Source organism: Suricata suricatta, chromosome 3 (genome assembly GCF_006229205.1).
Source record: "Suricata suricatta isolate VVHF042 chromosome 3, meerkat_22Aug2017_6uvM2_HiC, whole genome shotgun sequence".
NCBI classification, from domain to species: domain Eukaryota; kingdom Metazoa; phylum Chordata; class Mammalia; order Carnivora; family Herpestidae; genus Suricata; species Suricata suricatta.
In genome coordinates this window covers 52,972,983-53,045,071 of record NC_043702.1, presented here as the reverse complement: position 1 = coordinate 53,045,071, position 72,089 = coordinate 52,972,983, and the positions used below count along the sequence as shown (strand labels likewise).

The following is a 72,089-nucleotide window of genomic DNA, read 5'->3' as shown; positions in this document are numbered from 1 at the left end:
TTCAACTTTTTACAGAATCTTTAACATACAAATTGTTAAATGTTTTCATTTCTTCCTACAGCTTTCCAAGATTATAGAGAAATAGACACTTGTGAAAGTTCATTCATTGGTTGCTTGACCTAAGACTATCTCTTCAAGGAGGATGTAATAAATAACACACCTAATCAATAATAAAGGGTGAATGAATACAATTATTTTGACAAGCATCCCTTACTATGAAAGTGTTACACTGACAGACACCACACAAAAAATGTGCAACTCGGTTTTAGTACAAGCTAGTCAATTTTCTGTGTGAAATGTCAACTTCCAGATGAAATAGAGAAAATTTTACCCTCAGTGCCCCTCCCACCACGTTTGCAATTCAAATCAACAGCAACCAAACTCTAGAGAAACAGGAAGCTCTGTTAGACACTGGAAGACGTGATCAAATGACCATGGAACTTTCATACCCAAGGCTAAGAACTTTCAATTCTTATGAACCCTGAAGAAGTCTCATAGAAAGTACATCCAGTTTATCACATTCACTGAATAGATACTGAAGAAATTAGAACTGACTGGCCTTCAGATCTGGTACCTAATATCAAATTCAAATCGCTATGAAAATAAAAGGCTTAGAAATACCAGACAACAGCACATTGGGTTTCCTTTTCCACTTGATACTAGCATGTTTACCGTGCTGATTACCTTCGGAGCTGCTAAAAAAGTTTATCAATTTTTGTTTGTTTGCTTCACAAATTAAAAGCCTACTTGCTCAGTCCTGTCAAAAGCTGGCTGCAGATAATGCTATATTCACACCCAAAGATAAATAATCCCTCTGTTTTGTCCAGCCTCTCTAAACTCAGTAACAGAAACTATTAAAAAGCCACAAATGAGCCATAGGCCCATTCTTCCTCTTATTTTCCTCTTTTCCTCTTCCTCCCTACCTAGAAATGCATGCAACTTTAAGCTAAAGGGATGTGAAAGTAGTTCAATACTTTGTGCCCTGTCCAACTCTGAAAGAGAATGAAATTTATTACAGTCCCAAAAGACATCAGAGTCACCAACATGCCCTTTTCTTCAAACTAACACTACTATTCTGGAGTAGACATTTTTTCCTGGCACATCACAAATGCATTCTAAAACCATACACTGATATTCTTAAGGACAAGGAATCTTGACTGAGAAATATGTGATATTATTGAGTGCAAAATGTAGTTCTTGTGATATATGAACTGTTTACAAGCTACCGTGGGTTAGGAAAAGACCATTATAACTGGTAACATTCTAACTGGTCTAAACTCAGAAGGAATTTAAGTAACAAGATTAGTATTGTTAAGAGTCTAAATAATGTGCTCCTGGATGCCAAGGGGTAAAGAAGGCTTAGCTTCCAAGCCAGTGGGGCTCTGGAAGGGGGACAAGGCAAAGTCCTACCTGGTAGGCATCAGGAATGTTGACCGTTTCTCCATGCTCCCCGACATAGCCAATAATGCCTTTGCCCCAGGGGACCTGCACCTCGTTTGAGTTCTCTGTGCTGCTGCAGGGCAGCAGTGGGGTTCCTGCATGCACATCAAAGAATTTGGAGACCAAGCTCTTCTTGCCAGCAGGTGCCCCTTCCACCAGGAAGAGAGAGCAGCGGTCAGCGTCCACCATGAGGCAGACAAAGATGAGGATCTTGTAGCTCAGGCTGGTAAGGTCAAGGTCATTGGAGATATCCTTGACCAGTTCCAGGAAAAACTGACGCTCATTATGCTTTTTAAGGTGGCACTTGTAGTCCATGGCCGTAGGGGGGTACTGAGGCAGATTCACCCTGGATTCCAGCAGGGCACTGAGAATGTGGGCTGTGGTCGGGGGCAGGGAGCTGGCCTTCCGGAGAAGCGCCCTCCGCCGCACACTGCTCAGGGGCTCCTGGGCCCGGGACGTCACCTGTTCATCGTAGGTTCTGTTCACGTGGATGGCCTTGGAGCGAGCAAAACTCTTCCTTAGCTCTTTCTGAGAAGCTCTCCGCTGCAGGGTCCCATCAGCCCCGTTGCCACTGGCCCAGCTGGGACTCAGGGGAACCCCACCACAGTCCCCGCCGCCCGGAGTGGGTTGGCTGTTGGCAGAGCTATTTGGTCCAGTGCCACCACCAACACTGCCGCTGCGTCTGCCACCGCTGTGAGCCAAGCTGCTGGTGCTGGCCACTACGGGCCTTGGGCCTACAGCCCCCTGACTCTCACTGTGTCTCTGCAGCCACTTCTCCACCATCTCCTGCTTCCCCTTCCGCATCAAGTAATCTTCAAATAACTCTGGGTGTCTGTCCAGGAAAGTCTCCACTTCCCCAAAGTCCAAGTGGGAGGCCGTCATGGTCCCAGACACAGCCTCGTTGCCACTCTAAGCTTGGACGTAATGTTTACCTACCCCAGCCCTCTAGCTGGTCCAGCACATGCCTACCCCCACCAGTATTCCCAGCTCGGTTAGAGAGTCTGCGGAGCACTGGAATCTCAGCTGGGAGGTGCCCCTTCCTTTGGGCTCAGAGAATGGCTGGCAAGAACCCCACCCCCTCGTCCTGCTACTCCTGCTCCGCACAGGTGCCCCCACTGAGTTGTTGCCGTGGCCACAGTTCCCGTCTGGAAACCCGGAGGTACTGCTGTTCGTGCTCAGACTGCCGCCGCTGCCGCTGCCGCTGTAACCGGATGAGTGGACCACTGTGAGAGGGAGGTAGGGCAGGACACGCCCCTGAGTGAGGCTCAGAGCCCGGAGGGAGGGAAGGCGGGGTATGGGGGGCGGAGGGAGGCTCCGGCGCCCAGACCAGCCAAAGTCCACCGCCCAGGATGCCAGGCGGTTCCTGGAAGAGTCTCTGGACCGCTGGAATCGGTGCCTGGGAACGCGGTCGACTCCTGATTGGAACACGATTAAAGGGGGAAACGCACCTTGTTCCTTCCCCTTCCTCCCTTACTTACCTCCCCAGCACTCCCAAATCCCCACCCCTTAATCCTCCAGCTTTTCCAGGAGGCCCCAGGGGAGCCCAGTGGGAGCCCTCGTACGGGGAAAGTGTTGGTGTTTTGCAGGGATCAGACCCAGAAGCTGACTCCGAGGAAATGAGGATGCTAAGAGACAGGGAGGACTATTTTTCTGGGATGCGACTGTGGATTGTTGGTTCCTACGATTCCTGGGACTGTCCATTAATACTGGCCAGCTCCCTGTGGGCGTTCAGTAAATATTAATGGAACTGAATTTCCCCGAAATTGGCAAATAAAGTTTCCCATCTAACATGACTTTAACCAAATTCATGGACCTGAGGAAGTGGAGAAAGATGGTACATGTAGGGAGGATGAAAAACACAGCCTTGGATTAGAGGGACCCTGCCTAGTAGGGGCATATAGCAACGTGGGCTTCAGGGACTCAGGGGGCGCCCTTCCAAGCCAGTCCTGCATACTGGGTGGTTTCTCTTCTTCTGAAGAATGACTTCCATCTCCTCCTTCTTTCTCCACTCAATCTGGCAAAGCCACCAAGGCTTCCTTTCCTCCCAATATCCTAGGTCTTGTGCACATCCTAGGTCTCTCTTTTGCGGGAGGCTTTTCTTTCTACAGACCTAGGAATGCTCCAGATATGGCTTGTCTCTGCTAGTTAGACTGAGTATAACATCAAGTTTCCCTTGGGGCTATTCTAAACCTAGTGGTTAACTATCGGGTGATTTCCCAGGAAAGCAGAGCAGGCTGATTACACTTTCTTGATGCCCAAGGGTCTCCTCTTTGGTGAGAAGCAACAGCAAACTAGGAACTATTCAATTCCCTGTGACAGCAGGACAATCTAGACATGCTCTTACAGAATGCTAGTGATTAGGGTAATAGAATAAAGAGCTAAGAAGTGACTCTTATAGTTTTCCACGTGGCAGGCTTATACAGGTGACTTACACAGTAAGTAAAGATTACTGCCAGAAGATGTCCTCAGAGCTAAACAGACACGGTATATCAAGCACTTACTATGTATTGATCACTTTATTATTTTTTTCTTAAGTAGGCTCCACACCCAATATGGGGCTTGAACTTATGACCCTGAGATCAGCATACTCTACCTACTGAGCCAGCCAGGTGACCCAGCATTGACCACTTTATTTTATTTTTTTAATGTTTATTTTTGAGATGGAGAGCACAAGCGAGGGAGGGGCAGAGAGAGGGGGAGAGCGAGAATCCCAAGCAGGTTCCACAATGTCAGTGCAGAATGTAGGGCTCAAACTCACAACTGCAAGATCATGACCTTAGCTAAAGTCAGACATTTAACTGACGGAGCCACCCAGGTGCCCCAATCACTTTAAATTAAAAGATTAATCTAGTCCTCACTATAGACTTATGAGGTGGGGACTATTTTCCCATTTTAAAGATGGAGAAACTCTGAGAAGTTGGGTATTAAACCCAAGGTGCACAGTCCGTGAGTGCCAGAACTGGGAGGCAAATCCATTTAGTTTGGCTCCAGAGGAAGGCACACTCTTAGCCACATCACTGGATTGTCTTCTACCTGTGTCAGCTGAGTCTCCTCTATGCCAGGATTTGGACCAGTAGCAGAGATGCAAGGACTAGGGCAGAATGTTCTCTAACATTCCCTGATAGCACTAGGAGGAGCAGACAGGGGGAAGAGAGGCCCTTGTGTGCAAATTCCAAACTTCCCAGCTTAGTCAGCATGATTAAGAACATGGCCTTGGCATTTAAAATGCAACTGTAAACAAAACAAAGATCCTGCCTTTGTGGAGCTGACATTATGGTGAGGAGACAGCCAATAAACAAATAAGAAAATAAACGTACAGAACAAGAGAACATTGGTGACAAGTGCTATGAAGAAAAACAAAACTTGGCAAAGGATTAGACAAAGGGATGAGGTAGTGGAAAGACCTTTCTGAGGAGGGACACCTGAGCAGAGATCTGGTGGAAATGAGGCAAGGAGCTATGTTGATATCTGGGGGAAAGAATCACCACCAGGTAGAGGAAACAAGGGCGAGAATTGTGAGATCCGATGCATTTGGAGTATTTAAGGAGACAATGAATCAAGCACAGAATATTGGTAGTTTGGAGATGCAGACTGCTAAGGAAATACTGGTGATCAAGAATTAAATTTTTAAAAATGATTAGCACTGTGCCTGATAACAGATAAAGTGCTCAATAAATGTTAGCTCTTATATTACTTTTATATTATCATTGTTATTATCCTAAAGTAATAGTGTATGGAAACTTCACTGCATGTGATCCCATCTCTGGTAACTTGAATGAAATATAGCTAAAGATGGTCAAATGGTATGCTGGGGCTGGCTTGCAGGGGCTCACAAGAGCCTATTTTAGCATCTCTTTCCAACTCCATGTTCAGTGACATTATGTAGCTTGCAATCAGCCACAATGGGCAATCAGCCACAATGGAAATCAACAAGTGCTACACATCAGGATTTTTTTTCCAGACTCCTAGTTGTTAAATATTTACCAACATTCAGTGAAAACAAATTTTGTCCATGAACTGGTGAATGGATAAATAAGATGTGTTACATCCAAAAAATGGAATATTATTTGGCCATAATAAGGAAGTACACATGTTCCAATATGCTACAACTTAGATAAACCTTCAAAACATTAAGCAAAGTGAAAGAAGCTACTCACAAAGGATGACATATTGTATGATTGCATTTATATGAAATGTCCACCATAAGCAAATCCAAAGAGATAGACAGATTAGTGGTTGCCTGGAGGTGAGGGAAGAGAAGATAGAGAAGAAACAGATGACCACTAACAGGTATAGGATTTCTTTTTGAGATAATGAAAGTAATATTGTAACATTAATTGTGATACTGGTTACACAATTCTGTGAATATACTAAAGTCCACTGAATTATAAACTTTAAATAGGTGAATTATATGGCATGTGAGTTATATCTTAATAAAACTGTTATGAAACAACAACAGAAACCATTTACCAACACATGACTGGTCGTAATCCAGCAGCAATGTTGTGCATGGAAGTAAGAAGAGCACTGGGAGAGAAGGAGACCAGTCCTGGTCTGTCTGGAAACAGAAGGTTTAATAAACAGTCATCTCCTTAATTCTATCTTCTGTATTTTCATTATAAAAGCAGTTGTTTACCATTTATTATATTCCAGGCTCTGGGGACAAAAGAAGACTAAGACAAAACCTCTGCCTACAACAGAGTGTCTACAGCACCAAGAGGTGTGGTAGTAGAGAAGACTGGGAAGACCGGGAAAATTAGCTGAGCATATCAGGCTTGGTTTTGAATTGTCTGTAGCCTTATTCCCTGCTTGATTTATGAGGTCAATAAAGGGGTCAAGGAGTCAACGGTTGAGGAAGGAAGCGAGAAGGTGACCAAGAATACTTATAAGGTAGTCGAGAGGGCTGCGATGGAGGGCTGCATGATAAAATGTGTGTTGATGTGACCCAAATTGCCATTTCCTTTTCAGTCTCAATTTGTAGAATGGTATGAGTATTAGTCATGGTCCCAAGAGAGCACACTCAACATAATATCAGGAGGATTAATTTACAAGGCTACTGATTACCAAGGTAGAATATAGGCAAACCACTGGGATAGTGAATAAACGTGGGACTTGCAGCAAAAGAGAAGTCACCACCCCTAGACCTAGCGAGAGAAGGAAGAGGAAGGTCACCAGGACCCAAAAGGACAGAGGGCTTATATAGTAACAACTGCCTTCAGAGGAGTAGTGACGGCTTGTCAAAGAACATCAACAGCACAAGTTGAGCTCCTTTTCCCTTCCTCCTAACATGACCAGACTCAACTATGAGCTAGAGTGTGCTGCAGCTTGTCAATAGAATCCATATAGGTCACCCTTTGTAGGCAGAGAATAGCAGGGACAAAGAAGAATTGTATAAGCTATGGGAAGACAAGTAGAAAATAGTTGGCCCACTATGGAACCTTGAAGAAGTCCTCTTATCAAATAATGGATGCTATAGCTCTAAAGAATTTTATGGAATTCTGCCCTCTTCTCTGTAATTCTGCTAATTCCATCAAAACTATCTATAACAGGTTCTACAACATTTGCAGTTGACAGAACTCTGAAGGGCACTAACCCTAATACTATATTGTGATAAGTCAATCAGCTCATGGAAGAAGTTCTGTTAACTCCCTCTCGATCCACCCCTTCTCTTTCTACCAAGCTGTAAATATTGTTCAAGCAGCCTCTCATTGGAGAATGGGAAATATAAAGGTGCCTTCCTATTTGTAGTTTTCAAGAACAAGGGTTTCCTTTTTGATCCAAGTATTCATTACTTTATCACTGCCATTGTCAATTGGCATTTACTGATCACTCTTTTTCTCAAAGCACTGGCTTTAAGCCAAGATAAGTTTTGTTATTCCAACGGGAGCTGTTACATTTTGGTATTAGGTAGAACTGTAGAGATCATCTAATACTCCACTTTCATTTTCCACATGTGGAAACTGAGAACTACAGCAGACACGTAATTCCTCCAATCATCTGCTAAGCACAACCTCTGATGTGCTCCTGATTCCATCCCACACACTTACCTACATCCCACAACTTGAAACCAATCTCTTGACCCAATGAACTTGTTTCCTAAGGTTGTCTCCTAATCACTCCATCCCCTAAAATGGACTTTGACTGTGTGATCAGTAGGAATCATCAGATAGGTTGAAGCAATTTCCAAAATGAAACACATATTATTGGCATATTATTATCTTAGGAGATAGAGGTCCACAGGATCAAACAAAAGAAGGGTTATTCTAATTCCAAAATGATTAAATGTCTCTAAACTGTAAGTTTCACAGAGATTTATATTTATCTTTATAAGAATTTAACATCAGAAAGTGGTCATGTTCTATGTCAAATCCAAAATCCAAGGAGTTGTATTATATGGGATTTTCTAGAGAAACAGAACCAATAAAACCAAAAAGGAATATATCTATATCCATCCATTTATCCATCCAGAGAAAAAGAGACAGAAAGAGAAAGGAGAGAGAGAGAGAGAGAGAGAGAGGTTTATTATGAAGGACTGGCTCACATGATTATGGGGACAGAGTCCCATGATCTGCTGTTGGCAAATTAGAAATCCAGAAAAGCCAGTGATGTAATTCAGTCCATGTCTAAAGACCTGAGAACAAAAAGAGTGAATAATGTAAATCCCAATCCAAGGGCAGGAGAAGATGAGATGAGATGTTCCACCTCAAGCAGTAAGGCAGGAAAAAAGAACTGAATTCCCTTCTTTCCATCTTTTGTTCTATTTAGGCCTTCAAAGGAATAAATGGATGGTGCCCAATCACACTGGAGAGAACAATTTACTCAGTCCTCCAGTTCAAATGCTAATCTTGTCTAGAAATACCTTCAGAGACACCCAAAAACAATGTTTAATCTGGGTACTCTGATCCCCACTCAAGTTGACACACAAAATTACCCACTGCAGGTGCTTTCTTGGTTTTAAATTTTGTAAGCACCTTCTTCCCTCATTCTATTTGTGTAAAATCTCAACATGTACCTATGTGTAAGTTGTTATTCCCTATTCTAGTAGTGATTTCACCTTAGTCCAGTAGAATTTTATAACCCACAGTAACTCACAAGAGAATAATAAATTTATAAATTAACTGTTTGGATGCATATATGCTAAATTACATTAGCATAATGGTGAAAGTTACTTTCTCTTTCATATAAAAGTGCTGCTGCCACATTGCCCTTCTGTACAAGGGCTTATCAAACTTGCATCATACTTGGTAATGTTCCATTGGCCAAATCCAATCATACAGCCAAGTGCAGAGTCAGAGGAGTGACAAGAATGTGAATATTCACAGGTGTGCTTTATTGGGGACCACTGATTTGAGGGTTAACCACCAAGCTCCCTCCTAAATCCCAAACTCACATTTCCAACTGCTTCAAGCATTTGCTCCTATATGTCTCACAGACACCCCAAGTTTATCATTCCCATGATCACTATCATTCCTCCCCACCTTACACATTCAATCTGAGGTATACTTACCTCATAAATTTCTTTTTGAACCCAGCCTCTCTTCTCCAAACCCACTTGACTTAATTCAAGTCTTCATCATTTGTCCATTTTCTACCAGTGTCATCTTCTACATAAGTGTAATAATGGCACAGCCTTGCCTATAAACTTTTATTTATAGGATTAAGTCCCTTTCAAAGACATGTAGAGAGTTGAATGATAACCCTCTAAAAGATGTATCCTCCCAGAACCTGTGAATGTGGTCTTATTTGGAAAGAGGATCTTTATAGATATAATTAAGGATCTCAAGATAAGATTATCCTACACTCAGGGAATCCAATGACACTTTTCCTTATAAGACACAGAAGAGAAGACTGAGACAGACAGAGGAGAAGGCACTGTGAAGACAGAAGTAGAGACTGGAGTGATGAATCTACGAGCCAAGGAATATCAAGGACTGCTGGCAACTACAAACTGGGAAAGAAGGATGGAACGGATTCTCCCTCAGAGGACCCAGAAAAAAAATCTACTCTCCCAACACCCTGAATTTGGAGTTCTAGCCTCTGGAACTGTCAGAGAAATAAATTTCTGTTGTTTTAAGCCACCAAGTTTGTGGTAGTTTGTTACAACAGCCTTGAGAAACTAATGTAAGATCTTTCATCACTGCACCTCTATTTTCCATCTTCCTTCTTTTCCTACCCACCTTCTGCTACTCCCTGCTGTATTCTCTCCAGCCATGCAGATCCCTTCTCTCTTCTGGGCTTTCTCCTGAAATGCCCTTCTTCCCTTTCCGACCTCTCAAACTTTTTATTTCCAACAAAACTTATTTGAAATGTCACATCCTCTCTGAAGTTTTATCTGCTTTCATAGTACGAAGCTGTGTTTTGTCTTCCAGTGTGCTCTTCCTCCTGCTTCCACCGTTTTGGTCAAATATCTACTATAAATCATTTAATACTTGGTATTTATTCAACCCAACATGATGTATTTCCTTCTCCACTAAAATTTTTTTTTACATTAAAGCACATTTCCTTATTCTTCATCTGTTTTTTCAATTTAGAAATTGAAACCACTCTTAGCTATAAGCCTAGTTGTATTCATAATTGTATTAAAAATAATAAGTACCTATAAGGTAATATTTTTAATTTGAAACATGTTCCTAAATAAACAGTAATGACCAATGAAGGTAGAAAAATAAGTTTCGTGTAATAAATCAGATAAGTACTGCATGATATCACATGTATGTAGAATCCAAAAAGTCAAACATGTACCAAAAAACAAAAAAAAAAGAAAAGAAAGAAAGAGAGAGAGAGATGAAGAGAGAGAGGCAAAGAAAGAGTGTGTGTGTTTAAAACAGTGGTTACCAGCAGTAATGAAGGAAGGGTAAAATTAATGGTGTTTAAGGCTACAAACTTATAACAAGTACTAAATAGTCACAGATGTAATACACAGTTTATTGAACATTGACAATAATATTGTAGTATAAGTATGTAATATGATAAATATCATTACAACCATATTATAATATGTAAATATATCAAAGTAACATGATGTACACCTTGAATTTACACAATGTTAGATGTCATATTTACCCAATAGAAAGTAAAAAAATCAAAAATTATGCTACAATATCATGCCATAAATGTTTTAGATATTGTTCTTCTTAAAATCAATAGCTATTTTATCTGAGAAGAAAAACTAACAATAATCGAATTATCTTGTTTAAGAGTGATTTGTTGATCAGTATCAGCCAAAGTATGGAAAGAGCCCAATGTCCACCAATGGATGAATGGATAAAGAAGAATGGAGTATAACTTGGCAATCAAAAAGAATGAAATCTTGCCATTTGCAACTTCATTGATGGAATTAGAGGGTATCAGGCTAAGCGAAATTATGCAGAGAAAGACAAATACCATATGACTTCACTCATATGAGGACTTTAAGATACAAAACAGATGAACATAGGGGAAGAGAAGTAATATATATAAATATATATATATATATATATATATATATAAAAACAGGGAGGGGGACAAAATATAAGATACCCTTAAATATGGAAAATAAATAGAGGGTTGATGGAGGGGGAATGGGCTAAATGGGTAAGGGACATTAAAGAATATACTGCTGAAATCACTGTTGCACTATATGCTAACTAATTTGGATGTAAATTAAAAAATTAATAAATTTTTTAAAAAAAGAATGATTTGTTGATAAAATAAATTTCTTGTCTTTTAACTGTTTCAAACTATTTTTTCTACATTTGGAAACTTAAACTTAGTAGAATATGGGCAGATTCAATATTTTAAAAATACCTTGAATCTTCATAAAGTAATTTACCTACAAATATCTTAAACAGCCAATAGCTGAGTTAGACATTGAAGCTATAGAATAATGTAGGGACATCCCTTGTCTCAAAGAACATTTACAGTCTAGCTAGGGAGATAGAATATTTATATTAAAATATAAATGACAATATAAAATACTATTTAATGAGTATAACAAACAACAAATCTATACAAGAAATCACAAGGTGTTCTTAAATGCCATGTGATATTGTTTGCATTCAGTAATAATCCATAATGAGTATTAATATTGAAAGTATAGATCTAATATCAGAACAAAAGAAGGAAAAAACTTGAAGGAAAATTTCACAATGAATGATTTGCTTTTCACTTTAAGAGCAAAAATAAAAGAAGTAGGGTGCAAACCAAATTCAGCAATACATTAAAAAGATCATACACCATGATCAAATAGGATTTATTTCAGAGATGCAAGAATGGTTCAACATCCACAAAGTAGTTAATGTGATACACCACATTAATAAAATGAAGGATGAAAATCATAGAATCCAAACAGATGCAGAAAAAAGCACTTAACAAATTCAACATCCTTTTATGACAAAAACTTTCAACAAAGTAGGGATAGAGGAAATGTACCTCAACATAACAAAGGCCATATATGACAAGTCCACAGCTAATATAATACTCAATGGTGAAAAGCTGAAAACTTTTCCTCTAAGATCAGGAATAAGACACGGATACCCACTCACTGTTGCCACAGTATTTTGGAAGTCATAACCAAAGCAATGAGTCAAGAAAAAGAAATAAAATGTATCCAAATTGGAAAGAATGAGGTAAAACTATCACTATTTGCACATACAGTCACATTATATAGAAAACCCTAAATATTTCATAAAAAAACTATTAGAACTTATAAACAAATATAATAAAGTTGCAAGATACAAAGTTGGTACACAAATATCTTCGGTAGTTAAATAAACTAATAATAATGAACTATCAGAAAGAGAAATTAAGAAAACAACTGCATTTATAATTGCATCAAAAAGAATAAAAATACTTAGGAATTAATTTAACCAAGAAGGTGAAAGACCTACATGTTGAAAGTCACAAGACATTTATGAGGAAAATTAAAGAAGATAAAAATAAATGGAAAGATAGTCCATGCTCAAGGACGGACAGAATCAGTATTGTTAAAGTGCCCGTACTATCCGAACTAATCTACAAATTTAATGCAATCTCTCTCAAAATTCCTATGGCATTTTCATCCTAAAATTTGTGTGAAATCACAAAAAACCCTGCATAGCCAAAGCAATCTTGAGAAAGAAGCACAAAGCTGGAGGCATCATGCTCCCTGATGTCAAACTATATTCCAAGGCTGTCGTAATTAAAACAGTGTGACACTGGCATAAAAAGACAGATAAATCAATGGAACAAAATTGAGAGATGAGAAATAAACCCATGTATATATGGTCAATTAATTTATGACTAATGAGCCAAGAACACACTATAGGGAAGGACAGTCTCTTCAGCAAATAGTGTGAGGAAAACTGAACAGCCACATATTAAAGAATAAAATTTGACAACTATTTTATACCATACACAAAAATTAACTAAAAATGGATTAAAGACTTGAATGTAAGACCTGAAACCATTAAACTCCTAGATGAAAACATAGATGGTAGACTCCCTGACATAGGTCTTGGAGAGGATTATTTTAATCTAACATGAAAGCAAAAGCAAGAAAAAAAAAATTAACAAGTAAGGGGCACCTGGGTGTTCAATAAGTTAAGCGCCAGACTTCTGATTTTGGCTCAGGTCATAATTTCATAGTTTGTGAGTTGGAGCCCTGCATCTGGCTCTATGTTGACAGTGCAGTGTGCTTGGGATTCTCCCTCTCTGCCCCTCCTGCATTCTCTCTCTCTCTCCGTTTCTCTCTAAAAATAAATAAACATAAAAAATAAAATAATAGGAGCACCTGAGTAGCTCAGTCAGTTAAGTATCCAACTTCAACTCAGGTCATGATCTCATGGTTTGTGGCTTTGAGCCCCGCGTCGAGCTCTGTGCTGACAGCCCAGAGCCTGGAGCCTACTTGGGATTCTGTGTCTCCCTCTCTCTCTGCCCCTCTTCCACTTGCACTCTTCTCTCTCAAAAATAAGTAAACATTAAAAATAATAATAATAAACAAACAAGCAGGACTATATCAAAATAAAGAGCTTCTACACAGCAAAAGAAAGCATCAAGAAAATGAGAAAGCAACTTACTGAGTGGGAGAACAAATCATATAACCGATAGAGAGCTAATAGTTAAAATTTACAAAGGATTCATAGAATTCAATAGCCAAAAAAAACCTCCAAAAACATAAGCAATCGAATTTTTTTAAATGGGCAGACGATATTTTTCCAAAGAAGACATACAGATAGCCAACAGGTACATGAAAAGGTGTTCAGGATCATTAATCATTAAGGAAATGCAATTCAAAACCATAATTAGACATCACCTCACACTTATCAGAATGGCTATTATCAAAAGGACAAGAAATAACAAATGCTGGCAAGGATGTGAAGAAAGAACTGTTGTGCACTGTTGGTAGGAATGTAAATTAATATAGCCACTATGGAAAAAATTAAATTTTTAAATTTAAATTTTTAAAAAATTAAAAATATTATTCTGCAATGCCACTTCTGGGTATTTATCCAAAGAAAACAAAACCATAACTTGAGAATTGCACCCCCAATTCATTGCAGCATTATTCACAATAGCCAAGATACAGAAAAAACCGAAGTGTCCACTGATGAATGAATGGATAAAGAAAATGTGTTATATACATACAACAGAATATTATCCAGCCATAGAAAAGAATGAAACTTGCCATTTGCAACAATATGGATGGACCTTGAGGGCATTATGCTAACTGAAATAAATTAGACAAGGACAGTATGAACCTCACTTATTTTTTTATGTTTATTTATTATTGAGACAGAGAGAAACAGAGCATGAGTGGGGGAGGGGCAGAGAGAGAGGAAGACACAGAATCCGATGCAGGCTCCAGGCTCTGAGCTGTCAGCACAGAGCCTGACACAGGGCTCGGACCCATGAATGTGAGATCATGACCTGATCTTAACCGACTGAGCCATCCAGGCGCCCCAGTGTGATCTCACTTATATATGGAATCTTAAAAAACAAACAAAAAAACAAACCAAAAACACCAAGCCCATAGATACAGGGAACAGGTTGGTGGTTTCCAGGGGCAAGGGGAATGTATGAACCAGGTCAAAAGATACAAGCTTCCAGTTTAAAATAAGGCATGGGGATGAAATGTGCAGCATGGTAACTAGAGTTAATAATACTAAACTGTACATGTGGAAGTTGTTGAGAGAGTAAACTTAGATATTTTCATCACGAGAAAAAAAAACATTTCTTCCAGGGCTTTAGACCTTTCCCTCTGTCACAAGAATGGGAATGTCCCATATAGGTACTTCCCCTTTAACCTGGGTCCCGGAATGTGAAGACATTTAGAATGAAGCTGACCAAACGCTACATGTCCTGTGAATGAGAAATACATGTTTTATTGTTGCAAGCCCATAAGATTTTGTTACAATAGTGAAGTTAATTAATATATAAAATGAGACCTATAAGTAGGGTGCTGCTCTGTAGTCCTATCTTCAGTTCCAGATAGTGGGTGGCATGGAAACTAAACTGTTATTTGCAGCCACAAAAAGGTGACCCATGTTACGTAGGGATCAAATACTTGAGGAAATTGTCACCTACAATTACTTGAACATCAGATAATAAACCTAATGAATTTATGACTTTGGGTAAAGAGAAACAAAAGGTTCTACAAATAAAATACACTGAAATTGAGAGATCTGCCCCCCCAAGGTTATAAATCGTGCCCCTTTCTGCACTCCTTCCTCTGCCTTCTTAGTGCCTGTCATCAGCTCTTGTGCCCTCATGTAATGCCCCACCCACTACGGTGGAACCCTAGTCTCACCTGCCTCTACTATCTTAATATTCTGTGCTTAAAATCAGTCCCCACTTCGTAGAGAATGAGGAATTCAAGCTGAAGAACTGCATGAAACTGTGATTTCAAACTCACAAGTTGATGGTAATGATCACTGAGTGAAAAATATAGAGAAGGAAATTTGATTCTAAATTCTTCCCCATGTTAATATTTTAGAAGAATGTGACAATGAGGGAGAATAAGCAAATGCTCTCAAAATCATGCTGTATTATACACAGCATCATGTGGGACACAAGGGCTCAATTTAAAAAATTACTCTTCTTGAAAACTAAATGGTATGTTGTTTTCCACAAGAACCACTGACTATAGGTTTTCATCTGGAAAGCACTTTACTCGCTAGTATAAAAAAATTTTTAAGAACAAAGCAACTAACAATATTCACTGCTTTCTGAAGAGTTCCCTCTGTTCCATCTAAAACATACAAATAATTGGCAAGTTGCTTTTTTTTTAAAGTTACTTATAACAAAGTTATAGCTATAAATACAATAAAGTTATAATAAAAAGCAAACACAAAACCAAACATAGCTTAATGAAAACTGAAGCTAATGTCTGCTACATTTACATTTAAATGACAGAGAAATAAGTATGTAGAAATTATCTCCATTATCAATAGCAGTTGCTAGGCTTATAAAATATTTTGTGCACGTAGAGACTACTGAAGCACAATCGATTTCAGTTCTCTTCCCTCTCCTCCTCATACTGGCCTTATCTATATCCCTAGTGAACAAAGTCAGTTCTGACTCTGAAGAGCATTTGATCAGTAGATTACACACAATCAAAATTTCAACTTTTATTTTTAAATGTTAAACGTACTAAAGACTGATCAAAAAAAGATCAAATGTGACTTCTTTAAACATGCAATATTTGACACTGGAAAATATTGACTTATAACTAGTATTTTTTTATAACTAGTATTTTTAAGGTACAAGAACATTTCATGAAGATGTTGCCTGTTTGATAATAAATTTATTTTTTTTAATGTTTTTTATTTATTTCTGAGATACAGACAGCACGAGCAGGGGAAGGTCAGAGAGAGAGGGAGGTACAGAATCCAAAGCAGGCTCCAGGCTCTGAGCTAGCTGTCAGCACAGAGCCTGATGCAGGGCTCAAACCCACGAACCAGGAGATTGTGACCTGAGCTGAAGCCAGACGCTTAACCAACTGAGCCACCCAGGCGCACCAGATGTTGCCTGTTTGAAATATTGAAGAAAATTGTCTCTCTCACTCTTCTTTTTAAGACCAACAAAGATCATTTTAGTTCCAGGGATATAATTCTTTGGGTTCTTAAAATATTCCATCAGAGTTTCCTCTCCCTAGATAACACCTACAAAGGTGTTATCAGTTTTGAGTTTGTGTAGTTACATTTATAAGGCTTACTTTCTGATGTGACCAGATATTTGAACAGAAGACTATTCTTGGATTCAATAGGAAAGCTATTACAACTGGAAATACAGTTTCTTATCTACAAGAAAATTCCAAAGTTAGTCTTTGGTTCTTTACTCTTAGGGTTCCCTATAGAAATCTAATACTCACATGCTATTTAGCATGCCCCAAGACACACAGATAAACTTCCAACCCCAGACATGTTGGACCTAAGCAGTACCCCATCCTCTTAGAATCAGAGTTCCTTCTAGAAGAGACCTTAGAAATTAATCCATCCCCTTGTTTTGCCAAAGAGTAAATGACCCAAAGAGAGGAGAATACTTGCCCTAAAATACAGACTATTTAGAGTCAAGAATCTGCGACTGCTAACTCATATTTTCATATTTTTTCTTCTAATCATACCAAATGGCCTCTGTCCAAATTGCTCTCAAAAACCTATGATTTCAGGGGTGCCTGAGTGGCTCAGTTGATTGAGCGTCTGGCTTAGGTTCAGGTCATGATCTCACAATCTGTGGGTTTGAGCCCCACATTGGGCTCTGTGCCAATAGCTCAGAACCTGGAGCCTGCTTTTGATTCTATGTCTCCCTCTCTCTCTGCCCTTCTCTCTCTCTCTCTCTTTCTCAAAATAAAATAAAAACATTAAAAAAATTTTTAAAGACCCTATGATTTCAGGAATCCAGCTTTATAATTAGAGAGAAAGGCTGTCTCTTCTTTTTTTCCTTTCTAAAGCCAGTCAAAAAGAATATGGACAAAGAGGAACAGAAATATTAACTCCACTTCTGATAAAATGTATCAAACATGATATAATTAGAAGACCCAAAAATATAAAACATGGATAGAGTAAGAAGTCACCTGTCACTAATGATCTCAAAAGAAGAGTTCGCCAAAGTAGATGGCAAATTCTCAGGGATAAGTCATAGTCCTCTGACTATAAAGCTGGATATGAAAATCTCCCTAAATTCAATTTGACACCATGAAGGGTCAGTGGATCCAGGATCAATGAAGAAAACACAGACATACCCTGGGAAATTCTCTCTCCTTCTGTTCTGAAAGATAATCTTGCTGGATAAAATATTCTTGGTTGTAGGTTTTTTTTCCTCTCAGCATTTTGAATATATCATGCCACTCCTTTCTGGCCTAAAAAGTTTCTGCCGAAAAAAATCATCTGATGGCCTTATGGGGTTTCCTTTATATGTAACTGTTTTCTTTTGCTGCTTTTAAAATTCTCTTTATCAGCACTTTTTTCCATTTTAATTATTTCATGTCTTGGGGTGGACCTCCTTAGGTTCAGCTTGATAGGGGTCCTCTGTGCTTCTTGAATCTGGATGTCTGTTTCCTTCCCTAGGTTAGGGAAGTTTCTAGCTATTATGCCTTCAAATAAGTTTTCTGCCCCTTTCTCTCTTCTCCTTTTGCAATCTCTAAAATTTGAATGTTATTATGCTTGATGACATTGCAGATGTCTTTTAACCTATTCTCATTTTTTATTATTCTTTTACCTTTTTGCAGCTCCACTTAGTGGCTTTTCATTACCCTGTCTTCCAGATGGCTGATAGTTCCTTTGCCTCCTCTAACCTTCTCTTGATTCCCTCTAGTGTATTTTTTATTTCAATTATTGATTTCTTCAGCTCCGACTGGTTCTTTTATATTTTAAATATCTTTGTCAAAGTTGAAGCTCCTGGAGTTAAGCCCCACTGATTTTCAAAGCCAGCTATTATAGGGATTTGTCTTCCAGTTTAAGTCCCCTGTGCCAGGGGTGCCTTGTATGGAGTCTGATCCTCTCACATCTCTGTGTTTGTGATGTCCTTCCCAATGTGTGCTGGGGGTTTAGTTCCCAATTGTGTTTCCACTCCTCTTATCCTTTTGATGTGGCTTTCTCTCTATGATTAGTCATGAAAGGTCTGTTCTGCCAATCTTCAGATTGTTTTCAGAGTTATTTGCATAGATGTAGCTGTTATCTCCATGTACCCATGAGATAAGGTGAGCTCAGGATCCTCCCACTCTGCCATTTTCCTAAAACTCCCTGGGTTTGACTTTTTAAGATTCCACATATAATTGATATTATACAGTATTTTTTCCTCTTACTTATTTCACTCAGCATAACGCCTTCAAGGTTCATCTCAGCTTTTGCAAATGGCAGGATTTCCTTCTTTTTCATGGCTGAATATTCTAATGTATATATTCATCACAATCTTCTTTCTCCATTCATCTGTTGATAAACACTTAGGTTGTTTCCATAGCTTGGCTATTGTGAATAATGCTGCAATGAATGTGGGGTGCAGATATCTCTGCCAGTCCTGTTTTTATTTCCTTTGGACACATACCAAGAGATGAGATTACTAGATCATATGGTAGTTCTATTTTTAATTTTTGAGGAATCTCCACTGTTTTCCATAGTGGCTGCACCAATTTACAGTTCCACCACCAGTGCACAAATGTTTCCTGCTCTCCACAACCTTGCCAACACTTGTTATTTCTTGTCTCTTTTGATGATACCAAATCTAACAGGCATGAGGTGAAATCTCACTGTGGTCTTTGACTTGCATGTCCCTGACAATCAGTGATGCTGAACACCTTTTCATGTACCTGTTGTCCATTTATATGTCTTCTTTGGGAAAATGTCTATTCAGTTCCCTCTGCCCATTTTTTATTTGGGTTACTTTTTTTTCCACTATTGAGTTATATCAGTTCTTTATAGATTTTGAATATCAACCCTTCATCAGATATATAATCTACAAATATTTCCTTCCATTACATAGGTTGCTGTTCATTTTGTTGACTGTTTCTTTCACCTTGTAGAAGCTTTTTAATTTGATGTAGTTCCACTTAAAGATTGTTGTTCTTGTTGTTTGTGCTTTTGGTGTCATATCCAGTAGATCATTACAAAGACCAGTGTCAACAAGATTTTTCCCTATGTTCTCTTCTAGGAATTTTACAATTTCAAGACTTATATTTAATTAAATCTTTTATCCACTTCAAGTCAATTTTTATGAGTGGTGTAATATACAAATCCAATTTCATTCTGCTACTTATTATTCTTATGTAACCAGTAGAACAAATAGCAATATTATATCCCTAAATAAGTCACGAGTATTACTTAACTGATCTGATTTAAGGAAATTTTATTTCTAATTCTTAAATAATGTTAAAGCCAAACCTTCCAGACAGCTTTTCATCTTTGACCACAATCTATAATTAGATATATTTGTAATAAGTTTTAATATTATTTCTAATCAATGCTAACAAGCAATAAAACCCTAGAGAAATAAATATTAGGTTATAACTAGTCTACAATTTAGGACTCAAAAGTTGAGCTCTTGTAATGTGATAATAAAATAATAAAATGACATTATAGAAAAATGTTACTTTAAAAACTGAAGAACCACATAAATCCAAATAATAAATTCAAGTATCAGACTGATTTATTCAATAGTCTATCAATGAGAAATCCTATTGCAATAAATGAAACTTAACTCTAACACTAATTACCTGGAATAAAAACTGACTCCAGAGTCCCCAGCAATTCTGCCCTCACTCAGATACCAGCTGCAAGTTTGGGGTCCCAGGCCACCCAAAATTCTAACCAACTGGCTATAAACTAGAGGGTTCTCAGGATCCTCTCAAGTTTGATAACTTGCTAGAACGATTTTCCAGAACTCAGGAAAACACTATACTTTTAATTACAGTTTTAATATAAAGAATACAAATCAGTACCAACAAGATAAAGAGATCCATATAATGAAGTCTGAGCATCTAGGTCCTGTCCCAAGAGAATCAAGACTCAGCACTCTGCTAGTACAGTGCTCACCAACCAGGAAGCTCAACCAGAGCTTCCAATTAAAGTGTCCAGGGCTTTTATTGGGGTTTTATTACATAAGAATACCTATTGAGGGGAGCTTGGGTAGCTCAGTCAGCTGAGTGTCCAACTCTTGATTCATGATCTCAGGGTTTGTGGGATCAACCTCCAGATCAGGCTCCACTCTGACAGTATGGGCCTACTTGGAAGTCTCTCTCCCTCCCCCCACTCTCATGCTCACTCTCTCACTGTCTCTCTCTTAAAATGGATAAACATATAAAAAAGAGAGTACCTACTGAAGGATTAGGCATGTGACAGAACTCAATCTGCAGCAGCTATCCCCTAACCTTGGAGGTTGGACTGATAACACCTAGCCTAAAGCTTCAACTCATTAATCAAATAGCTAGTCTTTTAAGCTTGACCACCCCCATCCAGAAAGTGTCTAGGAGCCTACCATAAGTCATCTCATTAGCATGAACTCAGGTGGTGGTCCTAGAGCCCAAACTTGAAAAAAAGAAACACTCCTATCACTTGAGAAATTCTAAGGTTTTAAAGATTCCCTTCTAGGAACCTGGGACAAAGACAAAACAAATTCTTTATTCTAGAATACCTATTAACCACCATTTTTGCACATATAAACACAATGATATTGTATTAATAACAATTACATTGATGTTTTAAAAGACGCTAAAGCACCCTTGACCAGATAGAGATTAAGTCTTATTCTATTTTGCTTTAATATAAGTATTTTGTCAATTATCTATGTATTTTTTTTATATGTATATATGGTCCTTCCTTATGGAAGTTCCCTGAATAAAGATACATTGAGGTCCTAACCCTACTACCTCAGAATACGGCTTTGTTTGGAGATAGGATCCCTGCAGATGTGATTAGTTACATTGAAATGAAGTCATACTGCAGTAGGACGGGCTCCCAATCTAATATGATCGGCATCCTTATAAGACAGCCATGTGAAGACATACAGATTTCATGAAATGACAGATATTGGAGTTATGCAGCTGTAGGCCCAAAACACCAAGATAACTGACAAATTACCAGAAACTAGGAATAAATAAAGAAAAATTGTTCTACAGGTTTCAGAGAGTACAGCCCTGCCAACACCTTGGTTTTGTACTTCTAGTCTCCCGAACTGTGAGACCGTCAATTTCTGCTATTTTAAGCCACCCAATTTATGGCACTTTGTTACAGCAACCCTAAGACACTAATACAGTCCCCAAATGTTTGCCATATATTCCCCACCCCACTCCACCCTGGTTTGCTTGGAAAACCAAGGGAAGTCTGGGGACCCAGGGTTTTGCTAGCTCTCCATCCTATGAAACTGTATTGCTCTCAGCACTTCATAAAGACCAAAAATATATATTTTTTTTATTTTCACCAAAAAAAGCTGTGAAAACCCTGCATGTGCTAATTTTGTTTTAACCAAAGCATTTGGCTATCCATAGGCCCCTTTCCCCAATATTCTAGATAACAAAAATTTCACTATATCTCACCTATCTGTAACGTAAACACCTCACAATTAGCTTTCTTGACTATGATATAAATGCCTGACATGAAACTTTTGTTTGTCATGGCATCCACTTCAAAGACATCTAGTTTGAATATACACATTGCCAGTTACATGAGTACCTAAAGAGTCAGGGTTCTCCACCCATGAAGCTAAACCCCTTGTTTAGAAAGCTCTGGTAGACTTAGATAACTGCCTTGAGGACTGCTTGTTTTCCCCTTCCCATGCTTTAATTCCCACCCTTATGTTTTAAATTCACCAATAAAGAATGAACCTGCAAAAGCCTAGGCACCCCACCCTTGACTCCGATAAAAACAGAACACCAGACCTGCTCATTAGCTTGCTCTGGCGTGCGCTCTCCATCCATCTCTCTCTCTCTCTCTCTCTCTCTCTCTCTCTCTCTCTCTCTCCGCTCCACCTCACTGTGCCGCCCAGGCATGTCATGTAACCTCCAGGACTTGTGAGTAACTTTTCAAAGTTCCCGGATGGTTGTTGCTGAGGTGTGTCTTGTCATCATAATAAGAACTACAAGGCCTGGTCCAACCACATCACCAACTCTGGTTGGGGAGATGTCTGTAGGGGCTCGCTACAAGTAATATGGGCCCAGGTGAGCATCCCCAGGCATTCCTAGTCAATAGCATCACTATGGATAGGCTTAAAATCAACCCCAAATACCATCTTACTAGAAATATTAACACAGGTTAAAGTAAGCAGAATCCCTCTTTTGACAAAATGCAAGCTATTACATGTACACTCAAAAAAAAAAATAGTGTACATGGGGTGCCTGGGTGGCTCAGTCAGTTAAGCGTCTGACTTCGGCTCAGGTGATGATGTCGCTGCTTGGGAGCTCAAGCCCCATGTCAGGCTCTGTGCTAACAGCTCAGACCCTGAAGCCTCCTTCGGATTCTGTGTCTACCTCTCTCTCTGCCCCTCTCATTCATACTCTGTCTCTCTCTCAAAAATAAATAAACATTAAAAAACCATTTTTTTAAATAGTGCGCAAAATGCCAACTCCTCTTTTTAAATCCTTTTCCTATAACATAGTCCACAAAGTAGTACTATACAAGCACTATAATCCTTTTCCTATAACATAGTCCTCAAATAAGCACTATACAAGCACTATAAAACCCATTAAGAAATTTTAAAATACCAAATTCAAGTCATACATGAAGAGTTGCAATAATCTGTATTTTAAACTTCTCCAAACACCAAAGCCAGACAAAGACACCACAAGAAAACTACAAACCAGTAACTCTTATCACTATAAACACAAATATCCTCAACAAAATATTAGCAAACTAAATCCAACTCACATTAAAGGAATTACAGACTATGACCAAATGGGATTTATCCCAGGAATGCAAGGATGATTAAATATAAGAAAATCAATTACCTTAACATAACACATTAATAGAGCAAAAGGAAAAAGAATACATGATTATTTCAGTACATGCAGGAAAAAATTTTGACAAATTCTAATATTCTTTCATGAGATAAACACTCAGTAAACTAAGAATAAAAGGTAACTTGCTTAACATGAAAACAGGGATTTTTGGAACTCCCCTGCTAATATCATATTGAAGGTGAAAAGCTGAAAACTTTCCCTCTAAGATCAGGAACACTTTCACCAGTTTTACTCAAAATTCCACTAGAAGTCCTAGCCAGAGCAATTAGGGAAAAATAAGAAACAATAGCCATCCAAATTGGAAAGGAAGAAGAAAAACTGCTTCTATTCACAGATGATATGATTCCATATATAGAAAAATCCCAAAGGAGCCACAAAAAATCTACTAGACTAAAATTCAGCAAAGGAGGGAGCAAGGTCAACATACAAAGATCAGTTGTGCTCTACATACAAACAATGAACAATTCAAAAAAGAAATTAATAAAGCAATTTTATTTATAGTAGTTTCCAAAATAATAAAATACTTAGGAAAAATTTAGCCCAGGAAGTTAAAGACTCAAACACTGAAAATTACAAAACACTGTTGAAAGAAATGAAAAGGGACCTAAATAGATGGAAAGTCATCCCATGTTCACAGATTGGAACATTAGTGTTGCTAAAATGGCAATACCCTCCAAAACAATCTACAGATACAATGCAATCTCTATCAAAATTCAAAAGGTATTTTTGCAGAAATGAGGAAGGTGATCCTCAAATTCACAGAACTGCAAAGGGCCCTGAATAGTTAAAATAATATTGAAAAAGAAAAACACAGCTAGAGGGCTCATACTTGATAATTCTAAATTTCTTCCTAATTTCAAAACTTACTACAAAACTACAGTAATAAAAATAGAATTGAATATGCAGAAGTAAACCCCAAGATACATGGCCAATCTGTTTTTTAATAAGGGTATCAAGACCATTCAACTGGGAAAATAACCATCTTTTCAAGAAGTGGAGTTGGGATAACTAGATAACCATGTGGAAAAAAAACAAAGTTGAACTATTTCCTCACTATCAAAAATCAAGTGACTATGGGTCAACAACCTAAATACAAGAGCCAAACTATAAAAATGTTTGAAGAATACATAGGGGTAAATCTTTAGGACCTCAGATTTGGTGATAGATTCTTAGATTTGGTACCAAGAAAAAAATCAACAAAAAAAATAGGTAAATGGACTTTATGCAAATTAAAAACTTCTATGCTTCAAAGGAAATTATCAAGCAAATGAAGACAAACTACAAAATAAGACAAAATATTTGAAAATCACATATTTGATGAAGGTTTAGTGTCCAGAACACATAAAGAACTCTTAACAACAAAAAAGACAAAGAAATTCAAGTAAAAATAGGCAGAGGACATTAACAGACATTTTTCCAAATATACAAATGGTCAACAAGCTGTTAAACAAAAAAATTTCAACGGAGTGAATTTAAGAATCAAATTGGCTTTATTCAATGATCCATGAATCAGGCAGCATGTAGAAAGGAGTCAAAGGGCAACAAAAAGGGAAAACAAGGAAGTCATAACAACAACAAGGAGAAATTAGTTCAGGCAAGGTTACCTCCTTTTGGAGAACCAATGGGTCTTACTAGGTGGATTACCTTACCAGTGCTCACCAGGAAATTCCAGACTAACTGGTTAGGAGTACATTCCTGGGAAAGGTTGAAACTACAATTAGGTTAGGTATTAAGCCACAGTTTGGTGTCCTGTGCCTAGCACACGTGACTCCATTTAGGGTCTTTGGTTTTCTTTTTAACAAAACACATTAAAACATGTTCAACATCATGGTTTATTAGCAAAATGCAAAGCAAAATTTTGAGATACCACTTCACACCCACTAGGATGGCAATTTTAAAAAGGAAAGAAAATAACAAGCATTGAAGAGGATATAGAGAAATAGGAATCCTACATTACTGATGGGAATGTAAAATGGCAGAGCTACTGTGGAAAACAATTTGGTTTTTCCTCAAAAAGTTAGAGATTTAACAAATGATCCAGCACATATATATATATATATGTATAAACATATATATATATATGCATACATATATATATACACACACACATATATATATCTCCAAAAGAACTGAAAACAGGGACTCAAACAAATGCTTATTCACAAATATTCATAGGAGCACTATTTACAATAGGCAAAAAGTGGAAACAATCCAAATGTTCATCAACTGATATATGGATAAACCAATTGTGATATATACATTCAACGGAATATGATTAGCCATAGAAAGGAATGAAGTACTGATACATGCTACAACTTCAACAAACCTTGAAAACATTATGCCAAGTGAAAGAAGCTAGATATTTTATGATTCTTTTTTAAGAAACCTAATGGAGAACCAGGGGGAGCAGAGGAGGGAGAGCGAGTTGGGGAGAGAGAGGGATGCAAAACTTGAGAGACTATTGAATGCTGAGAATGAACTGAGGGTTGAGGGGGAAGGGGGAGGGGGGAAAAGAGGTGGTGGTGAGGGAGGAGGGCACTTAATGGGGAAGAGCACTGGGTGTTGTATGGAAAACAATTTGACAATAAAATATTATGGAAAAAAAAGAATTTTCAGAATAGTAAACATGTATCACACAGTAAAAAAAAAAAAAAAAAAAAAAGAACATGCAGATAGGCAAATCCATACAAATAGGAGGCAGATTAGAGGTTTCAAGGGATTAAGAGTAAGAGGAAATGGGTGATTATTTAATAGGTACAGTAGTTCTTCTGGGGTGATGAAAAAGTTTTAAAACTACAAAGAGGTATTGATTATACAATATTATGAATACCCTAAATGTTACTGACTTGTTCACTTTAAAATGGCAAATGTTGGGGACCCTGGTGGCTCAGTCGGTTAAATGTCTGACTTTGGCTCAAGTCATGATCTCAAAAGTTCTAAGTTTGAGCCCTGCATCTGGCTCACTGCTGTCAGCACAGAGCCCACCTTGGATCTTCTGTCTCCCTCTCTCTCTGCCCTTCCCCACTCATGCTCTCTCTTCCCCTCTCTCAAAAATAAATAAACATAAGTAAATTAATTTAGTTAATTAATTAAATGGCTAATGTTGGGACACCTAGGGTGGCTCAGCTGGTTGAGTCTTTGACTCTTGATGTTGGCTAAGGTCGTGATCCCAGGGTCATGGGTTCAAGCCCCGTGTCAGGCTCTGCTGAGCATGGAGCCTGCTTCAGATTCTCTCTCTCGCCCTCTGCCCGTGTCCCTGGCTTGTGCTGCGTGCTCTCTCTAAAATAAAAATTAATTAATCAATTAATTAATTAAAATGGCTAATGTTACATGAGTGTAGTGTATGTGTATGTTACAGTAGTGTTGTAGTGATCTAACGTTTGGGCCAGTAAGAAATGCAAGGCCTCCAAGAACAGTTCAAAATAGAGCCACAGTCTATTTAGAGTTGTACCCTATTTTTGAGGTGAATGCTAAATGTATGCATATATACATATGCCTGGGAGTAATAAATTTCTTTGGAAAGATATTATAGTCTTTTCCAACCATTTTTAAGAATGAATATACCAACAAAGAAATCAATGAATATACTTTTTCAAACTATTTTATAGCATCCCCCCACTCTGCCAAGAATTACTACTACAAACAGAAAACTACCATTATGCCATTAAAATATGATTTGATCTTTTTAATTTAGCTTATGCTTTTCAACATGGATGTACTGCATAAAATAAAATACCTTGTATTTGTAAAAACCTGTGCCACAGCGAATCGCTAATTCCTATGATCAAAAAGAAACCACTTATCTAAACATAAATCTTATGATAAAAACCAATATTTCAGTAATATAAACATGAGTATTTCATTTTTAATGCTGCAAACTAGAGAATTATAATATCAGATCATGTGCTTTTTTCTTTGCTACAGAGTTTCTAGTTCTCTCCCACAACTGCCTAGTTTTTACCTTTGTTTTTGTTAGCATCAGAAAAAGAAAATCCTGGTGCTTGTCCTGTTTTTTGTCTAAAAAGGCCTCAGAGATTTGGACCAGTCTTATGTTTTCCACCTTTTTCCACTAATGTGGCACTGAGCACATTTTTGAATAAAGATTTTTGCCTGCTTTAGCAATTTTCTGCCATGAAACATTAAATCACATACCAAAATATATATACCAGATTTGCAAAACTGAAATGAATACTAATGATATTAAAAAGGTAATTTAAAGTATGCATCCTTTAAAGTCTGAGTGCTCAAAAACACAAATATATTTTAGCACCCAATTTTATAAAGACATCATCTCCTGTATCAGGTTTACTCTAAATTTCTAGCTATAGCTACTTCAGAAACTTATACTATGGTATAAGCTTGGTTTAATTCAGCCTTCAAACAACTATCGTGATTTATTTAGGTCAATTATATTCCATTTTTTCTTTTCACTTCCAAAAAGTGCATGTACAAAAAAAATGATGCAAAGTATATATTTCTAATTTAGTATCCTCTTGTTTAATAAGGATAGAACAAAATGAAAGGGAGCTTAAATGTGACATTATAAGCACGTAAATACCTGCAATAATAGATTAAACTGTAAAATTAAAAATCATACAGTAAAAAGTGAGGCCACAGCAGGTTATCTGTAACGTATAATTTTTCATTAACTTTACTCTCTGCTATAAACACATTACCATATTAGACCAAGCATTATCTCAAAGCAATCAAGTAATATTGAGTTCAGTCAGCGTTTGTATGTGTCTAACACTAATGCAGTGGAAAATACACAGCTGTTAAGTAGGGAAGAATTTATTGTATTATACAGTGACAGATACATACAATAAAGTTTGTACAAAGGTATTTTGGTTAAAGGTACCCAAAGTTTTGTTGCATAACTAAATAAATGCCTCCTCCAACTAAAATCATGTAAAAATTAAAATAATTTCAATTTATTGGGAAAAATTGTAGTTTGAAATGCTAATGAACGCAGTACCCGGGTTTTGTTTACTTGTTCTTTGTGTTCTTTAAAGAATGGATGCAGGGGCAGTTGGAAATAGAGTTCAAAATGAGTACTACTGTTATAGAAATCGTGAAAACACCTAATTCTCTGACAGTACAATTTTATCACATTTTCACTGTTATAACTCTACTGAAAAACAGAAAATATTTGTGTCATTATGATGTTGGAAAATGCAGTATTATTTAAGTAAAGTTAGCTATTCCTCAGAGAGAGACTTGTACTTCCCATACAGCAACATACAAAGTTGGTCTCTCCGTAATTTTTTAAAATCTGTGTGGAAACCCAAAACAGTTTCACTAATACACCAAAAGGGAAGACAGAAATGTTCTTTGGGTCAACTCACAACTAAGCTATTAATCAATGTTTTCAGTCTGATAAAAAGCAGAGTAAGAAAACTCACTATCCAGGAGAAGCTTACTTTTAAATTCCAAACTTCGCTCAAAACTCTGCATTCAATTTCTAACTATATGAATTCTATCAAGTCTCTATAGGTACAGAATTGAGTGAGCCTTTGAACATGGCCCATAGAGAAGGAAACTTTAGTCACAAATACAAACTTACAGGCTTTTAGCAAAATGCATTCACAATAATCCCAAAGCTCATATCATTTAAATGCAAAATGCCATCTATGTACTAGCAAAAGAATCATTTCCAATTTTTATACAGAGTAGAAAAATCAGATTGATTCTTATACTTATTAAATGCTATTGATAATTCAGGAAATCAGACATTTTTCTTAAAAAGGAAAAAAAAACACTCTTTCCTCAAATAGATTTCACATGCAAATTTCCATTGTCACTGTTCAAACTACCAGTATTTACCACAGTTAAGACATTCACTGCTGCCATCTTTAATCACTGGGAGTAACTTCAAAGTGCCTTAAAACCGAGAGATTCCACAACAGTAGGAAGGAAGGGACAGGAAGACTAGAAAGGATATTAAGGGAATCCATTTTGCCTATAATCCTTTGGCACTCTAGTTAAGAAACATAATGCCCTACACCTGAAACTTATGCTAATTTTACTGAAATTGGCAGAGATGTGACACCTGGTATGAAAATGATCACTCTTCCAGGAATGAAGTAATCCTGTTGATAAATAGGAATAGAATAACAAACTCTTATATATGCTTCTGTGGGCCAGGCATAGCTAAGTGCTTTATATATTATTTATGCTTTTATTCCTCACACCAGCCATGTGAGATAAATACTGTTAATATCTCTTTCCACAGATGAGGAAAATGAGGCAGACAGAAGTTAAGTGGCTTATTTGAAGTCACAAGTTGGTGAGAAGTGGAGAGAGATGATGGAAGGTACAAGGAAAAGCAATTTTAAATCTCTTTTAACAATTCCCTTTCAAGAACGATCTAAGCAACCCTGTGTTGAACAAAATGTGTGACACACTGCAGATGCTTAAAGAAGAGTAAGTAAAATACTTTTAAATCTGGTATTTGCCATTTAAGTACTGATATTTGCCATTTCCAATTTTGCCCGTAAAAAAAGGGATGTGGTAAAAACAATCAAGGCACGGATAAAGCTTTCAAGAGTTACAAAACCCACATAACTGAAGCAATAAATTGGGAGGAGGAACTTATTAGAATATTTTGAGGATGAATACTACACAGACTAAAAGATAAAGTGGGATTCTGCTGCTGTAGTGGAAAAAGTACTGCAGTGGAATGTATCAAAATGAAGTGACCCTGGATAAATCAATATATGTCTATGAATCCTTCCTCCCACCCCCACTCCCAGAGGTCTGTGGCCTTTACCTCTTTGAACCTGCCATGCCTGAACCTCTTAAACTGGAGTAAGAATGCAGCTTTCCAAACTGCCAATCTGGGCTCTTCCATGCCACCACCCCATTTGGAGGCTGACCTCTGCCAAACCTGGGTGGAAGGATCAACTCAGAATCTGTTCCACACAGAAATTATATAAGTTTCAGAGAGGCACCTCACTAGAAACTGTCTTCGTTGCACTTAGGGGACGTAGATGCCACCAAGCTAGGGCCAAGGGGAGCCTCTTACTAACAGGACAGTGGGATACTCCTCTTTAGGTGAACCCTAGCCCAAACTGCATCAGCCCGTAACCAATGAGCGCTCAGATCAGAAGGCTGCGGGGCCCACTGCTTCTCAGCCAGTCCCATACCTACTACAGGGTCTGCGACTCTGCCTACCATCTCGCTGGCGAACGCTTGGCAGTCATCCCGGCTGCGGCTGGACCAGAACCCGCGCCGCAGGCTTGGAGCTGACCGTCCCACACTAGGGCCTCAAAGACCTGAGCTCAAGGCCCAGCGAGCATGTGCTTCCGGTGGGCGCCAGCCAATGGCAGGCCAGGCTCCACCCACACTGCTGATTGGCTCTCATATCCCGCAGAGTAGCAACTCTTAGAGCTGTTTATTGTTTTGTTGTTTTTTTTTTTTTTTTTTTTGAGAGACAGAGAGAGACAGCTGGAGCAGGGGAGGGTCAGAGAGAGAGGGAGACACAGAATCCGAAACAGGCTCCAGGCTCTGAGCTAGCTGTCAGCACAGAGCCCGACGCGGGGCTCGAACCCACGAACCATGAGATCTGACCTGAGCCAAAGCCGGATGCTTAACCGACTGAGCCACCCAGGCGCCCCTTTTAGAGCTGTTTAAACCCTAGTACCTGCTGTGCCGTCATCACTGGCTGAATCAAAATGAGACAGAGTGAATGTCCCTTGAGCACAGCAACCCCAAGCTCGTCTTTTGTGTGTTTAACTTTTCTCTAATCGAAGAGCTAAATTATCTGTGTATATTGACAGTGTGTCCCCGTTCTTGCTTGAAATAGGAACTCAATGTTTTATGAATGGTCCATTAGCATTTGATTGCAAGCATCGTTTCGCGTCAACAAAAGAATAAAACAAGTGCTTACTATGGACAAGGCACTGTGCCAAGCACCTTGGACAAAAACTGAACTGCAGCTCCAATTTTCTGAGTTACAATTCAGTTGGGACAAGATTTAAATACATTAAATCATTATAGGGGCACCTGGGTGGCTCAGTTGGTTAAGCCTCCAGCTTCTGCTCAGGTCATGATCTGGTTGGCGGATTTGAGCCCCACATTGGGCTCCGTGCATACAGCTCAGAGCCTGGAGCCTGCTTGGGATTCTGTATCTCCCTCTCTCTTTGCCCTTCCCCTGTTCGTACTCTCTCAAAAATAAATAAACATTAAAAAACATTCTTAAGTTAAATAAATGAGCTACATTTAAAAAATACAATAATATAAGAACTGACAGCAAGGTTGCAAGCTGTTTGCTAATTGCCAAAAAAGCAGAACAAAGTATGAATAGAAAAGAGAGAATGAGAACTGAAGGAGCCAGGAAGGGAAATATGAAAGGAAGGACCGAAAAAGATGTTGAAGGTATTGAAGGTGTGAAAGTCAAAATTGTATTTAGGAAAACGTGAGAAGGGAAAGTAGCTTACCTGTGGTTACACAATTACATCAGTGAGACATGAGTGGTAAGGAGACCGAGAAATAGGAATATTAAAACAATTTTTAAAGTCTTCAACAATCAAAGTACTTGTAAGAGTGAAAAATCTGTGTGTTAGATAAGCGGGAGGTTTACCCACAGTCTTATTCTTCAGAGCTCTGTCCATTACATCACTCTGCCATGATTAAAATGTTCTGCGGGGCACCTGGGTGGCTCAGTCGGTTAAGCATCTGGCTTTGCCTCAGGTCATGATCTCACGGTTTGTTCGTGGGTTCGGGCCACGTTGAGCTTTGTGCTGACAGCTCAGAGCCTGAAGCCTGCTTCAAATTCTGTAGCTCTCTCTCTCTCTGACCCTCCCCTGCTCGCACTGTCTCTGTCTCTCAAAAATAAATAAAAACCGTAAAATGTTCTGCAAGGGCATTGTCCACTAGCCACAGTAGCTTTGAGTACTTCCAAGTGTGGCTAATGCAACTGAGTTACTGAGTTTTTTTATTATTTTAATTATAGTTAATTTTAATTAACTTAATGGATTTTTATCTTAATTTAAATAGCCACAATAACTAGATGGTTGAATGAAACTATTCTAAGTGGTGACTATGAATCTGTTCTATGATCAATATATTCAAAAGATGTATGTCATCGAGCTGAATGAAAAGGACCAGGTCTACTGGGTGTTACATATTATTCTCAAACTCAAACAAAGACATGCAAACTCAAAAAAAAAAAAAAAAAGAAGGAGAATACAGTTTCTCCAGTGCCGACCACATGCCTGGCTAGGTGCGTGAATCACCATCAGTACTATTAGTAGCTAGTAGACTTACAGCTGGGAAAAAATAGAGACTCTGGACCTTTATCACCAATAAATATAAATAAATAGGCAAAACCGATTTAAAAATTTCAAATAAGGCAAAATATTTGTACTTAAATATAATGTATGAAGACAAGTATCGATAATCAGTAAATATTGTAATTATATCAGTTTGAAAAAGTTTGGAAAACAATGACAAGAATTTACCATTTTCTCCTTGTATTTCAAAAGTAAGTTACAATATCATCTCTTGTTGTTGTTGTTGTTGTTTAAAGAAATTTACGGGGCGCCTGGATGGCTCAGTCGGTTAAGCGTCCAACTCAGGCTCAGGTCATGATTTCGTGGTTCGCGGGTTCGAGCGCCACCTTGGACTCTGTGCTTACAGCTCAGAGCCTGGAGCCTACTTTGTATTCTGTGTCTCCCTCTCTCTCTGCCCCTCCCTTACTTGTTCTCTGTCACTCTCTGTCTCTCAAAAATAAATAAATGTTAAAAAAAATAAATTTATAAGAATTTTGGAAGAAAAACATTAGGGGGGAACTGGATTTCATGCGAAATAAACCTAAATATTTATATTCAAATAATTGTGCATTAAAGGCTACATATTTTAAAGCCTTGAAATTTTTTGAATTTTTTAAATGTTTATTTTTTGAGAGCGAGAGAGAGAAAGAAACAGAGTGTGCGCAGGGCAGGGGCAGAGAGAGAGGGAGACATGGAATCTGAAGCAGGCTCCCAACGGAGGTCTTGAACCCACAATCCATGAGATGACAACCTCAGCCAAAGTCAGATGCTTAACTGCCTGTGCCATGCAGGTGCCCCTAAAGACTTGAAAAATTTAATCTTCAAATGCACAGCACATCTTTTCTCTAATATTATACCAATTAACAATCATTCTTTCAAACATCAGAACTTTTAGCTGTTTTAGCTATAGGTGATTCATGTTCAAATACCATTTTATATGATTTGAAATATGGCAAAACTGTCATTGTTGAGTGATAAAAACATTCTACAGTTGATTGTGGTGATGGTTGCACAATGCTGTGAACATACTAAAAACAATTTAATAGAACATTTTAAATGGGTGAATTGTATGATGTATAAATATCTCAAGGAAGCTGTTTAAAATAAAATGATAAGTCACAAAGAAAGTAAATTTCAGGGCACCTACAGGCTTGGTCAGAAGCCCATGTGACTCTTGATTTAGGGATTGTGGGATCGGGCCCCATGCTGGATGTAGAGATTACTAAAAAAAACTCACAAACTTAAATTTAAAAAAATAAAGAAAGGAAATTTCTTATTTTCCTTGCTTATGTGGTATTTCACATGATTGAGTGATAAAGAAATGTTGCTTTCTTAGCATTTCCCAATATTTCTGTTCCTGGTTTTGTTTTTTGAAATCTTTTATCTGTTCTTTAAGAAAAAAATTAACTGCTCTGATTAGCAGTCTCAAAGTTCTCAGGATACTAATCAGTAATTTTGTGTTACAAAGAATAAAAATTACCCGGTCAATGCAGTTCAAGAAAATTATACATTTTCCACTAGATGGCACTGGTGTGCAAATAGTGTTGCTAGAATCTGCAGCTTCTCTCCTCAAATAGTAATATTACATTGTTTTCATTCACTTTGATTGGCCTGGGTAAGATAAAGAGAAGTAGAAAGTTAAAACAAGATACTTCCTTTACTTACTAAACTCCTGGGTAAACACAGTCCTCATTTTAAAGATACAAGATGTAACGTAAAAAGAAATTGTCATAATCTTGTGCTAAAGCTCAAGTAAGAACCCACAATCCCTGACTCTTAACTGCTATCATGTAAGTATACGATATCAAGAGTGGGGAAGTAGAAACAAAGTCAAAGGGAACAAAAACTTAATCTCTATTGTGCCATTGTACATATATTATCTCATTTTATCCCTAACTATAAAATCCTTACTATACAAGCTCAATCTGTAAATTTCACAAAAGAAGAAGAATGATCATTTTGTTTAATACTATATCACTTGAGTATAGCACAGTGCCCAACACATAGTAGACAGTCAAAAACATTTGGTGCTTAAATAAAAGGACAGAATAAATTTAACAACACAAAGTAGTAGGTAATATTATTTCTACTTGCAACTGAGGAAACTGAAGTTGGAAATATGAAGTAACTTTATATTCACAATTCAGTGGCAAAACCATTTAAAACAGGCTGATATTATTTTGCATCCTGGACCATCTTCTAGTTCGTCCTTTTTACTTTATTCCAACTCCACTAAGAAATCCTGTTCTTGTTTCTGGATTTCTTCTAGTTTTCCGCTGACCTCTTGTCAAGTCCCTTTAACAAGAAGTCTTAGAAGTCCGTAGCATTCCCACTTTGTTTGCCATTAAGATTTCTCCTAGTCCTATAGTCGAGCAGTCACCTTTTCAGCCCTCAAATCCCCAAGGCTTGCGGGAGCCGAGCAGATCTGCAGACTGGTTCTGGTTTGGACTCTCTTATTTATATTTCTATAGTCTTTGGCATTCCAAGGGCTTCAATTTTTTTAAATCTCAATTTTCTCAACAAATGAAGCTGGAATTGGATGATCTCAAAGGTTCTTTTTAGCTCTAAGACTATGTGGTTTTTAACTTTATCCTATAGTGGTCATCTATTGAGTTTATGACCAAGATAACAAGTTTTAGAGGAAGAATGCCTGGGCTCTAGCGTTGGGAAGCCTGTGCACCATAGGGGCCTGTTCTGGCCACAGAGCATGAGGATTGCACAACTGAGCTTGAGCCTCATTTCGCGGAACCAGACTCTTTGACGGGGTCGGCCTCCCCCACCCCGAGGCGCTAGGGGGCGCTGGAGGCTGTTCCCCGGAAGCTGGCGCGCTGCGCGGCCGGACAGCGCCGGGCGCCAGACCCCCGCGTCTTCCGGAAGCGGAGCACCGGACCCGCAACGGCTGAGTGTGCGTCCACTGTGGCGGCGGACGCGGTGGAAGAGAACTGAAGGGGACCCGGGCCTGGCTCCCGCGCCGGGGTGGAGCACCATGGACGAAGCAGGCAGCTGTGCGAGCGGCGGGGGCTTCCGCCCGGGCGTGGATAACCTGGACGAGCCCCCCAACAGCCGCATCTTCCTGGTGATCAGCAAGTACACGCCTGAATCGGTACTGAGGGAGCGCTTTTCGCCCTTCGGCGAGATCCAGGACATCTGGGTGGTGCGGGACAAGCACACCAAGGAGTCCAAGGGCATCGCCTTCGTCAAGTTTGCCCGCAGCTCGCAGGCCTGCAGGGCCATGGAGGAGATGCACGGCCAGTGCCTCAGCCCCAACGACACCAAGCCCATCAAGGTGCAGGTGCCGGGTTGGGATGCCCGTGGGAGTGGGAAGGGATGGGCCTTCCTGCCCGCCAAGCTGTGTCAGGTGGGGTCGAGGTAGTACATCCGCTCCCTGGAGCGGAGTGGGCGGCACCTACCGTTCCGGGAGCGGGAGGAGGAGCGGATGGTGCGCGGCGCAGGATTTCTCTTTCTCCCGCCGCCCCGCCCGCGAGGCAGCACCGGGGTGCGGGCGGAACATGGGCCCAGACTCGGGCTGCAGAGCTGCAGTGGCTGGGCCTCCCCCGACTCCCGCCGTCTCTAATCCACACCTCTGGCTTCCAGGGCCCACCTCTCGTAACCCCGTTTGCCCTGCTTGAAAACAGATTCGTTTCCTTTTCCTCCGGTTGGTACGGAGCTTAGCAACCTGATAAACGGACATTAAACTGTGGCCTCTCTGGTGTGGGGCGTTTTCCCAGTGCCAGACGAAAGTATGCGTGTATCTAATATTTGAGTGAAGGTGTCTAACTAAAACTGCTGCTTTTGTATATTTGTCACACCGTTGTGAGTTTTGAAATCATTTGAACTCTCTTTTGCCAAAGCATTAAATATTAGTAGACTAGACATGCCAAGTAAAAGGCAGAGATTATCAGGATTTGTAAAAAAAAAAAAAAAAAAAAAAAAGACCAAGCTAAATACTATGTACAAGGGATACAAAGCAGTTGAAAGTAAAATGATAGGAAAAGCTGGTGTGATGCTGTACAAAATGGTCAACACAAGGAATATTAACAGAGATAGGGTAATTTCATAAGAATAAAAGTACCAACACGTACATAACAATCCCAAATGTTTATGCAGCCAATAATACAGCTTCAAAATACATGAAGTATGATTGGTAGAACCAGAAGGAGAAAGATAAATTAAAGGAAAAGGAAAACAGTTAACTGATATTTTTTACATTATTTTTTGGATTTTGTTTGTCGCTTAGGTTTTTATTGCTCAGTCCAGATCATCTGGAAGTCACCGAGATGTTGAAGATGAAGAACTTACGAGAATATTTGTCATGATACCAAAATCCTACACGGAAGAAGATTTGCGGGAAAAATTTAAGGTACTTTTTTAATCAGCTAGCATCTATGATAACAATCCTAGATTGATTGTATGGTTACTAAATCTTAAGTGTTCTTTGAGTTAAATCGTTAGGTTGGTGGTGGAGAATTAAATAACTGTTTCTAAGTCATTTGTTTCAATCTAGTTTTAAAATAGTAAAGCTAGAGTAAACTAACTTTTTAAAAAACATGAAAACTGGGAAATACTAATGATGATGTTTTCCCTGATATAATGAACACAGATTGAGGAAAATGAAGATTAAAGTCCAGAATTTTAAATCAGGTCACATATGTAGTAAGTGGTGAACCAAGATTTAAACCCAGGCTGTCTGAATCCAGAACCTGCTCTTGGTCTTTACAATTTCAAAGCACTCTCTCCCCACCATGTTGCTCTCATATGGAGGTAAATCCAGCAAGCCTGACCGTGGGAACTACCTTATCTATCTATATGCAAAGCCTATGGCATGTTAATCTTGTAGTTATTCACAGAAAGGCTTATCTTTTACAGAATTTTTGTCCTAAAGTTAAGCCTTTGAAGGAGTTATATTTAAAGGAAAAAAAAAAAACTACATCTCTGAACAATATAGCAAGAGCTAGAATAATGACAAGGTAGTCAATGAAATTTGAAGATAATTTTAACTCTCTTTTTAGCCATTGACTTTTATATGTGGTGATATACTTTCACTAAAAACTACTAAAAAGTGATTCTCAAATTGTTAGGAGTTCTAATTTTTCATCCATTTTCTACTAATTTCCCCAGTATTATGAATTAGGGAGGCAACAGGTAAGAAAGAAAAGAAACAAATAATAAAAAGTAAAGTTTTATTTTTTTCTGAGCAAACAAATATGAATTTTTATCCAAGTGAATAATGATTAAGTTGGTAATTGGGTGCATGAGAATTTTCTTAAATAAATAATAAACACTAACAGGGCCCCTGAGCAGCTCAGTTGCTTAAGCATCTGCTCTTGATTTAGGCTCGGGTCATGATCTCATGGTTGGTGGTCTCCAAGTCCTGTCTGGAACTCTTCTGGAGCCTGCTTGGGATTGAAATAGTCTCTGCCCCTCCCCTGCTCACATTCTTTCTCTCTCTGTCAAAACTAAATAAATATTTTTAAAAAATAAACACTAAGAACTTATATCCCATATTTCTCCCAACATTAAAATAAACTTTTACCCAAATTATTCACATAGAGAATGGACTGAGTAAACCCATGTGTTTTAGTGATATACTTTGAGAGGCTTCTCTGCAAAAGAACACACAATTATGTCCTATTAGAAGGCAGACAACTATAACTAATGTTTAGTGTGTTCCAGACTCTATATAAGTACTTTAAGTCTATTAGTTCATTTAACTCTTTTTTTTTTTTAATGTTTTATTTATTTTTGAGAGAGAGAGAGAGCATGATCAGGGGAGGGTCAGAGAGGGAGACACAGAATCTGAAGCTAGGCTCCAGGCTCTGAGCTGTTAGCACAGAGCCCAACGTGGGGCTCAAACCCACAAACCGCGAGACCATGACCTGAGCTGAAGCTGGACGCTTAACCAGCTGAGCCACCCAGGCGCCCCTTCATTTAACTCTTAAAATAACCCTCTGAGGTAGATACAGCTTTTAGCCCCATTTAACAGATAAGGGATGGGCCCGGAGAGGATAACTAAACTGTCCAGTTAAAAAGAAACTGAGCCAGGGTTTGAATATGGAAGATTCAATTCCAGCTTGTAATCACCAATGAGCAAGACTTTGGAGCTTTCCAAACCATGTACACATTCTAACTCTCCCTCCATGACTTAGACAGGTTATTTGATTTCCCTAAGACCCAGTTTCCTTGTCTGTGAAATAAATTATGTATTATACACACACACACACACACACACACATACATCACATATATATATATATATATATATATATATATATACACACAGCCTTGAAGGATTGTTGTAACAATAAAGTAATATATGTAAAGCAAATGCTCAGAAAATGAAAATCATCATGATTTTATTTATGTTATGACTTATTATTATGGTTCTTTTTCTAGAACCTCATTAGTTTGTGACATTTCGATTCCTTTATTAAAATTGGCTATAAATTCTAATTCTGATTTCTAGTTTTGCAAATAAAGCATGCAAGTAAACTAATTTTAAGTTCTGAAATAATTTGTTCGCAGTAATTGATTTTGACTCCTCTATGATCATTTCTTTTAACTCTCATAGGTGTATGGAGATATCGAATATTGCAGCATTATTAAGAATAAAGTAACTGGAGAAAGTAAAGGTTTGGGCTATGTTCGATACTTAAAACCATCACAAGCTGCCCAAGCAATAGAAAACTGTGATCGAAGTAAGGATATATTTATTTAAAATGTTGAAGACCTTCTTAAAACTTTTAACTGTTCTAAATAACTGAATCTAATACTGGTTTTGCTAATAACCATACCTGCTAGTTTAATCCTAGCAATGGGACTTTAAGTGTGTATATACCTGAGATGAAAATTATTTGGGGGCTGTGATTAAGCTTTCATTGAGGCACTATCTGGAAGAAAAATATGGGCAACTACATTAACTTAATAAGTGAAAATACTATTACCATATTTTGGTTATTATTTCAGTAGGTTTGGGGGTTTAATATTTAAAAATGTTTAAGTATTAGAAAATTGACTTACCTTTGCAGGCTTTAAAAAAAATTTTTTTTTCTTTATGTTGAAAAAGCTCAAGTAATTTCTGTAATATTTGTTCATATTTAACCTAAACCATAAATAGAGTTGTTTAGTAATAAATACATAGGTTAAGGATAGGATTTAGTGTAATATATGCCCATATAGGTAAATAAGTATACATTAGGTTAATTTCAAGCTAGAAAGACATTAACTGGATCTTTTGCTGTTGCTAGGGTACATAATGAAGAATAAGAATTTTAAAGAAGCCAAGGAAAATAGTCTTTGTTGTCATACTTCTAGTTATATTATCCTTAGAAATGATGAATACTTTGTAGGTTTTCGGATATTATAAAGATGTATATGTACTGAACAATCACTGCTAATCAGCAGAATTCTTAGATAAACCTAAAGTACATAACCAAAATTTTCTCTCAGATCCTTCTAAATTTCTCAACCAGCATTAATTGAGTACCGATGGAATGCTTGGCAATATGTTAAGTAAGGAGGTACAAAGGGAATATATGGCTTTTAAGGAATTTAATTACATTGGGTAGCCAAGATCTAATAGGCAAAAAATAGTTAAAGAATATTAAAACAATTTTTAAAAAGGCTCTTTGAAAGCAGGGACTGTGTTGTATGTCATTCCTAGTACCTAGTACAGTTGCAGGGCCCTCAGTAAAGATTTATTGAGATTTCTATCAAAGATACTGCCATTTATAATAGACTCAATAAAAATTTGCCAAATGAGGAAATGTTCAAAAATGTGTGCTATGGTCCATCGTGATGAAAAACAATTGCACTGAGAGCACAAGAACACATCTAGAGGTAAGATTTACATCTAGTGTAAATTAGACAGGACAGAAGGTGAGAGCAGGGTTTGCAGAGGCCCAGAGCTAGAAATAAACATGTCTTTGCTTAATGCTGTGATGGCAACAGTCTGAATACAGCATAATATTGTTGAGAAATTAGGAGAAAAGGCTAACTAAGTGCATTGGCACCATACATGAGAGATCATCAAGAGTTCGAGCTTAGTCTACATTAGGATTCCCTTGTAGATTGTTTTAAAGGGAGAAAAATGACTGTTTTTGAACAGTTGATTTAAGTACAATATCAAGGACAGATTTCCAGAGAAAGAATTCAGAGTGGCTAGTTTTATCATTTTGGGGGCCAGTGAATAATCTGATTGAAGCTACAAACCTTCTCCCTTGAAATATGCCCATGTGCACATATATAAGCATTTTGTTTAAAGTTTTAGAGGGCTCATGGAACCTTCCCACCTTTTGAAGCTCATCCTTGAACCAAACTTAAAATCATACTTAAAACCAGAGGCAGAGAGACCAGTTAAAGAGTAGTTGTAATTAATTGAGAAAATCTAACTTAGAAACAAAGGGAAATTAGAGGAAAAGATAATATCTTCTAAATATATTTCAAAGGAAGACTCTTGCTGACAGGTTAGATGGGAAAAGCCCCATAGGAATTTGATGCTGACCTATGGGGAGTGAACAATGATGTTACTCTGTAGTAGGGGCAGATTGGAAAAGATAGAATAGAATTGCTGATCTTGCATGTCTACATTGATCCATAATTTGGGATCCTTCCTCTTTTTATTTATTCTTTGCCATCTTTCAAAAAGAAAAGAAGTAGGTCTGGTGCAATTGGCCATCGTATTGATTTTGATTTATGCAATTAGAGTTACAGAGTTAAGTCAAGCACTATCAATAATGTATATTTGCAGGTCTGTTAAATTTGCTATTAAGCTTGAAAGTCATGGATTCTTTTTTCAGGTTTTAGGGCAATCTTGGCTGAGCCTAAAAATAAAGCATCTGAATTTTCAGAACAAGACTATTACAGTAACATGAGGCAGGAGACATTGGGGCATGAACCTAGAGTAAATATGTTTCCATTTGGTGAGTAAGCTATTTTTTATTTTAATAGTATAAGTAGTATATACAATCATTTGGATTATATAAAATTTTTTTTATCAGTCTGTAAATCTCAGTAAAAATTAATGTAGTAGTGTTTTTTCAGACATTATTTCAGACCTCATGTCTTTAAGGTATAACATTTGTTTAACTAATTTCCAATTGTAGTTTTTTGTGCTTATGTATTTACATATTAAACTATGTCACTGCCACTTTTTGAGTGAGCTTCTGCCTCTTTGTAGCCTACCAAAAAGTATGAAAGACATCTACTTCTGTCCCCTCAGTATGAATCCTAAGATTTTTATCCCTAAGATACTACTACTTTAAAATTAGGGCTATGTCAACAATAGCCAAAACATGGAAAGAGCCTAAATGTCCATCACCTGATGAGTGGATCAAGAAGATGTGGTATATATATACACAGTGGAGTACTACATGGCAATGAGAAAGAATGAAATCTGGCCATTTGTAGCAAAGTGGATGGACCTCGAGGGTGTCATGCTAAGCGAAATAAGTCAGGTGGAGAAGGACAGATACCATATGTTTGCACTCATAGGTCTAACAGGAGAACAGAAGAAACCTAATGGAGGACCAGGGGGAGGGGAAGAGGGAAAGAGAGTTGGGGAGAGAGAGGGACGCAAAACTTGAGAGACTATTGAATACTGAAAACGAACTGAGGGTTGAAGGGAAGGGGGTGGGGGAAAAAGAGGTGGTGGTGATGGAGGAGGGCACTTGTGGGGAAGAGCACTGGGTGTTGTATGGAAACCAATTTGACAAACTATTATAAAAAAAAAGTAAAATTAGGGCTAGAGAAAGGAGAGGAATGACAAAAGTAGAAGCCAGATGAAGGGGGAAAAATAAGTGACAAAAGTAAGGTCTGTAAATGTTATTTGACATGACTTTCTGTTAGGTGAAACACTTGCCATCTTTTGTAGTTTTGCACACGGCATGTCTTCCTGCGATGTTAGACTAAGTTTCTGTGTCGAACGCATGAGAGTGGGAAGAGCTGTCTATTTCCTCACCGTCAGTCCCTTCTGATAGTGCTGACGACCAAGAGCAGACTACAGAACGCCGGTGCTTGGTCCAATGCAGTGGGCTTAATGACAGTTCATCCTACTGTCTAGTACATAAATGTTAAATGAATTCTCAATTGTATAGAAATTTAAAGATCTACTTTTTTTATATTGTTGGAGAACAACAATCTGAATTTTCAAGTTTTGACAAGAATGACAGCAGAGGCCAGGAAGCTATCTCCAAACGCCTGTCAGTTGTATCAAGAGTTCCTTTCACTGAAGAGCAGCTTTTCAGTATTTTTGATATAGTACCAGGATTGGAATACTGTGAAGTTCAACGAGATCCTTATTCTAATTATGGTAAAATAATGTCTATTATTTTTTGAATATACTGTGTTTTGATAAAATGTCTTTTCTCCGGTGGCACTTTTTATGTCAGATACTCTTTGTGTGACAATTTTATGTTTCTCTTTTGCACTTTAAATTTTCAAATGCAGTGATACCTGGGGCGCCTGGGTGGCTCAGTCGGTTAAGCCTCCAACTTCAGCTCAGGTCAGATCTCACATTCGTGGGTTCAAGCCCCGTGTCGGGCTCTGTGCTGACCGCTAGCTCAGAGCCTGGAGCCTGCTTCTGGTTCTGTGTCTCCTTCTCTGTCTGACCCTCCCCCTCTCGTGCTCTGTCTCTCTCTGTATCAAAAATAAAATAAAAACATTAAAAAAATTAAAAAAATAAATAAATAAAATAAAATGATCTCCCCCTTCAGCATCATCCTCCTGAATTGAAATCTCTTTTCTTTTTTTAATTTTTTTAATGTTTCATTTATTTTTGAGAGAGAGAGAGAGAGCATGAGCAGGGGAAGGTCAGAGAAAGAGGGAGGCACAGAATCAGAAGACAGGCTCCAGGCTCTGAGCTGTCAGCACAAAGCCCAATGCGGGGCTCGAACCCACGAACCGTGGGATCATGACCTGAGCAAAAGCCCTACACTTAACCGACTGAGCCACCCAAGCGCCCCTGAAATCTATTTTCTTAGCTGAAAGCTCTCCAAAGGAATGTGAAATCTGTGATTTCTAATCTAAGATCCTCTGTTCCCTACCTTTTGTTTTTCATACATACCGCTTTTCCTTTCTCTACCACCGTAGCTAGCCAGATGACTGAATGTTCTTATCAGACTATATATTACCCTCATTTCATTTCCTGCTCAGTATGATAGGGAAAATTTTAGAATTTCAAAGTAGATTTCAGAGAAATAAAATTAAAGAAAAACTGGTTGATTTTAGGTGTATCTGTCATATAAGAAACACCAATATCCTAAAATCAAATTCATTGGACAGAACTTACACTAGTGATTTCATTTTCCTTAAAAAGTCATGTTTATATTTTTAGTAGAATCCAGTTTGGACTTTGTAGGAACACAGCTGTTGCACATATATGTAGAAGAACTTTGTTTTCTGACCCATTTGATTCTGTATTTACTGATTGTAGGATAGTAGGATATTTCTGAATTGTTTCATTTTTGTGGCAAGACAGACGTTAGGTATCCTCTCTGTTTTCTTTTTAATTTCTGATTCTCTCCTTTTTTTTTTTAGGTCATGGAGTGGTTCAGTATTTTAATGTAGCATCAGCTATTTATGCAAAATACAAGTTACATGGATTTCAGTACCCTCCTGGGAACCGGATAGGTGTTTCCTTCGTTGATGATGGGAATAACGCCGCAGAGTAAGTACCGTCCCAGGAGGGTCTGAGGCAGGGCTTTGGGCCGACATAATATGACTCGAGGGATAAGAATAGAAAGCAGCTGACCTCTTGGGTGAGGAAGTCATACAAAACAAGTTATGGGTAAGAGACTGAATATTTCTCGTTCTCTGTAAGTTATCAGTTCTTATCTTTAGTCTTCTTAGAAAAATGGCAACACAGATGGTAGCGGCACAGCTTGCATCAATGGTGTGGAATAACACAAATCAGCAGCAATTTCTGGTAAGTAGGTAAGAATTTAACGTCTGTAGTACATCAATATGGTATACAGTAAATGTGGCCTATGTGTATTACCTATGTAAGGAAATTTTCAGAGCTGTCGTAAAAGATGACATAGAAGCCATGATATATGTATCTCTTTAGCTCTTGGCTTTATAATCCTTAAAGTGCAGTTTTTCTTTTTCTTGTTTTGTACCTGACTCTTCAACAGCAATTTGGGGGAAATTCTGGATCACAGTTGCCTCAAATCCAAACAGATGTTGTACTTCCATCGTGCAAAAAAAAAGCCCCTCCTGAAACTCCTGTGAAAGAAAGGCTTTTTATCGTGTTTAATCCTCATCCTTTACCGTTAGATGTACTAGAGGACATATTCTGGTAAGATTTCGGTCCCACAAAGTTATGTTTTATAATTTGTCTCAACCAGTAATCTCCGCCCTCTCACAACCTTGAGACTCCTATACCCAGTGCTTAATCAGGTAGAAATGGTTTGTTCTGCAGCTTAAAAGTTCCTTATTTATGTCACCTTTTAAAAAATATGATGATTTCCTTCTTTTCTATTTCTACATCCTGAGTCTCCACATAGAATTTCCAGTTTTCTTTTAAAGACATAAAACGGACAGTATTGTTTTGAAAAGTTGCATGCATAAAATAGACAGATTATTTGTCTCTTGGTAGGAAATACATCTGTGTAGACCTGTCCTCTAGAATTCTTTTTACGTAGCTTTCTCTTTGTAGTAGTATTTCACCTGAACAGTTTACTAAGCATCTTCTCTTTTGTCAGCACTCTGTTGGATCCTTAAGAATTATATTCAGTAAACAATTACCTGATTGTAAGGAAGAGTGTATCATAAATATAGAAAAAGGGAAGGTATACTTGTTTACTTTTGTTTTTTTAATAGAACTCCTTTACTCTTAACTCTTTTCTTTTTGGTCTTTTTCCTGTTTACCTTACAACAATGTGAGTGAATTTAAAAAAAAAAAAAAGGAAGCGCATTGAACAATGCATAAAATAGCAGTAGTTCATTTAGCGGATTCATGTAGTTTATTTCTTGAGCATCTCCTGTGTGCCAGGCGGTCACCATGCTATGTGCAAGAGACATTGTGTAAACAAAATGTATTATGTAGATAAGACTTGATAGTCCTTGTCTTGTGAGAGCTAATCTCATGTAGGAGACAGACAGGTGAGTAGGATACTACAGCCTAGTGAGGTTAGTGTTGTGAAAAGGAATGTGCAGGCTATGAAATACGTGAGAGGCACATCTACTTTTAAGACTCGGAGAAGACTTCTTAAAGAAGCAAGGTACAGTGGAGACCTGATAGATAACAATAACTTAGCGAGAGAAGAAAGCAGGGCATTCGGAGAGTTATTCCTGCAAGAGAGAGTGTGAAAGGAGATCATTAGAATATGGGATTTGAGAGACTGTGAGGGAGGGTGAAGCAGGAGAGAACAAGGTCCATGTCAAGAAAGGCCCCCAAGCTGTGTTAGGGAGTTTCTCCTTACCCTGACAGGGACTTTTAGTGAGGAAATGATCATCTCTGTGTTTCAGAGAGTTCACTGGGAAGACTGGGTAGAGAACAGATGGAAGACAGGGTGGAGAATAGAGTGCACGAAACAAGGGAGGAATGTGTTCGGGTATTCCAAGAAAAAGATCATGACCAGCTGAATGAGGAAGGAGACCTGAGTGGGAAATGAAGAGAACTTGACTGATAGAGAACGTGCTTGAGAAGGAAGAATCGCTTGAGGATTGGATGTGGGGAGAGGAGTGGAAAAGGAGTCCAGAATGGACCCCAGTTTTTGGACCTAAGCAGTGGTATTTTTATCAATTTCAGTTGATTTTTTTTTACTTTGTTTCAGTCGTTTTGGTAACCTGATCGAAGTTTACCTGGTGTCAGGAAAAAACGTGGGGTATGCCAAGTATGCAGATAGAATAAGCGCCAATGATGCCATTACTACTTTACATGGAAAGATCCTGAATGGAGTCAGACTTAAAGTTATGTTGGCAGATTCCCCAAGAGAAGAATCTAACAAACGACAAAGAACTTACTGATTCTTGAGGTAAGCCCTTTTTTCGTCTGAATTTTAAAAACATATTGGTTAAGTATTATAGCCAGAGGAATATGTGTAGTTTCTTTTTAGGGCATTTGGAAGCTGTCAGTTAAAAGCTTTGTGACTTAAAAAAGCTTGGCTGTAAAACCACAGCTCCGGTTAATTTCATAAGATACATTTTAAACTTGAATTTTGTAAACTTAAAACAAATGTTTTTGATGTTTACTGGGAGAATGTTTCTGCCCTTCTATAAAATAAAATCAGATTTTAATACAGAAAATTAAATAGTGGCTTTTTTGTTTGTGAATGTCTTTGATGTTAAGAATTGGACTTTATATGCTTATGAACTTTAAAATTGAAATAGTTATAAAGATTTTTTAACTTGAGGGATTAATGTCTTGAGTTCTAAATTAATTTATAATAGCCTTTATAAAGAGCGTTTTGACATATTACTAGTGAAATGCCTAAAAAGCAATATCACATATATGTGGTTTTGGACCTTTTGAACTTAAGTGTTTTTTTTTGTTGACTTAAATTTGTGAGTTTGTGCATTGAAACCACACATTCAGAAAGTATTCTCATATGCATATTTGTATTAAAAAAGAACCTGGACAATTTACCAAAAACTCTTGTCTATTATAATGATACTTACAGGCGTATGAATTTCTTTTCCTTTAGTTTTTAGAAATCAAACTTCAGTTTCTTTTTGTGTGATACTCAACTCACATCTCCATGGTTTAGGGAGAAATTCTTTTAAGAAAATTTTTTTAACGTTTATTTATTTTTCGAGAGAAGAGAGACAGATCATGAGCAGGGGAGGGAGGGAGAGAGAGAGGGACACAGAATTGGAAGCAGGCTCCAAGCTCCGAGCTGTCAGCACAGAGCCCGACACAGGACTTGAACCCACGAACAGTGAGATCATGACCTGAGTCGAAGTGGGACGCTCAACCAACTGAGCCACCCAGGCGCCCCCTAGGGAGAAATTCTTTAAAGTAGAAATGTTCAGCTCTTTCACTTACTTATTCTGGAAATGAATTCTGAAATTTAGGGTAAGCTGACAGTCTCCCTGTTCCCATACACATCGGCTTTTCAAGCCCACTGCTGTCAAATGATAGCAGTTGGCAAGCACTTTAGATTCACTTTGAAGTTACTGACTTGAAAGCAGATTTCTTTTTACATCAGTTTTCTTTCTGACCAATTATGGCAACTACCAAGTATCAGAATGGATGGTCTCAAACCTTAGTGCTGATGACCTTCCAATAGAGCAACTCAGGTGATGAACTCCTCCTACCTAGAAGGCATTTGACAATATTTGGACCCATTATGAATAATCCTAATTTAGAAATGTCTTCCAATATTTCGTCTAGTTAGAATATTCATTCCCATTTCCCCATACAATGTAGAAATATTAAAATGCCAGTGAAAATGACTTAGCTAGTCCTTAAAACAAAGGTTTTTTTTTTTTTTATGTTTACAAATAAAATGTTAAGACCTTAATTCTGGTTAGACTGCTGTCTTCTAAAATAGCACACAAAAATGTGTTTGTACCTTTGAATATTTTAATATGTAGGGAATAATTATTTTATTAAAAGAATCTTTGTCCTTAAAAAAGTACAATAATAATAAATTCTTATTTTGGGGGAATGTATTCATTACTCTTGTGGTTAAGCCTTTCCTGGTGATTAATTAGACTTAAAAATCAGAAGATCTGGCTTGGAATTCTAGCTCTGATACTTAACTGATTGGGCAGATCTCTTCATTTTCCTGAGTCTGATTTTTTTAATAGAGTTAGAGAAATGAATCAGCAAGTCTTTATAAAATAATGTTTTGCAAACGTGAGCTAAAACTCTTGCATTGGTAGATAGATTTTAGTAAAATCTTCGAGATGTTGTCTCATCCAGATGGTCAGAAACTAAGTTTAATATTACAAACTGTGGGCAGCTGGTGCTGTGGGAATGAAGCTTTATCATACCACATTTTTCCCTGTAAAAGTGGCATACCTTCGTCCCATTCCCTGCATTATAGAGGAAGTGCATATACTTCAGCATGACTTTTCATAACATATAAATCCACCATTTTTCCCTTTATTGAACTGTTGTACCTATTCAGAGCAAAGATAAAGTAGGGTCAGATTAGCTGGAAATAGTGGGAAATAATCAGCTATATTGGCTTTAAATGTTTTTAAATTTATTTTTGCTGTACATTTCCTATTTACTGTGGACTCCAGTGAAATTCTCCTCCTTTGTTGGTATATTAAATATATTATTTCAAAGTTCAATTTTTGGGAGGGGGAGCATTTTCTTTTAATTTGTTTCCTTAATTTTGAGAGGACACAAGCACCACTCAAAAGTTGGTTCCTTTTATCTCTGAGGAATAGGCCTAGCATTAGGTGATCTACACCTATGAAATAGGAAAAGAAACGGAGTACAACTTTGAAAGTAATTGAGTTCTATTTTGAGCTGGATTTGATGTACAAAATATGTTTCTTTTTCTATTTGAGGAAAATAAACATCTTAGTATTTCAGAGCATCCTGATTTTATATTAATTCACAGCATTTTCCCTCCAGAAATTCAGTACCTGCTCACATCATCCTTCTGAGTAAGTTTGGTTTTGCTTATTTGGGGACATCTATGATTAAGTAAGTAAATAACATCGGTTATTTTGAAATACAGGAAATTCCTAATGTTTTAGGAATACTATATACAACAGCTGTTTCCTTTCAGGTGATGATTTTCATACTTGTGTTGTGTTCTTTCTACAGAACAAAGACTAAATAATGACATAATCCTCAGCTGACTGACTGAAAATGTGACTGGACGCACTCCCTGTGGACAGTTGACAGCTTTTTTTTTCATATACCTGATAGTCTGTGCACAACATTGTTTTGTCTGGGGAGCACGAATTGTTGACATGAATTTTTGAATCCACACCTCAGTGCTAAAACTAATATAATAGTTGTTTCTTAGAGAAATATGTTGTTATGTGTAGCAGAAATAAAGTTTTCTTTGCTTGACTAAATCATGCCTTATTTATGTGAAAGAAGAGAATAAAAAATATAACATAACATTTAAATAGAATTTAAATGACATATTTCATTGATTTTGAGATGCACATTTTTTCAGATTTTTACACTTCTGAAATGGAAACATCTTGATACGGATTATGTGTCATCCTGTAATTGACATTCTCAGTGGAACACAAAATAAAGGTTCATCCTTCAGTCAGTTGCATCTTAGATTCAATAAAATATGGTAAATTGCTCAACCTACACATCCAGGTTAGCTACTTACACTTTATCTAAGGCAAGAGTCAAAAGACATACCATTAGAAATATTTTATACTGCATTTTATAGTTATACCAAAATTTGTTGGTAACTTTGTAAAGATCTTTGAAGATTATAGAGCAATAATTTTAAGAAGTTTTAAGTTCTTGGTAAGTTTAAATAAATATCAGTGGCCTTTTTGGGAGGGTGGATATTTTCTCTTTATAAATACAAGATATAATGGCCACTGCAAAAATATGACGTGTAAGTAAATTCAGAACAGATTATGATAGAACAGTCATTTCAAAAAAAGATTAAAAATTAGGACCCTACTGTGCTCGTATTTTGAAAATCCAAGGAAAATATTTAGCTGCTATTAAGGTGAATGATATATGTTAAAAAGGTATATCTAAATGAGAAACTCAGCATATTAAAGATACTATAAGTGGTACGCAGTTATTAAAACCACTGCATTATGTCCTGCCTTTCACATTCTGAGTGAAACTAACAATAATAAACAATTAAATTCACTGGGCATAATAGAGTATTGCATAATTTGACATCTCCATTTAAAAGTTGAAAATCCTTTTTTTGAATCAGTAATTTTAGTAAATTGAGATAAAATTTCCAATATCGTCTTCCCAGGCAGGACTTACTGAAAGAGAATGGAATCTATGTGAACCAAAGAGCATATTTTCTTTATTTTTTATTTATTTATTTTGAGAGAGAGAGTTTGCACGAGCACGTGTGGGAGGGACAAAGGAAGAGAATCTTCAGCAGGCTCCTCGCCCAGCACGGAGCCCGACACAGTGCTGGATCTCAGGAATGCAAGATCATGACCTGAGACGAAATCAAGAGTTAGTCACTTAACCAGCGGCGCCACCCAGGCGCCCGAAAGGGCACATTTTATAAAGAAAGCAAATGTTCTCATTCAAAATGAAAAACCTAAGTGAGGAGAGTTGATTAATTACCAACAGGTAGACTTATTCATCTTAAGCTCACTTACTGCATACATAGTTCCATTTTCACAGATCAGAACCAAATGGTGCCATCCAGGTTATCAGTCTCTACACTCAAGTAATGCTTGAATACCCCTAGAAATGTTCCTGCAAGCTGGGTAATGAAAACCGTGTAAAAGTACCAAGGGAGTTCTCTTAACTCTTACCTGAATCCATTGCATCTTTGCTTAATCCTCACTGGGCCAAATAGAAGAAGCTGAATCTTTTAGTTGATAGCTATCACACCCTCCTGCTCTCCAGATTTTCTATTTGCAATAAGTAATTCCAGTTTCTCCATGCTGCATTTAATGTCAGATAGCTAGTTTCAGCAAACAGTTATGGTTTCGGTAAAGTGTCCTTGATTCCTTCATATGAATTCTAAAGAGACTTGGAGAATAGTTCTCTGCCTATGAAACACTGCTTTTACAGTGCAGCCGCCTGTTGTGTTTTCCAGCCGTATGTCTCAGTTCTCTTACAGGTGAGCCTGAAAACTTTCTTTTGAAAAGCCAGAATGTCATATTTTTCTTAAAATGAAGTTCTAGAACCTAACAAATAGATTTAATAAGCTAGTATTTATGTATTCACTTAAATGTTTACTTCGCAAATGCACTTTGGGTATAAGAACATAATATACTGTATTTAGATACTTAAATGCTTTGCATATGTCAGTTCCTAAAATTGCCAACATAGTGGAGTTTTTGTTAGGTATTTCTTTAATTTAAAAAAGAAAAAAATGTTAACCAATTCAGATCAGTAAACTTCCCTTTCAAATATGTGGTTCAAATATAAATAGCATTTAAAGCAAAGCTTGATCAAAACTTTCTTGTAAATTCATTGTCAGGTCTTTTAGTGTAGGTTACAGAAGCTGAAAGCAGGTATCAGATTAGCTGTTTCTAGAGCATCATGTCCCAAGCTATGTTCCTTGCGATACATAGATAATTAAAATTTAGGGAAGTCAGTTATTGTTCTTTAGGGAAGACATTTTCATGGCCAAATATAGTTAGAAAATGGTTATCATTGCACAGATTGTTTTGACCATGAAACTTCTCAGAAGCTTTAATATGCTTATAGGTACCATCCCAGTATCTCCAGAAGAAGAGCATAACTTGCGCTGTGAGATGTATTTTTTTTTTCCTTTTTTTCTTTTTGAAATGTATTTTTAAAGGCACACTACTAACAGGGCAATGATAGAACAACGAAAGCATTTCAGGAAAGTTTCTTCTGGCATATATACTGCTTTTATTCAATGGTAGTGGTGCAGTTTTATTTTTAAGTTTATTTTTTTATGCTTTTTTATCCCATGCTTTTTATGCTCTATGAAAAATTGCAAAATACTGAAGAAATTATTACTCTAAAATGTTCTCATTCCCTAAATTTTAATTATCTTTTAATTGGTACCTAGCTGGTATCAATGAACAGACAAAAGGTACAGTAAGAGATTTTACCACTAGGTGGTGATAAACATTGCTACTCAGAAACCGTGAACTGCGGCTTTCCGGTGTTATTTAAGGCCCTGAGCGTGAGATGACAGGATTTGTATTGTGTAAAGCAGTGGTTATTAAACTTCAGTGTCTACAAGAATCATCTCAGGTATTTGTTTAAAATACAGGTACACTAAGTCTGCAGGTTTGGGGGTGAGTTTCTCAGCAAGCTTCCTAAGTGACTTGAAAGGGTAGTCAATGGCATTGACTTTGCAGTATACCAGCCTAAAGAGATTCCATACGTTGGACCTTAAGTTGGACTATTGTAAAAGTAAGACATTGAGAAGTTTCTAAGTCTTTATACCTTAAAGCATGTTTCAGAATTGAGCATCTGCTTTAATATCAGTTAAATATGAATTACAATAAGAAGGTAAAAAACAGTCTTACAAATAGCAAGATATCAGGCTGGTTTTATTCATGTTAGCAAATATTTTTTGATGTTTGTATAGGATGGTAATTTTTTTATTTTTTGCCACCCAAAGCTTCTACCTAATTTTATTTTTTATTATTTTACTATTATTATGAAGTGAATTATTTTCATCAATTACCATCAAAGTTTTAGCTTTAAAGAAATATGTACATATATGTTATTCTTTTTAAATTACAAAGGAGCATGAAGGTGTTGTACTTATTGATCATCAGTGTGTAAAAAACTGAAAAAGAATGATCACAAGAGTACAAAAATGTATGTGTACGTATCTGAGTATCTTTACAATCCTAAAGTGAATCTTCTTATGAATGCTTTGTTGGGGCACCCAAAAACTGTGGGTTTATAGGTACAGTTGAATTTTAAGTAACTTATTATTTGCATAAAACTAAAACTCAGTGAGGTCGAGAATAAATAAAATATTTGTCTAGTCTTTTTATGCAGTGGTATAGCCACATGTAAGTTTCATCTTTTTCCATATGTGGATGGTAAACTCTGTTAATAGCAACTGTTTTTACATATGATTTCAGTAAAGAGAGAAAACATAAAGGTCATCCTTATTAGATAAGACGTTTCATTTTAATATCTGAATTCTAATAAATGGATTGCATTATTTCCTTTTCTAGAAACAGTTAACTCAAGAACACATGGATCCTGGGAACTGAAGGTATGGTATAAACAGGGATCAGATAGAAATACTCAGTTAACATATGAACTTGCAGTTCATTGATGGTAGTGACCATGTTTTCACTATATTTAAGGCAGAAAAGACTTGTCCTCCATAGAATATGGAGGACCCATTATACTTTGAGAAAGTTACCAGACCCTATGAAAACACATTTGAGCGGCAGTCTATCACAGGAGAAGGGAATCCTATGACTGTCGTGTCTGAATCGCAGCCAGTATCAGATGTCAGGGTCCACGGGAGCTGGTTAACCCGCCAGGTGACTTAGGCTGCAGCGTCCTGGAGCCGCCTTGCTGACTCTACAGCTGCGGGAGTGGAGGAAGGAAGGCACCAGGAGACTCTTCTAGCATTTCATTTGTATCTGAAATATAAAAATCAGGAGCTGTGTGAAAACACGAGTGCTGTTTTCTTTAGAAATTAGGAAAATATTGAGCACGAAAGGATAACCAAAGTGCTTACTCACAGACACTCCTATGAATCTACACACTTAATTTTCCTGCCCTACTCCATTTCCAGTTTTGTAGGTAAATGCTACTGCTGCTAACTGATTTTCTTGCTCCCATATTACCATTTTTCAGCATTGGTAATAGACAGGTCATAATATTCATTAGCACAGAGTTCTTAAAGGGTTTTTGTGTTTGTTCTGTTATTTTTTGTTTGTTTAATGCTAGAAAGAATTAAAGTCATCTACTTTAAAGTCATCTAATTAAGATCATCCTTATTTACTGGAAGATCTGATATATAAAAATACGTCATTTAATTTTTCTCCTTTCATCCTTGGTAAAGTCTGTTATATTGGGTTCTAGCACTAGAAAATAGTTTTTACATTCTTAAATTTTTGATCCTTTGGCACAAGAGACTTCCTTCCTTTTCCACATAAGTACATTAGTAACTTAAGAATGTGACATCTGAGGGACAGTGGAGAAGGAGATTGCAATTCGTTACTTGTAGGACTGACTTCAGGAAGAATCTGCAGTAGTTGCTGAAAACTGGAACTTGCTGACCTGCATTGGCAATGTCAAAAATGGGCCAACAATGACAAGAAAAGAACATACTTGGAGAGAGAGTACCCATCTTTGTTTTTCTATCACAAACTCCTACCAAGGCCCATCTACCATTAAGTACTATTTTGGCTTAATCCTTCCCCCAGAAACTTATAGCAGGGTTCATTTTCTTTCACTTTTACCCAGAATCTTGGAATCCTAGACACTGTAATGTAGTCTCCTCTTTCATCTAGTTCAGTCTTCTTTCACTACTGTAACTCAGAAAGGATGGGGGGGAAGGAATGAAAATAGATTTCCCCTATGTCCTCCTGAAGGATTAGCAATGCACTTCTACTTAATAGCTTTCAGTTATTGGTAATATAAAGTACCAGGGTAAGTAATGCTGGCCTCCTAGAATGAATTTGGAAGCTTGCCTTCCTTTTCTATTTTTGTTGGAATAGTTTGAGAAGGATAGGCATTAACTCTTTAAATGTTTGGTAAGTGCTTGCTTCAGCAGCACATACACCAAACTGGAATGATACAAAGATTAGCATGGCCCCTAGACAAGGATGACAGGTAAATATTTGGTAGAATTCACCTGTGAACCCATCTGGTCCTGAACTATTATTTGTTGGAAGTTTTTTGGTTTCTGATTCCCTTTCATTGTTAGTAATCAGTCTGTTCAAAATTTTTATTTCATCTTGATTTGGTTTCAGAAGTTTGTGTGTTTCTAGGAATTTATCCATTTCTTGTATGTTGTCCAATTTGTTGGCATATAATTTTTCATAATACTCTTACAATCCTTTGTATTTGTTTAATGTCAGTTGTTATTTCTCCTCATTCATTTCTGATTTTATTTACTTGAGTCCTTTTTTCCTTCATGAGTCTGCCTAAACGTTTATCTACTGTGTTTATCTTTTCAAAGGATCAGCTTCTGTTTTCACTGATCTATTCTATTACTTTTTTTAAATCTCTGTTTCATTTACTTCTGCTCTAATCTTTATTATTTCCTTTCTTCTACTTACTTTGGGCTTTGCTTTTCTTTTGCTAGCTCCTTTAGATATAAGGTTAGATTGGCACTAACTTTTATAGATTTTTTTGAAAATCAGTATTCAGGAGCACCTGAGTGGCTCAGTCAGTTAAGCATCGGCTTCGGCTCAGGTCATGATCTTGTGGTTCATGGGTTCGAGCCCCGCATCAGGCTCTGTGCTGACAGCTAGCTCAGAGCCTGGAGCCTACTTCGGATTCTGTATCTCCTCTCTCTCTCTCTCTCTTTGACTCTCCCCTGCTTGCACTGTAACTCTCTGTCTCTCAAAAATAAAAATTTAAAAATTTTTTAAAAAAGTAACTGACTCATACTCCGAACACATGCCTAGAAATCATCCTGCTGTCCTTTATATTACCACTGGCAACAGTTTTGCCAAATGCAGGTTGCCATTTTTCAGCTTCTGTAATAGTTTCCTTACCGTCCATCACCTGTTCTCAAAACTGACACCACATGTTTTAAGCTTGGATTACATAGCATCTCAGTATTAGGCTTTCTGCTGCAGCTAGCTATTGCTGCATATAAACAACCACAAAATGTTAGTGACAGACAACATTAAGCTTTTAATTCTGTAGTAGGTCTGCACGTCATTTACAGCAGCTTTGGGTATCAATGGCTGAAGCAGCTCCGCTTAACACCACAGCTCTGTGGGCAGGTGGGGCAGCACTAGGCTACAAATACTCGTGCTAGGGCCCAGGTTGAAGAGTGGCAGCTACCCCGGGAAAAACCCTTTTCACTGAGGTGACAGAATAGAAAAAGGTAAGCCCAGTGAGACAAGCACATTTCATCACATCTTCTAACATACCACTGGCCAAAACAAGTCCCAGGGCTGAGCCCCAAGTCAAAGGTTGGAAAAGTATACTGCCATCTGTGGAAAGACCTTCAAACTTCGCATGGTAGAGGATATGGGTACAGAGAGGGTCTAAGCATTTGGGCCCGTAATTTATGTCATCCTCCATGGTGATAACGTGGGTTGCTGGCCGCACATCTGCTTCTGGAAGCATGCAGCTTCCCATGAAGCTATAGTGCCAAGCAGTAGCCAGCAGCAGCGTTTTCAGGTTTCCCTGGAACAGAGTGGAGGGGAGTGGGGTTCACCCAGAGCCCAGCACCTAGTTTTAGGCAGTGGACCTGCCCTTTATCTCCATCCCATCTAGGGCACTTTTATTCTCCACTCCCCAAAAGCATGCCGGCTCTCTGTTGCTTCTCATAACCTGTCCAGCAGGCCTATGGATGGCTCTGGTACCCATTTCTTTATTGCACTTCTTTTCTGTTCATACCTCGCAGAGATGTTTATCTTACAGAACAAAGTCATGTCTCATTATTTTTTAAGCTGTGTGTTTTTTTATATGTATCACAGCCATTGAGTTGGAGCCTTGAACTTGAACTTTAATAGCATTGCCACCCAAAGTAGAATACTATATGAAGGTTCTCTTTTATTTCTGTGATGGTTTTTAAAAATAAAATCAGGAGCACCTGGGTGGCTCAGTTGGTTAAGCGTCTGACTTCGGCTCAGGTCATGATCTCACGGTTCGTGGGTTTGAGTGCCGTGTCGGACTCTGTACTGACAGCTAGCTCAGAGCCTGGAGCCTATCTTCAGATTCTGTGTTTCTCTCTGACCCTCCCCTGCTCACGCTGTCTCTCTTTCTCTTGAAAATAAATTTTTTTTTTAAATTAAATAAAAATAAATTCTGTTTTAACATCTCTTGGCACTTGAATATGCCTAATTTTAGTACATTACAAAATATAACCAGTTTCTTAAAGGGTAGACATAAATATTAGAATTCACTACATTTGGAAAAATCATGCTAATTGTATAAAAGAATAGGAAATAGTCCTCTATTAACAGTAAACCTGATCATTAAGATATACTACTATTAAGTATATATTAAATATTAGTATATTTTATCACAGCCTGGTTATCCCATTCTCTGTTCTAAACCTTGCCCAAATTTTTATCTCTTCTTTGTTTTTTGACTTTACTATATATAATGTGTTGCAGAACATTTCAAATATATAATAAATACAGACTAGTTTTGTACCCGTTACTGAGCTTCATAATTATTAATCACAGTAAATCTTGTTTCATTTATACCAGGGTTGGAGAAACTATGACCCACAGGTCAAATCCAGCCTACTGCATGTTTCTGTAAATAAAGATTATTGGAACACAGCCATGCGGTTTGTTTACGTGTTGTCTCTGCCTGCTTTCATGCTACATTAGCAGAGTTTAGTAGTTACAACAGAGGTTCTATGGCCCGCAAAGCATAAAACATTTATTATCTAGGATTTGCAAAAATAAAAGTTTGCTGACCCCTAAAGTATACTCTGACCCACTCTCCTCTGCAAAATTATCTCTTTCATATTTCATTTCTAAGTATTTCAATAGGGACATCTGGGTGGCTCAGTCGGTTAGGCACCTGGCTTAGGCTGGGGTCATGATCTCACGATTCGTGGGTTCGAGCCCCGCATCTGGCTCTGTGCTGACAGCTAGCTCAGAGCCTGGAGCCTGCTTCAGATTCTATGTCTCCCTCTCTCTCTGACCCTCCCCTGCTCACTCTGTCTTTCAAAAATAAATAAGAAAAAATTTTTAATAAAAGATTTCAATATATATTCTAAAATATACTAAATAGCAGTAATTCATAGTTTTGTTTCCTCTACAAGTGTCTCACTAAAGAACAAGTGAGAATTCTATAATTTTTTTAAATTAATTTATGAGAGATAGAGACATGAGCAGAGGAGAGGCAGAGAGAGAGAGAGGGAGACAGAATCCGAGGCAGGGTCCAGGCTCTGAGCTGTCAGCACATAGCTTGATGTGGGGCTCAAACTCATGAGCCAAGAGATCATGACCTGAGCCGAAGCAGACACTTAACTGACAGCCACCCAGGCACCTCTATAATATTTCTTTTTCTTCGTAATGTGTTATTCTGGTTCTCTGTAGTCCACCCATAGTCTAACAAACCATTTTCTTACTTGAAAAAACTGCAGACTTTTTATTGTCATTAGTAGTTCATTCTCAGTAATTTTAACAGCTTCACACCTTATCTGTAAATGACCTCAAAGAATAAAATATTCTGACTTTAGCAAAGCATGTGAGAAAATTAATAAGCAATAATAGCACAATCACCAGAGAGAGTTAAGCAAAACTGCAATTCGAGATATATTAAAGGTCCTATGAAAAAATATGGGATATATATATACATATATATATGCAATCTCACATTTTTAAAAGCCTATTAGTATTAGAGGTTTTTGGCACACTGATTTTCCTTTTGAGAAAAGCAAGGAATTCCTTTCAGAGAGATTTTAACATTTAAGCAATTATTAGCAATTCTGAATAAAGTTTTATATTAAAATGCTTTTATTTTCAGTTTACATGGCAGTTTTACAGGAGCTATCTAATTTAATGTTTACAGAATCCTAGTGAGGTAAAGCTTATTTTCATATAAAATGATTCTACTGAGGTAAACCCATGTCATCTGCTTAAAGCCCACCATACATGCTGTTGAACTGGCCATCACAAATCTTACCACAGAGCTGTTTTAAACAGGTTTTACCCCCCCTTTAGACGCCTTAGTCTAGAAATGTTCCATGTTATGCAAAGTATTACTTAACTACGTTACCTCCTAGCTATTCTAAAGACATATCTATACAGGGAAGATATTGCAGTAAACTCTCAGGAAATCTGTACCTTTGGAGCTTAGGATTTCAAGCACAGCAAGAAAACAATCCATTTATAGCTTTTATAAACTCCTCAAGCATTTTTTTACATCCTTGTGATGAGTCCACAGCTCTAGTGGAGAGCTGGTCTCAGAGGCTTGGAGAAATGGCTCATTCCAGGGTTTGCGCAGAGGAAGTACAAACAAAACCTGGGACATCTTCTTGTATTAGAAATTAAGGAAATGCTTCCCAAAATGATGGAGGGGGTCATGTCAAAAGGACACCGACATCAGCTGGAAGTGAATACCACTAGATAAATCTGGGATGATTTGGTCATTAAATAATAATAGTAGTAAATTAAAACCATTGAATAAAATATGAATCCACAAGTCCATACTGATATAAATAAGTTGTAAGTTTAATGAGAATGAGATGTTTACATTATTTCAAATATCTCCCTACAAAATACTTATGGGTTAAAAAGGGAAATGAGGTTACTTTATAATAGTAGAGCCTAGAAAACATCATTTTGTTTGTTTATTGTTTGTTTATTCTTTAGAGAGGGAGAGACAGAGTGTGAGTGGGGGAGGGGCAGAGAGAGAGGGAGACACAAAATGTGAAGCAGGCTCCAGGCTCCAAGCTGTCAGCACAGGGCTCCATGTGGGGCTCAAACTCACAAAGATCATGACTTGAGCCAAAGTCATACGCTTAACCCACTGAGCCACCCAGTGCCCCTAGAAGACATCATTTTAATCGAATGATCCAAGTGAACACACCCCAGTAATGAGCTAAACTGAAAATGTGGAACCTACCCCTGCCCAAATGGATGTAATGAGAATACTTCATCACTTGTGAAATGTCTGCCATAGGAGCATAACCTTATTGCAATGTAACATTAAGAGCTAAACTGGGGAATATTTTGAAAATGACTGATCTGGGTGGCTCAGTCAGTTAAGCATCCAACTCTTAATTTCTATTCAAGTCACAATCTCATGGTCATGCGATCGAGCCCCATGCTGGGCTCTGTTCTGACAGCATGGAGCCTGCTTGAGATTCTCTTTCACCCTCCCTCCCTACCCCTCCACTGGTCACATGCTCTCTAAATAAATAAATAATTTTTTAAAATGACGGGCCTATAATCTTCAAAGCTATAAGGTCCTGAAAGTCAAAAGAAGATTGAGGGACTATTTGAGACTGAATAAAGACTTCTAAGGAGACCTGAAACTAAATGCAACACTTAATTCTGGACTAGATCCTTTTGCTATAAATGGCAATGGAACATTTGGCAAAACAAATCAGGATCTTTATTGGTTGTATCATGATTAAATAGGAAAATGTCCTTGTAGATAGGAGATACACACTAAAGTATTAAAGTGTAATGGAGCATCTGGTCAGAAATGTATTCTCAAATTGTTCAAATAACTACGTTCTTCGTACTATTTTTGTAAGTTTTCTGTATGTTTGACATTGTTTCAAAATGGAACTGTTTTTTACGAAAATGCAAAACTAAATGCACATAAAGTTAGGGCAGACTCTCACAGATGTCTGTTACATAATGCCATTTTCCTTGGCCACAGGTACAGTTCTGTTACAAAAATTTTTTTGCCAGTCTTCCTACTTGACAAAAACTTACATCAAAGGCAGTTGTTCATCTGTGAAAGCTTTAATAATATCACATTTGTTTTTCTGTTGGGAAGGGGTGAGCAATTTGAAAGACAATACAAGAAAATGCATCTTTTCAGCAAATGTTTGTTGAATAACATACCAAGCTCTGTGATAGGGATTAATGTTCCCTCTGTGGTGGACATGGTGATACACTACCCAGATCCCATTTTATAACTGCAAGTCTTATTCCCCTAGCTTTTAGGTATGTTGCAGACAACTTAGCCCTCACCTGTCAGCCCCCATCAGGGATGCTTCAGGTAAGAGAGTGTCCTTGCCTTCCTAAGGTGTTCTGCATCCAATCACTGGTCAATGTGAAGGCATAAATGCCTGCCCCCCTTGCCCCACTCGATTCAAATTATCTTAAAAGGGTCAAACTATCTAAAGAACATTCCAGAGGGTAAAGACTTTCATTGGGAATGTATCACAGCTCAGTTTCTCTCTCTGCCAGTTCTTCTCCCTTCTCTTTGCTTTCCCTTACCCTTTCGTAGGCGATGGTCGCTAGAACACTCTTCATGAATCTCCTGCCTGCTAATTTCTGACTCAGAGTCTACTCTTAGGGAAGCCAACCTCTGCCGTCTTCTCTAAATGACTTCTCCTGGATCCAAAAAGGATCATTGCTTTTCAATTTTTTACTATTAAGCAAAGCTATAATTATAAGATTAAAATTTGAAAACTTTCCTTTTTCCCCATATTGAAAAGATTCATGCATGACTGTCCCTCTTGCCCCCTTCACTTTCAGTTTCTTAACCAGGTAACACGATATGGACAGATACAGAGAATAAGCAAATGGGAACAGAAAGAGCATAAGTGGAAGCCAAAGACTGTCTTGGAAAGGCAAGATTCAGACATGGGACAGGTTTGTCTTAGCCTCCACCCCTCTTTTCTTTGCTATTTACTCCCTCAAACTATGGAGAGGGCACAAATGTCCACCGACTGATGAATGGGTAAAGAAGATGTGGTATATATACACAATGGGATATTACTCAACCACAAAAAAAGAATTAAGTATTGCTGTTGGCAACAACATTGATAAGCTAGAATGTATTATGCTAAATGAAATAAGTCCATCAGAGAAAGACAAATACCATATGATTTCATTCATATGTGGAATTAAAGAAACAAAACAGATGAACATATGGAAAGTGGGGGCAGGGGGGAGGAGAGAGGGAAACAAACCACAAGAGACTCTTAATGATACAGAACAAACTGAGGGTTGAAGGAGGGAGGTGAGTGGGAGATGAGCTATATGGGTGATCGGTATTAAAAGAGGGCACTTGTGATGAGCCCTGGGTGTTGTATATAAGTGATGAATCACTGAATTCTATTCCTGAAACCATATTGCGCTGTATGTTAACTAACTAGAATTTCAATTTGAAAAAAAAAAAAAAAAGAATAACTCATTCTCACTGAGGTGTTAGGACGGAATGTGTCTTTCTCTTTAAAGAGTTTACAGTAGAAAGACATTTGTTTTTTTGAGGCTTACTAAAACTCAGAGCACTTCCACAGAATAGTGAAAGGAAAGCAGCAAATCTATTGACGCTAGTAAGATGGATGTTTTTGGCACCCTACTGAATCATCCACACAGGCAATCCTCTTCTCCATTTACACATCGATTAAAGTTCTTTTATACTTAAGGCCTTGGGGAAATATTTTGGGAAAAGTTAGTGTTTGGAACCACTCCTATTTGAAAAACTACAAATATTTTACCCTAAACATTTGTAGATTAAGTCATATTTTGTAGAAAGAATGAGATTCATAAGTTCTTAGTAACATAAATTAGCTCTATTTTGTTTGTTAACATCTATTTTTAGCAGACCATAGGCCATACAAATACATGGATAGATTAAGAAAATGATAATCTCTCTTTAGGGCCGGTGAATTTTAAAATTCTTCCAAAGTAGATAATCTTAGATATCACTATTTTTTAAAGTGTTCAAGGTATATAAATGTGATATGCTCTGTTTTATTACAAAGCACATATCCTTTTTTTCTTTTCTTTCTTTACTGATACAAAATATCATTTGAATGCTATAACCTAATGCTCCCAGGTCCTGTTTAAACAAAGACATTAAGTCTTTGTGTTTGCTAATCTCTTTTCTGTGTTCAGAATTGGTCCTTTATTGGTCATTTTTCAGTCTTTACATATGTTCCCCCCCCCCCGCCTTTTTTTTAAGTAATCTCTGCACCCAGTGCACCCAGTGTGGGGCTTGAACTCACAACCCCATGATCAAGAGTCACATGCTCTACTGACTGAGCCAGTCAGGTGCCCAGTGCCCTAATTTTCTGACGAGACATAAAAGTGGCAGTAATGGTTCCACTATGATAATGGTGTCCTATGTGTTTCTGATAATCAGGACATGAGTTTCATCAAAACATAGACCTCAGAAATCAGCAATCTAAAACTTTGTTGTAGTTTGAAATATATATTAGCTTCACCTCTTAAATTTTAAAGGTTATACCCCTAGCTCTATTTAAGAATTGGAGTTATTTGAATCTCATTGCATGTATCTATTCATGTAATCTCTGGTATCACATTGATTTTTATATTCTAGGGCAGTTCCAAAGGAGCCAACTAAAGATTGACATATTTTTTCTCCTCCGTTAACGAGTTATTCATGTAGTGTTCCCATTAGTTTAAAGAGAAGTGTCAAAGACCTTTCCCCAAAGAGTTCCCATCTACTTGTGTAAGTAGAATCACATGTAAAGCACAGAATTAATCTGTAGTACTAATTTTCATTGTCCAAATAAGTCACATTTAAAAAGTGGATTTTTTTAGCAGAGTAGCGCAGCGGAAGTGTGCTGGGCCCATAAAAAGTGGATTTTTGGAGGGTTATAGGATAGAAAACTGTGTCACTAGGCACATAATATATACACTAAAAGCATTCATGGAGAAAGGATTGGAATTAAAATGAGGATTAAGAATGGAGTTGAACAAAATGTGCTGATTATGGAAATAAGATGGAAATTATGGAAACAGGGCAATTATTGAAATGGAATGGAAAATAAAATCATTTACCTTCAGATAACTCTATAATCTTTTTACTAGTTTCACAGTTTCTATTCACTAGTAGCATGAAAGTCACATTTAAATCTTAACTTCCATTAGCAGAAATGATTGTAAAGTCACTTTGTTTTATGAGGTAATAAGGTAACTTCATTTTTTTATTTTTTTTTTTTAGTTCTTTTGTTTCTCTTAGAGCACCAGAGAAAAAGAATTTTGGGGCATTTTAATTTTTGAACATATTGTAAAAATTAGCAAATTAAATTTTATGATTTCAGATCTTTTTTTTTCTTTAATCCTATACCATTCTTCTGGGCTTGGCTGATTTGGAGGATCCATAAGCATGTCACTTACTATACTTTGCCAAAAAGCATCTATAATCCATTAGAAAAAAACACAGTTAACATTTTAATGCACGCCTTTTTAGTCTTTTTTTCAAGTTTTATATAGTATTTGTATATATAATATATAGATAGATAATATTTTATACAAGTGATATACTACTTATACAATTTTTTTAAACTTTTTTTAAAAACTTTTATTTAAATTCTAGTTAGTTAACATACAGTACAATATTGATTTCAGGAATAGAATCCAGTGATTCATCACTTAACATACAACACCCAGGGCTCATCACAAGTGCCCTCCTTTTATTTTTTGAAAAATTTTTAATGTTTCATTTATTTTTGAGAGACAGAGAGACAGCATGAGTGGGGGAGGGGCAGAGAGAGAGACACACACACACAGAACCGGAAGGAGGCTCCAGGCTCTGAGCTGTCAGCACAGAGCCTGATGCAGGGCCCGAACACACAAGTCATGAGATCGTGACCTGAGCAGAAGTAGGATGCTTAACTGAGCCACCCAGGTGCCCCACAAGTGCCCTCAATACCTATCACCCATCTAGCCCATCCCCCACCCTCCACCCTCCATCAACCCTGTTTGTTCTCTATCAAGCCTCTTACAGTTTTTTTCTCCTCTCCTCTTTTTTTCCCCCTTCCCATATGTTCATCTGTTTTGTTTCTTAAATTCCCACATATGAATGAAATCATACGGTATTTGTCTTTCTCTGATTGACTTCTTTTGTCCTGTTGGATCTTTAGTGTCTTTTCAATTTCTAACTATTATGAGCCACACTGAGATCAGCAATGAAAAAGCCTGTAGCTAAACATTCAGGCTCCAGGTTTATGAAGACAAATTCTCACATGCAGAATTGATAGATCAAAGAATGCACACATTTTTCAAGCTTTTGATATATGTGACCAAACTGCCTTTCAGGAAGTTTGTGCCAAATAATACTCCCATGATCAGCATACAAGAGTACCTGTTTCCATACCTTCACAAACATTGAATTTCATAATTTTTCGGTCTTTGGTGAATGGCAGAATAAAAGGGACAAAAAGCAGTATCTCATTTTTCCTAACTAAAAACTACTCATCAGATTTCCTAATTATAGAAAAATAGTTTGTTAAAGATGAAAAAAAGTAGTCCTGATGCCAAGAGCAACAGATAAGCAGCACTAACACATTCTTTGTATATATAGACATTTTCTGTTATGGATTTTACTTTTGACATCATGCTTACATTAGATTTTTACCTATGTTTTTTCTTCTAATGATATTAAGAATTAATTAACTTCTAATTGTATTAAAATACACTAACATAAAATTCACCTTAATCATTTTGTCAGTTTCCATTTTAATATTGTACAGTTCAGTATTGTTAAGTGCATTCACTCGTGGTTTGATATATCTCCAGAATTATTTCATCTTGAGATACTCTAACTATTGCCATTAAACAATTTTCCAGTATATTCTACTCCCAGCCATTTGCAACCACCATTGTACTTTGTGTTCCTATGAATTTGACTAAGTGGGATCATATCGTATTTGTCTTTTTGAGACTGGCTTATTTCACTGCACATAATATCTTCAAGTTCATCCATGTTGTACTGTCAGAATTTGCATCCATTTTAAGGCTGAGTAATACTCCATTGTATGTAGATACTTCATTTTGTTTATCCCTGCATCGTCAGTGGGCACTAGGGTTGCTTCCACCTTTTAGCCATTTTGAATAAAATGCTATGAACATGGGTGTACCCATATCTGTACATGGCCCTACTCTCACTTCCTTTGGGTAAATACCCAGGAGTGGGATTGCTGAATCATACAGTATTTCTATGTTTAATTTTTTTGTTTGGAACCGGCATATTGTTTTCCATACTGGCTGCACCATTTTACATTTCTCAGGGCATCTGGGTGGCTCAGCCAGTTGAGCGTGTACCTTCAACTCAGGTCATGATCTCATGATTCATGAGTTCAAGCCCCGCATTGGGCTTGCTGCTGTCAGTGCAGAGCCTGCTTCAGATCCTCTGTCTACCTCTCTCTTTGCCACCCCCCAAATAAATAAACATTTAAAAATAAAAGGGGTTCTAATTTCTCCACATTCTCACCAACACTGTTTTTAAAAACAGCTATCCTGATGGATGTGAGATGATGATTTAAATTTCTTTTCTCTCTCTTTCCCTCTTTTTCACTCCAAATCTTGGATCTGCTTCTCTCTGACTGTTAGCTTTATAATTTGGGGCCTGATATAGACTAGAAACACAACCTCTGGTGAACCCACACTCATCATCTTCATAGCTTAGCAACCAAACAGCAATAGAGGTGCTTCCTCTTAGCCCCAACTTGGAAAATATCAGGGAAGGACACTTATTGCCAAAAACTAAATCATACTCTCATGTGTTGGACCAATCACAATGGCCAAAGGGGTGTGCCCTTTTTTAGTTATATGTATATATTTTTTGAGAATAGGGTTAGTCTGTAATGGGATAAAACCTCCATTCAGAGTATAACAAGGATGAACAATTCCCTCAAATAAAGGATGAGATGAGTAGGACAAACATGGCCGTTTGGAGAGTCATTTTGAGCTGGGTAGTCAACCCCATGTGTGGCTGCTACACAAAGAACCCTTAATAAGCATGTCTGCTACATGTTTGAAACCTTGATAGGTCGAGCTTGAGTTCTTTAGTCCCAGCTGTCTTATTTTTTTCTTCCCTTTTCCACAAGAGATATTGGGGGGGGGGGCCCGAGGGGAAGCAGAATACTTTGATGAATGATTTCCTTCATTTCAAGCTGGCTTTCTTTTAGACCCATTGTCTAAAGACAAGACCTACATTTGATGAGAGGCGTACTCTATTTTAAGAAAGTTTTTAACTAGAAATTGTGTATTCACCTGCAGCATTTTGAAATTCATGGTGTTTATACTCTTGTTCATCTATTTTTCAATTCTATCTTCTCTGAGAAGGTCAAATATTACATACCATCTGTTTCTGTGAACAGAAAGTGCATTTTCTAATGAATAGAACTTTTTGTAACAAAAAATATGACTATGATTTTTAAGTTTCATGACTTAGAACCCCCATGGTAGGAGACTAATCCATATGATTTATCATTAAATTAAATGGAGAATATATTTTCAACAAAAACAAATGCTCGAAGCTGGTGCTATCATTCATCAACTCTTCCATTACATCCTTTAGACATTTCAACCCAGTGTCACCAGAGTTCTGATCTATGATTACCATTGTATCTTAGCATATGACAATTATGAAATTTATGATTTCAATGGTCATTTATAATTAAATAGTATTGATTACTGATTGTTTCGTATCATAGATTAGTTATGCTAATTCTAAAATAAATTGCACTCTATACTTCATTCCATTGTTATTGTGATACTGCTTTCATGCACATTCTGAATCTGTATACGTGATGGAGAACACCGTCCTGGCTGAGATGCGTACAATGCCTTCTACCTGATTCCTACCACACCTACTCAAATAGCCACGATCAAATAGTTTCCTGACACATTATGTTGGAAAGGGTTGGGAAAACAGACATTCACATCCTTCATAAGTATAAATTGGTACAAGAACTTGGAAGATAATTTGGCAATATTTATCAAAATTTTAAAAGTACACACCCACAGACTAGCAATTCCACTCTGGGAATTTATTTTATAGATATACGTGCATGTCTGTGAATTAATGCATGTATTATGGTACACATATATTTAGCTAAAAATTGTAAACAAAATAAGCACCGGTGATAGTTAATTTTATACATCAACTTGTCTGGGCCATGGTGGCCAGATATTTGGTCAGATATTATTCTGGATATTGTGTGAGGGTGTTTTGGATGAAATTTTTGTTAAATCCCTGGACGTAAAGTAAAGCATATTGCCCTCCATAAAGTGGGCGGGCCTCATCCCATCACTGAAGACCTGAATAGAAAAAAATAAGAAGGAATTCTGGCAGCAGATGGCTTTTGGACTTGAAATGCAACAACACCTCTTCCCTGTTCTCCATCCTTGCAACCCCCATTCAGATTTTTGGACTTGCTAGCCTCCATAATTGGATGAGTCAATTCCTTAAAATAAATTTCTGTTTATATATCCACACTATTGACTTTTTTTTTTTCTGGAGAATGCTGACTCATACAAGAATTGATTAAATAAATTATGATGTGGAACACAGTATTTCTATCGCCATTAAAATGGAATATTCTTCAAGAGGTATTCTTCCATTTAAAAACTTGAGTATCGAACATGTATATAATAATACTGTTATATAATTTCTACTATTACATTAGCTTCTTTGCATATTGAACAACTCTAGAAAGATAGCACAAACTGGTACCGACAGTCCTGCCAGGGAGGGGAACTGGATGCTGGGAGCAGGAAGAGAATGATTTATTTTTACTTGGTCCTTTTTTAACTTTTGGATGTTATAAAGTGCTTGCATCAAGAAGTCAAGAAATAATTGATTGTTTTAAAATATCTCTATTTTAGTTTAAGCCAAATGTATTTTTCATTATCTATTCTTCCTTATAATGCTTTTGAAAGGGACAAGGGGCAGAAAATAGTGTTCTAGTTCATTTTAAAAATAAATGTTTTTATTTAACCTGAGTCTGAATCATATTAGCATGTGTTATGACATGGAATAATTTTTATATTTTGCATTTGAAACAGTATAGTCATTTTAATTTATTAAATTGGTATATGCATTAGCTGCATTCTTAATATGTAATACAAATGCATGTTTTCCTGTGAAACTTTCGTATTTGTAGTTTAAAGTTTGAGTCATTAAAATACAAGCAACAGGGGCGCCTGGGTGGCTCAGTCAGTTAAGCCTCTGACTTCAGCTCAGGTCAGATCTCACATTCGTGGGTTCAAGCCCCGCTTGGGGCTCTGTGCTGCCGGCTAGCTCAGAGCCTGGAGCCTGCTTCCGGTTCTGTGTCTCCTTCTCTCTGCCCCCTCCCCCTCTCATGCTCTGTCTCTGTCTGTATCCAAAATAAATAAAAAACATTAAAAATAAATAAATAAATAAAAATAAATAAATAAAATACAAGCAACAGTTAAGTTATATGCTTTCACAAACTCAGTGAATTCCATTTTCCTTAATTATCACTATAAATGCAGGATTTCTTTTAATCCTTTTACCTTTAAAACGCATAATAAAACTTTTAATGGTAACTGTAGTTAGCAATGTTGTACAATATATTTATTTGAAAGTTGCTGAAAGTATAGATCTTTTTTAAAAACATTTTTTAATGTTTACTTGTTTTTGTGAGACAGTGACAAAGGACAAGCAGGGGAGGGACAGAGAGAGAGGGAGACACAGAATCGGAAGCAGGCTCCAGGCTCTGAGCTGTCAGCACAGAGCCTGATGCAGACCTTGAACCCATGAACTGTGAGATCATGACCTGAGCCAAAGTTGGACGCATAACCGACTGAGCCACCCAGGTGCCCCAGCTGAGAGTATAGATCTTAAAATGTTCTCATGCACACAAATTGTAGCCATGTGAGGTGATGGATGTGTTAACTAACTTTATTGTGGTAATCAATTCACAGTACATACCAGTATTAAATCCTCATGCTGTACACAATATTACACAACATTATATGTCAACTATATCTCAATAAAGCTGGGGGGGAGGACTTTTAAGATTCTCATTCCAACTCCAGTAATACTTGCCAGAGATCAATGTCACAATGAAATCCATCAAAACATGCTACCGTGTTCTTCCTACACACAAACGATACCTGTCATCTCTCCATTGCTGTATCACTATAATTCAGCCAAGTCAGTTGTGGATCCTAAAGGTTCTATTTTCAACCTATCTTGAACAGTTATTGAATTTTAATCTAATGAAGAATAATCCATTCTGAAGAAGAAATAGTCAGGCATCTCTCAGATACCCAAAGTAACTTTTTAAAAAAATATTTCCTCAAAGTATACTTCTAAAGACAACTGTGAAAATTTGTGAATTTGAAAGTCATGAATACATAATCAATACAACATAATTACTGCCGTTGTAAAAGCCATTTGGGATAAAAGTGTAAGAGCTCTTAGGCTTTAAAAAAATATTATTTTAAACCATCCAAGGAGAATGAGAGTAATTGAAATATAATAGCATCCTGTTAATGAGTAAGGCATTTGGGATCCAATAATCTATAATAAGCCAAATGATGTATATTAAAAAGTTATTCACCTCATAGATTCCAGCACATTCAACATCCTTTATATAACGGTATAGCAGAAGCCCTTGATACACATATGCCCAGATGCACCATTGTCCCTTTCTTAGAGAACTTATCTGGATAAATTCATGTACCAAAAAAGAAATCAGAAACAGGGGAGAGGAAGCAGGAAGATGAAAGGAATGACAGCGTTTTATGATTTGTCAGGATTTGAGAATCACTATTTCATTTTCAATCTTGCTGGAGGAAAAAACAAAACAAACCCCAGCACTCTTACTTTCCTTGCTCGCTTCTGGGTTTTTTTTTTTTTTAATGTTTATTTAATTTTGAGAGAGACAGACAAAGTATGAGCCGGGGAGGCGCAGAGAGAGAGAGACGCAGAATGTGAAGCAGGCTCCAGGCTCTGAGCTGTCAGTACAGAGCCCGACGCAGGCCATGCGCTGTGAGATCACGACCTTAGCCAGGTCAGACGCTTAATCAATCCACTGAGCCACGGAGGCCCCCCTGCTGGCTTCTCTCTATGTTTGTTTAGTAACCACTAAGCTATTGGTTTCTGTGCCATCTTCTGAGAGATTAGTGGCAGTTGCTAATGCTAAGAACAAAAATATCTAATCTTTCTTTGGCTGAATGGAAATTTGTTTATTGCCTAACCAACATATACTCCTCCTCCTCCTCCCTTCAAACAGCACTTGGACTTTCTTTGGGGGAGACTGTCCCGTGGTGTTTGAGTGGGATTTACCTCATTCACGACTGCAAGTGTGGTCATAACTCCATCCCTTTGCCACTCTGAGTGGCTTAGGGACAGTGACAGATTTGTTTATAGCTGTGTACTAATTTTGTAGCTAAGCACTTTATTCTTTTACTGTTTAAAGACTTTCTCAGGTTTTCCAAATATACAATCATCATCTGTAGATTATGATAATTCTACCACCTTTTATCTCGTTTTTTCTAATTGCATTAGCTAGTACATCTAAAGAATTTTAAATAATAATCAGTATTAACCTCTAAACCATCCTGAACTTGTTCCTGACTTTTTTAATGTCTTATTTATTTTTGAGAGCACGTGAGCTGAGGAGAGGCAGAGAGAGACAGGAACAGGGGATCCGAAGTAAGCCTGATGAGGAAAAGCCCCAGCTCTGTGAACTCTGAAATGACCTGACTGAGGTCAGGTGCTCAACTGACTGAACCAGCCATGTGCCCCTGTGCCTGCCTTGACTCTTTAGAAGCACCTTTAATGAGGACGTTCCTAGTATTTACCCATCAGCAGAATGCTGGTTTTAGGGATTAGGTAACTATATCCTATCATGTTCAGGAAGTTTGTTTCTATTCCTATTTTGTCAGGAGGTTTATTTTCTTACACCAACAATGCCTTAATGGCATATACAAAAATTATTTTATGATTTTTATCCTTACATTTATTAATGTAATGAATTACTCTATTCTAGATTTCCTAATTTTAAATCATTTTTGTGTTTTTTGAATAAACCTTACCTGGTCTGGTATATTTATAACCTTATTGCACTACTGAATTCTACTTGGCAGGGCTTTTTTTTTTTAAGGAATTTTAGACCCATACTCATCAATCAGATTGATTTGTATGTCTTTTTTAATGCAATCTTTGCATTTCATTACATTTATTTAGGGGTTTTCCTTGCTTTAATGCTCTGAAACATTTTAGGTAGCATTAGAGTAACTATTTGCCTATGAAGTTTCTGTGAAAACTGTGAGCCTGATTTTTTGTTATCAAGGGAAGGGAAAAGAGGGTT

At 37.5% G+C, this 72,089-nt stretch overlaps 2 protein-coding genes, 1 long non-coding RNA gene and 1 other non-coding gene across 11 annotated transcripts in view; 3 read left to right on the top strand and 1 right to left on the bottom strand.

Annotated features, from left to right (window-relative positions):
• The window catches only part of PDE11A (phosphodiesterase 11A), a 350,510-nt gene extending 348,188 nt beyond the window's left edge, over positions 1-2,322 (bottom strand). The window contains exon 1 of the mRNA XM_029934333.1: positions 1,411-2,322. Coding sequence (XP_029790193.1) covers positions 1,411-2,322 — 912 coding nt within the window. The remainder of the gene's footprint in view (positions 1-1,410) is intronic.
• Positions 2,323-2,578: 256 nt separating this feature from the next.
• Positions 2,579-9,509, top strand: LOC115287678. The gene is made up of 3 exons (XR_003906597.1): positions 2,579-2,676; positions 6,094-6,160; positions 9,274-9,509. It is a non-coding gene; the product is annotated as an uncharacterized LOC115287678 (long non-coding RNA).
• A 25,933-nt stretch (positions 9,510-35,442) lies between these two features.
• On the top strand, positions 35,443-57,631 carry RBM45 (RNA binding motif protein 45). 8 transcript variants are annotated; one of them, XR_003906586.1, is made up of 12 exons: positions 35,443-35,899; positions 36,851-36,973; positions 39,182-39,308; positions 41,409-41,531; positions 42,740-42,919; positions 44,146-44,275; positions 44,449-44,533; positions 44,742-44,905; positions 46,386-46,586; positions 49,131-49,176; positions 53,374-53,414; positions 57,556-57,631. XR_003906586.1 is itself a non-coding variant. In XM_029934330.1 (11 exons), exons 1-9 carry the CDS (start codon positions 35,600-35,602, stop codon positions 46,576-46,578), a joined length of 1,425 nt encoding a protein of 474 aa, XP_029790190.1. In that variant the 5' UTR covers positions 35,443-35,599; the 3' UTR covers positions 46,579-46,586; positions 53,374-53,414; positions 57,556-57,631. The 8 variants fall into 8 exon arrangements, 4 of the variants coding, with proteins under 4 accessions (XP_029790190.1, XP_029790192.1, XP_029790191.1 ...); XR_003906584.1 differs by having other exon boundaries at positions 35,444-35,899; positions 49,145-49,176; positions 57,556-57,630; XR_003906585.1 differs by lacking the exon at positions 57,556-57,631 and adding an exon at positions 53,509-53,825 and having other exon boundaries at positions 35,444-35,899; positions 49,145-49,176.
• Positions 54,917-55,019, top strand: LOC115288811. The gene has a single exon (XR_003907203.1). It is a non-coding gene; the product is annotated as a U6 spliceosomal RNA (small nuclear RNA).
• Positions 57,632-72,089: the final 14,458 nt, after the last annotated feature.

Bases quoted from the DNA above. Each gene is read 5' to 3' on its own strand.
- RBM45 (XM_029934330.1), top strand. From the start codon at position 35,600: ATGGACGAAGCAGGCAGCTGTGCGAGCGGCGGGGGCTTCCGCCCGGGC. The intron at 39,309-41,408 runs GTAAGGATATAT...TTCTTTTTTCAG, and splicing joins AATAGAAAACTGTGATCGAA to GTTTTAGGGCAATCTTGGCT. The intron at 44,276-44,448 runs GTAAGTACCGTC...TCTTATCTTTAG, and splicing joins GATGGGAATAACGCCGCAGA to TCTTCTTAGAAAAATGGCAA.